General features: G+C 42.7%; 21 non-coding genes and 3 pseudogenes across 21 annotated transcripts; 2 read left to right on the top strand and 22 right to left on the bottom strand.

Moving 5' to 3' along the window:
• Window positions 1–21,233: 21,233 nt before the first annotated feature.
• trnah-gug (transfer RNA histidin (anticodon GUG)) lies at window positions 21,234–21,305 on the top strand. The gene has a single exon. It is a non-coding gene; the product is annotated as a tRNA-His (tRNA).
• A 5,380-nt stretch (window positions 21,306–26,685) lies between these two features.
• Window positions 26,686–26,767, bottom strand: trnas-aga (transfer RNA serine (anticodon AGA)). Its single transcript has one exon. It is a non-coding gene; the product is annotated as a tRNA-Ser (tRNA).
• A 9,417-nt stretch (window positions 26,768–36,184) lies between these two features.
• trnaf-gaa (transfer RNA phenylalanine (anticodon GAA)) lies at window positions 36,185–36,257 on the top strand. Its single transcript has one exon. It is a non-coding gene; the product is annotated as a tRNA-Phe (tRNA).
• Window positions 36,258–37,446: 1,189 nt separating this feature from the next.
• On the bottom strand, window positions 37,447–37,565 carry LOC147265987 (5S ribosomal RNA). The gene has a single exon (XR_015114874.1). It is a non-coding gene; the product is annotated as a 5S ribosomal RNA (ribosomal RNA).
• A 311-nt stretch (window positions 37,566–37,876) lies between these two features.
• On the bottom strand, window positions 37,877–37,995 carry LOC147265986 (5S ribosomal RNA). Its single transcript, XR_015113602.1, has one exon. It is a non-coding gene; the product is annotated as a 5S ribosomal RNA (ribosomal RNA).
• A 309-nt stretch (window positions 37,996–38,304) lies between these two features.
• On the bottom strand, window positions 38,305–38,423 carry LOC147265985 (5S ribosomal RNA; annotated as a pseudogene).
• A 6,574-nt stretch (window positions 38,424–44,997) lies between these two features.
• LOC147265984 (5S ribosomal RNA) lies at window positions 44,998–45,116 on the bottom strand. Its single transcript, XR_015113232.1, has one exon. It is a non-coding gene; the product is annotated as a 5S ribosomal RNA (ribosomal RNA).
• Window positions 45,117–45,425: 309 nt separating this feature from the next.
• LOC147265983 (5S ribosomal RNA) lies at window positions 45,426–45,544 on the bottom strand. The gene has a single exon (XR_015114714.1). It is a non-coding gene; the product is annotated as a 5S ribosomal RNA (ribosomal RNA).
• A 309-nt stretch (window positions 45,545–45,853) lies between these two features.
• On the bottom strand, window positions 45,854–45,972 carry LOC147265982 (5S ribosomal RNA). Its single transcript, XR_015114991.1, has one exon. It is a non-coding gene; the product is annotated as a 5S ribosomal RNA (ribosomal RNA).
• Window positions 45,973–52,961: 6,989 nt separating this feature from the next.
• LOC147265981 (5S ribosomal RNA) lies at window positions 52,962–53,080 on the bottom strand. The gene has a single exon (XR_015114566.1). It is a non-coding gene; the product is annotated as a 5S ribosomal RNA (ribosomal RNA).
• Window positions 53,081–53,390: 310 nt separating this feature from the next.
• LOC147265980 (5S ribosomal RNA) lies at window positions 53,391–53,509 on the bottom strand. The gene has a single exon (XR_015113188.1). It is a non-coding gene; the product is annotated as a 5S ribosomal RNA (ribosomal RNA).
• A 309-nt stretch (window positions 53,510–53,818) lies between these two features.
• LOC147265979 (5S ribosomal RNA) lies at window positions 53,819–53,937 on the bottom strand. Its single transcript, XR_015113996.1, has one exon. It is a non-coding gene; the product is annotated as a 5S ribosomal RNA (ribosomal RNA).
• A 310-nt stretch (window positions 53,938–54,247) lies between these two features.
• Window positions 54,248–54,366, bottom strand: LOC147265978 (5S ribosomal RNA). Its single transcript, XR_015112734.1, has one exon. It is a non-coding gene; the product is annotated as a 5S ribosomal RNA (ribosomal RNA).
• A 309-nt stretch (window positions 54,367–54,675) lies between these two features.
• Window positions 54,676–54,794, bottom strand: LOC147265977 (5S ribosomal RNA). Its single transcript, XR_015114825.1, has one exon. It is a non-coding gene; the product is annotated as a 5S ribosomal RNA (ribosomal RNA).
• Window positions 54,795–55,104: 310 nt separating this feature from the next.
• LOC147265976 (5S ribosomal RNA) lies at window positions 55,105–55,223 on the bottom strand. Its single transcript, XR_015114435.1, has one exon. It is a non-coding gene; the product is annotated as a 5S ribosomal RNA (ribosomal RNA).
• Window positions 55,224–55,532: 309 nt separating this feature from the next.
• Window positions 55,533–55,651, bottom strand: LOC147265975 (5S ribosomal RNA). The gene has a single exon (XR_015113021.1). It is a non-coding gene; the product is annotated as a 5S ribosomal RNA (ribosomal RNA).
• Window positions 55,652–55,960: 309 nt separating this feature from the next.
• On the bottom strand, window positions 55,961–56,079 carry LOC147265974 (5S ribosomal RNA). The gene has a single exon (XR_015113995.1). It is a non-coding gene; the product is annotated as a 5S ribosomal RNA (ribosomal RNA).
• A 310-nt stretch (window positions 56,080–56,389) lies between these two features.
• LOC147265973 (5S ribosomal RNA) lies at window positions 56,390–56,508 on the bottom strand. The gene has a single exon (XR_015112774.1). It is a non-coding gene; the product is annotated as a 5S ribosomal RNA (ribosomal RNA).
• A 309-nt stretch (window positions 56,509–56,817) lies between these two features.
• Window positions 56,818–56,936, bottom strand: LOC147265972 (5S ribosomal RNA). The gene has a single exon (XR_015115551.1). It is a non-coding gene; the product is annotated as a 5S ribosomal RNA (ribosomal RNA).
• A 308-nt stretch (window positions 56,937–57,244) lies between these two features.
• Window positions 57,245–57,363, bottom strand: LOC147265971 (5S ribosomal RNA; annotated as a pseudogene).
• A 310-nt stretch (window positions 57,364–57,673) lies between these two features.
• On the bottom strand, window positions 57,674–57,793 carry LOC147265970 (5S ribosomal RNA). Its single transcript, XR_015113151.1, has one exon. It is a non-coding gene; the product is annotated as a 5S ribosomal RNA (ribosomal RNA).
• Window positions 57,794–58,102: 309 nt separating this feature from the next.
• On the bottom strand, window positions 58,103–58,221 carry LOC147265969 (5S ribosomal RNA). Its single transcript, XR_015113274.1, has one exon. It is a non-coding gene; the product is annotated as a 5S ribosomal RNA (ribosomal RNA).
• A 728-nt stretch (window positions 58,222–58,949) lies between these two features.
• LOC147265968 (5S ribosomal RNA) lies at window positions 58,950–59,068 on the bottom strand. The gene has a single exon (XR_015112979.1). It is a non-coding gene; the product is annotated as a 5S ribosomal RNA (ribosomal RNA).
• A 311-nt stretch (window positions 59,069–59,379) lies between these two features.
• LOC147265967 (5S ribosomal RNA) lies at window positions 59,380–59,498 on the bottom strand (annotated as a pseudogene).
• Between the last annotated feature and the right edge of the window lie 10,911 nt (window positions 59,499–70,409).

The following is a 70,409-nucleotide window of genomic DNA, read 5'->3' as shown; positions in this document are numbered from 1 at the left end:
CCAGCCCCCAGTCACCCAGCTTCAATAAACCTCTTTTGTGCACCTCCCAAAATTGTCTGCATTTGGGTCTCCCACACCATCCTCAACCCTAAACCCTAACATGTTACCAAAAGGAAAGAAAATTGCCTTGTGATTGGAAGGTTGCTGGTTCAATCCTCAGGATTTGCAGGAAGAAGCAGTGTAAATGACTCTAATGTCGGTCCATTTCTGAGGGAAAATTTCCCATGGGCTTTTATTTTGTTAAGGCAATTCTCAGGAGTTGAGGCTTTTATATTGAAGAGCATCCAGTTAAGTTCCTGCACATCTGGCAGGCAGCATTTTGAAGCTCCTGGCTGGAACTGGAACAAGGAACTCTGTGTTTCATTTGTTTGATGTCAATTTATGGGAATCAGTGAACTTGATTGAGTGTTGAGATGAAGGCTATGCTAACAGGAGCTTCTCTCACAACTGTTTCTCAGTCTTGTTAGCTTCTCTACCTCACCACGTGAGCACACTATGGGTGAACATGACTAATTTTTGTGGTTCGTTGTTGTGAAGATTGTTTATGTTGCAGATCTGACGTTTAAAAAAAGAGCTAATTTCATTTATCTGTCTTTTAGCACTTGAGGGTTTTTCCTGAAGAAAAGGATGAAACAGACAGTAAATTATGTTAAAATCCTGCTGAGTGCTGAACAGATTAAAAAGCTACTGGAAACATCAGTACACTTCACCTTTGTCTCACCAGGATTGAGCTACAAGCAGCACTGCTGCCTCGCTCATGAACACCACTGAGGTGCCCTTGAGCAAGGCCCTCAGTAGATGAACTGAGCAGCTTGATTTGGTTTTTGTGAACATTATCAGAGTGGTGCTGCAAATGTGAGTCACTCAGGGAGTTTCTTCTGGTTAAATAAAGGTTAAAAAATGGAATATCATCATTGTCAGAATAATAGAAGAATATTTGTGTTCATGTAAACAGCCAAAGACAACTTGTCCTGGATCTCAGTCACATGACTGTTAGTGTCAATAATGTTACCTGAGCAGGTGATTTCCAGGATGGTGAAACCAGGAGAGTTCCATGATCTCACACACTCCTTCAGTGTTGATGTAGACTGAACAAACTCAGAGTCGATGAACCACACGAGTCGTTCTGAGGACTCGTCTCTCTGCTGTGTTGAGACAGCAGAACCACAGTCCAGCCGTCTACATATCACAGCTGTTTCCTTCAGGGTCCAGGACCAGTCTGTCTTTGCTGCTCTCCACTCTCCCAGGTGTTTTACCTCCAGTCTACCAGCACAGTGGTTTGCTCCTCCCACCAACCTGACATCATCAGCATCTGAGCAGAGACAAGAGCATCATTAATACATGAATATGCAACAGGATGGAGGAGGACCTGAACCAAAGCTCCACCTGAGCAGATGAGTCCAACTGATTTGCCAGGTGAGCAGGTGTTTCCAGACCCTGAGCGTCCACAGTCCAGGAGGGAAGATTCATGGCCCTCACACTGGAACACCTGAGCCCAGAATGGAGACTCTGCTGGTCCAAAAAGTGCCCCCTCCAGGACTGAAGGTGTCCCACATCTCAGCTCTCCACACAGCACCTCTGCATCCTGCATGTCAAAGTCCTCTTCACACACTGAGGACCACAGCTGGTTAGATTTCACCTCCAGTCTGCCAGAGCAAAGGTCCGACCCGTCCACCAGCCTGACAGACTCTGAGAAAGACAACAAGAGGCAGATTCATGATGAGAATGAATTCATGTCAACATGAACTCACCTGTTCATGCCTCTGACATGTTAACTAGCAAATCCTGTAAATGAGACAGGAAAAAAGATTTCCTAGGAATTTATCCTCCTTGGAAAAATTCATGTGATTGTTGAAACTGGGAAACAATATTCCTGCTCATTTCTCACTGAACCTAATATCCCAGGATTTAATATCCCACATTTCTAAATCAGAGAACTCAACTGGAATCTCTGGTTTACATCAGCATCCTGACCACATAGAGAAGTGAACTTGTGATGGGAGGGTTGTCAGTTCAATCATCAGGAGAGGCAGGAAGAAGGAGTGTAAATGAATCTGATCGGCTGTTATTGGGGTTAAACTCTGTGAGCTTTTATTTTCTTAAGGCCTTTTTTAGTCGAGGCTCCTAACATGTAGGAATCATTCAAAACTTTGAAGCACCACGTTGGAATGAGAACAAGGTCTTCTGTCATTGTTCTGTTTGATGCCATGTTCTGTGTTTTGGGTGGGGTTTTTGTATCTGTGTGTGGAGGTAAAGGCTATGCTGACATCAGTCAAGTCAAGTCACTTTTATTTGTATTGAGCCAAATCACTACAAAAGTTATCTCATGACACTTTACAAGTACAGCAGGTCCAGCACCAAACTTCTTCAATGAATCTACACCCAACAATTCTCCATCAGCAGGCACAAAAGCAGTGACAAAAGCCTTCCCTTTAACAGGCAGGAACGTCGAGCAGATCCAGGCTCAACAGGAACGGCCTTCTGCTTTGAATAGCAGGGGGAAAGAGAGCAGGAGAGCAGGACAAGACAGAAAATGGAGGAAGACAGATAAACAGAAGGAAAGAGAGGGACAGATGTAAAGACAGAGAGAAAGTAGAAGAGACTGATGGACAGATTGGGACGGGGATTAAAAAGAGTTCTGTGGAAATACAACTTGATATTCGGCTTCAATTCCATACGACAGGACGAGGTTGAGGGTGTGACTGAGACAGTGAGTGGGCTCACCTGCAGACTGATGGAAACCAATGGAGTCTAAAACCATGAGCTTTGGTCACAACTGTTTCTCAGTCTTGTTAGCTTCTCTACCTCACCACATGAGCACACTATGGGTGAACATGACTCATTTTTGTGATTCATTGTTTTGAAGATTGTTCATGTTGCACATCTGACGTTTAAAATTTGTGTTTTTATTCAGAACTGATTTCATTTATCTGTCTTTTAGCTCTGAAGGTTTTTTTCTGAACACAAAAATGAAACAGAGAGACAGTAAATTATGTTAAAATACAACTGAAAGCTGAACAGATTAAAAAGCTACTGGAAACATCAGTACACTTCACCTTTGTCTCACCAGGATTGAGCTACAAGCAGCACTGCTGCCTCCCTCATGAACACCACTGAGGTGCCCTTGAGCAAGGCCCTCAGTAGATGAACTGAGCAGCTTGATTTGGTTTTTGTGAACATTATCAGAGTGGTGCTGCAAATGTGAGTCACTCAGGGAGTTTCCTCTGGTTAAATAAAGGTTAAAAAATGGAATATCATCATTGTCAGAATAATAGAGGAATATTTGTGTTCATGTAAACAGCCAAAGACAACTTGTCCTGGATCTCAGTCACATGACTGTTAGTGTCAATAATGTTACCTGAGCAGGTGATTTCCAGGATGGTGAAACCAGGAGAGTTCCATGATCTCACACACTCCTTCAGTGTTGATGTAGACTGAACACACTCAGAGTCGATGAACCACACGAGTCCTTCTGAGGACTCGTCTCTCTGCTGTGTTGAGACAGCAGAACCACAGTCCAGCCGTCTACATATCACAGCTGTTTCCTTCAGGGTCCAGGACCAGTCTGTCTTTGCTGCTCTCCACTCTCCCAGGTGTTTTACCTCCAGTCTACCAGCACAGTGGTTTGCTCCTCCCACCAACCTGACATCATCAGCATCTGAGCAGAGACAAGAGCATCATTAATACATGAATATGCAACAGGATGGAGGAGGACCTGAACCAAAGCTCCACCTGAGCAGATGAGTCCAACTGATTTGCCAGGTGAGCAGGTGTTTCCAGACCCTGAGCGTCCACAGTCCAGGAGGGAAGATTCATGGCCCTCACACTGGAACACCTGAGCCCAGAATGGAGACTCTGCTGGTCCAAAAAGTGCCCCCTCCAGGACTGAAGGTGTCCCACATCTCAGCTCTCCACACAGCACCTCTGCATCCTGCATGTCAAAGTCCTCTTCACACACTGAGGACCACAGCTGGTTAGACTTCACCTCCAGTCTGCCAGAGCAAAGGTTCGACCCGTCCACCAGCCTGACAGACTCTGAAAAAGACAACAAGAGGCAGATTCATGATGAGAATGAATTCATGTTAACATGAACTCACCTGTTCATGCCTCTGACATGTTAACTAGCAAACCCTGGAAATGAGACAGGAAAACACAGATTTCCAAGGAATTTTTCCTGAGAGTGAGAAGGAAAATATAGAATTGGAAGGAATTTATCCTCTTTGAAATAATTCATGTGATTATTGAAGCTGGGAATCATGATTCCTGCTCTTTCCTCCCTAAACCATCTAATATCCCACATGTGGATACCAGAGAACACAACTGGAATCTCAAGTTTACGTTATCATCACCACCATTTTCAGATCCTAGCAGTGGCAGCCTAAAGTTGTGATTCTCAAACTGTGGAAAACCCAAATATCTTTTGGAAAGTTAAATAAGTCAAAATTGTTTTGAAACAATGAATACTATCGAAAAAATAGCAAACAATTTTGAAAGAAAATACATATCTGTATCAATCAAGGATGGTTCCAAGTCTGCTTTCAGACAGGAGGTGGAGCAGCTGGTCCACTGGGGCAGTCTGAACCTGGAGCTGAACCTGCTCAAGAATGTGGAGATGACAGTGGACTTCAGGAGAAGCCCACCCACACTCTCCCCCTCACCATCCTCAACAACACAGTGTCTCCTGAGGACATGTTCAAGTTCCTGGGAACCACAATCTCCAAGAACCTGAAGTCCACCTCTAACAGGCACATTGTCCAGAAAAAAAGCTCAGCAGAGGTTGGACTTCCTGTGACAGCTCAGGAAGTTGAACCTGCCACAGGAGCTGCTGATCATCTTCTATACTGCAGTCATTCAGTCTGTCCTGTTCACAGCCATCACTCTGGTTTGGATCGGCCACCAAACAAGACAGGATCAGACTGCAACGAACAATCGGGTCAGCAGAGAGAATCATGGGGGCCGACCTACCTGTCATCCAGGACCTTTATCGGTCCAGGGTCAGGAAACGGACAGGCACCATCTCTGCTGACCCATCACACCCCAGTCACAAACTGTTTGATCCCCTCCCCTCTGGAAGATGCTACAGAGCCCTGGATGCTGAGACCACCAGGCTAAAAACAGTTTCTACCCTCAGGCTTTCAGTCTGATGAACGGGAAATAGTCAGAGTGTCAGGAAATAAAAACAAACATCTGCTACACCAGCAGCTCAATAGCAGGTGATCTGACAGGAGGGAACTGCAAATCATAACAATGGTGATGAAGGAAAAGCCGGCCCTGGTGTTGTTCAGTGTGAAAACCCTGGAAGAGATCGTCATGAGGCCACAGCTCCTAGAGGAGCTGAATGATTCCCAACTCCTGTGTTGTCCTGAGGATGAACTCACGTCACTGCTGCTCGCCTCCACAGAAGAACCAGAGCCAGCGTTTCCCTGATTGATGCTAAGATACATTCTGATGTGTGTGATTCTACAACTGTCTGGTGTGCATCTCAGTCAAACAGCAACAGTGTGTTGGCCTACCTGTGCTGGACCCTGAGCAGCACACACTGGGTCTTCTATTGGAACCTGTGCTCAGTGTGTATTGCTATCAAAGGTGATTCCAACAGAGGCTCCAGCTGACTGCTGCATCAGAGCACTGATACCAAAGACACTGCCCAGCTCCTTACTTTCAAATATTCTCAAACACTATTTCTAATATAATTTACTGTATTTCATCAGTGATCAATGCATCATTTATAGCAGTAATTGGCAACAAGTGGATCTTTTCACTGGAACCTCAGAGTTCACCAGATTGACACACACACTTGAAAACAAGTTCAGATTCATAAAATATTCCAGTGTTTCGTGTTTCTCTATGGTTGTCTGATGGTTGGCCTCTGACTCACTCTGACTCTGAGAAAACATGCTGTCCACCTCTGATGCAGCTGAACAGAGGCGCTATGACACTGTTCCATGGTCATCATGGAGGTACTTGCTTCAAGAGTTAGACAACCACTGGCCTGAAGGACAGAGAAGTGAACTTGAAACTAAAAGGTTGTTGGTTCAATCCTCAGGACTGGTAGGAGGAAGCAGCCACACTCATTAACACCACCAAGATGCCCTTGAGCAAGGCTCTCAGAGGTGGTACTGAGCAGCTGCTGTTCTATGACTGTGAATGTGATCAGGGTGCTCCTGCAAATGTGAGTCACTCTCAGTGAGTTTCCTTGGACTAAATAAAGGTAAAAAATAAAAACACTGGAGTTTTGTGAATATTTGTGTGCATGTAAAAAAACAAAGTCACTTGTACTGGATCATAGTAACATGACTGCATTACTGTGTACCAAATCACATACTTCCATACTGCATATGTAAAATTTTCAAACTGAGTATTCTAAGCAAAGTATGTACTCAATCGCGCAGTGCGCGTGTTTCGAGGGTGCAGTGCTGTCCCAAACCACATCCTGCCGTGCGGTGCACTCTTCAGAAATGATGACGTGATGTCTTCTTCTTCTACACAGATTTGTGACTGGCGAGCACCGCATCAGCATCAGCTAATTACCGCCTCCTTTTGCCTGTGCTTGTTTGTCAATTTCTGAAGCAGTAAAAAAGCAAAATGGAGGGTCATCGCACATTGTTACACCACAATAGGCGCCAACAACACGATGTCCTCCTTCTACTGGCTGAAGATGCAACTGTCTGTAGAGTTTAATTGTGTGATTTATTTAGCACAACATTTTGGTGACAAGTTATTTTATCTTTTCAAACCCGTGTCCACACAGAATTTCCTACTTGTCCCTGTTATTTCATGTAAAGATGACTCTATACAAGTCAGTGTTGGCCGACTCTCACCACAAGTGTACACAGTTGCACACTCAAAATCTTAACTGATTGGAGTACGTCATCCAGGAACTTTTGCATTCTCAGTTTTTGAAAACTATCCATACGTTTTTCCATTTTCAGTTGAGTAGACTTAAAATTTTAAGTATGCAGTATAGAAGTATGCGATTGAGAAAACACGCAGTGAGAGTCTTCTGGCGAGATGAAGGTTAAAAAAATTGTTATGTTATTGTCAGAATAATAGAGGAATATTTGTGTTCATGTAAACAGCCAAAGACAACTTGTCCTGGATCTCAGTCACATGACTGTTAGTGTCAATAATGTTACCTGAGCAGGTGATTTCCAGGATGGTGGAACCAGAAGAGTTCCATGATCTCACACACTCCTTCAGTGTTGGTGTAGACTGAACACACTCAGAGTAGATGAACCACATGAGTCGTTCTGAGGACTCGTCTCTCTCCTGTATTGAGACAGCAGAACCACAGTCCAGCCGTCTACATATCACAGCTGTTTCCTTCAGGGTCCAGGACCGGTATGTCTCTGCTGCTCTCCACTCTCCCAGGTGTTTCACCTCCAGTCTACCAGCACAGTGGTTTGCTCCTCCCACCAACCTGACATCATCAGCATCTGAGCAGAGACAAGAGCATCATTAATACATGAATATGCAACAGGACGGAGGAGGACCTGAACCAAAGCTCCACCTGAGCAGATGAGTCCAACTGATCTGCCAGGTGAGCAGGTGTTTCCAGACCCTGAGCGTCCACAGTCCAGGAGGGAAGATTCATGGCCCTCACACTGGAACACCTGAGCCCAGAATGGAGACTCTGCTGGTCCAAAAAGTCCAACCTCTAATTGGCCTTCCTGGATGAGTTTTACATTTTACTTTCTACTGCTCACTGCAGGTCCAGTCAAGTGAGAGCACTTTTCCTTCACCTGCCTCAGCATTTTGGGACTCAAAAGTACTGCAATTGGAGGAGGGTGGAGCCGACAGGGAGGGAGAAGAAAATGTGCTTGAGAAGCAGCTAAATACATAAAGACTGATGCTACATTTCCAGGCAGCACCTCTGGTTTGAAGTAAACATACTAGCTTTGTTTATATGTGATCTAACCTCATGTACACAGCAAGTTAATGGTGTGATTCTCATGACACTCCTGCCTAAACTGTATAATACAACATTATTCCACATTTATACTTGGATTCATCTGCACGTTCCAGTTGATTTGCACTTCTGGTTGGATGCTAGCTGCATGTCAGTACTTGTACTCTGAAAAATGACAAATTTGAATCTATAATTGATGTTTAATATACATCATCGAGGCTATTTGTAAGTATTCAGTGGAAAATGTTTTTATTGCACCAGGTGAACAAGTGCACCTCCTAAAATTACGAGTGTATATTAGGCCTGTCACAGTAACACGTTATGTTAGTTGATGTATCCCATCAATTTCGTACCTCTTATCTTGTTAAGGGTGGCGGGGGACTGGAGCCTATCACAGCAGCCTTCCTGTGAGAGGCCAGGTTCAACCTGGACAGGTCACCAGTCCATCACAGGGCCAACACATAGAGACAGACAACCATTCACACTCAAAGCCACACCTACGGACAATTTGGAGTATCAATCAGCCTCGTCCCCTCTTGATGTCTTTGGACTGTGGGAGGAAGCTGGAGTACCAGAGAGAACCCACACAGACACAGGGAGAACATGCAGACTCCACAAAGAAAGATCCTGTGCTCAAGTTTGGGCTCAAACCTGGAACCTTTTCGCTGTAAGGCAACAGTGCTGACCACTGCACAACCATGTCTCCCAGGATATATTATCCAAGAATTATTTTGATTTATGATATGATTATTGACATTTTAACAATTTTACCACTTCAATAATTATGTACCACCTAATAAATCAAGTGCACACTTTATCTTTGTTCCTGTCATGACTTGAGCTTGGACGAGAACCCAAAGCCACGACTCCCAGGCAAGGTGCCAGATGAAGAAAGTTTATTACTAAAGTACAAATCCAAACCACTCTTATGAGGAAAAAAGCCTAAACTACAAAAACTCAAACTCACTCGACTGAGGAGAACCTGACTAGACAAAGTGACAAAGAAACTCAAAGTTAGATCAGGTAAGGAGCATGGCATGGAAAACAAAACCTGACTAGACAAAGATTCAACAAAAACACAAACTTGATGAGGCATTAAATGACGTAGCACGTTTGGAACTGACGGAAAAGACAAACTCGCACCAGACAAAGAGAAATGCAGATGACATAAACTCATGAGGTGACGGAAACAGGAGGACACAGTCGGGGTGGGGAAGACAATCAGACTGGTGGGAAATCCACCACGGGGAAGTGGAAGTTACCAGAAACTGGGAGGATGGTTAAATTTCAAAATAAAACAGGACGTCATGACACAACATAGACACATGGCAAACAAAGAACACCACTACATGCATGGACATGACAGTTACAAGAGTATTTAAGTCTGTTACATCACCAAAGAGGACCAGTATCATGATGGGTTTATAGAGAAAGGACTCCAAAAAGAAACTGAAATTCCAGACTGGAGTATCAAGACTCTGAGAGGGTCATGTTCACTCAGACCTGGATTAACAACTGTGTCATGATGAGTTTCCAGGACCTTTTCAATTACGGCGCTATGAGCCAACTTCAAGGAAATAGAAGGGAGCTGTGCCCCCCCTCCCCCCTCCCTCAGTGGAGGAGGAGAGGAGCAGGAGACCTGTCACAGGAGAGGAGAGGTGCTGGTGACCAGTAAACCTGCCTCAGTGGTCTTTTCTGGTGTCAAATGCTCACACGTACACACAATTATCACAGTTACTGAGGACAGAAAAATGATGGAGGTCGTACTGGAGAAGAGTTCAAACTGGAGCCAGGAGGCAACGACCATTCCATCATCCATCTTCCAGCATTCCCCTCCAGCACTCACTATCACCCAGAAGTCCATCCTGTTAGACTGGAAACCTCCAAACAACCTCAACATCCTACAGTGGAAGAAGCTGCTGATGAGCAGAAATCCCTGGAAAAATGTCTGCATCCATCAACCATGAATCCACCAACTTCAGTAAAACCTGGTCCACTACCATCAATAAATGAACCTGACCTCCAACCCTCAAAGTGACATTGAACACACAAACACCCAACACATTCAACACACACACACACATTCAACACACACATTCAACACACACACACACACACACACACACACACACACACACACACACACACACACACACACACCAGCTCCATTCACCCTTTATTCTTTTTAAAATGCCTTTATTTGTTCATACATTTATTGTTTTCATTACAATATCATAATCATATTATATTTGATATTATTGTTGCTGTATTAGAAACATTTCTACTGATCGTGGTGATAACAACAAAAGCATTGAAAAGGATACCATTGATTCTGAATAATACAGAATTACTGCATGATGAAATTATTATTATTGTTATTATTATTAATACTCTCACTCAATCAATATTTTGTTCTATTTTATTATTAATAATGTATCATTTCAGACATTATAACTATGTTCTGGTCTCTTTCTCCTCGTCCACTTGCTTGTTTATACGTTTTTTGACAGTAGAAATGCTACAAATCCTGTATGAGGAATCACTGCAAGTGGAGGAGGAAAAAAATAGGAACAGCAAACCAGAGATGAACAATTTATCCTCATTCACCATTATCATTACCAAACACAAGTTATTAATGAAATGTGACACTTCTCTCTCATTATTATTATTATTATTATTATTATTATTATTATCACTGTTTTTGCGGCATCACTGTTTTCTGGTTCTCATCACTACTCTTGCTATTATTGTTCTGGCATTAACAACGTTGTTGATGATGACATCACCTTTATATTAATATCACAACTATGGTTATTGTTTTTCTTATTATGGTGATAGTCATTAATTACATATTTCTACTCTTTGTCTCCTTTGTGTTTGTTCATTCTTTGCTGTACAAAATGATTGTGGAATTATATTTTATTGATATTTCTGTATGATAGAAACCAGAGGTTCTCAATTACAAATGTTAAAAGGCCTTAAAGTAGGATTTATTTCTCTACCCATTCATTTATTCTATTTCTTTTTTCAATGATCTTCTTCAGATGTCATTCATCAGCCTACCATGATAGACATTCATCATTCATTATTAATATGATTGAGATACAAAGATAATGAACACAACACACACACCATCAATTTACACACAACACTGACACAATATTAGTCTCTCATTATTAATGAATTATTGATTTGTTAAAATTATTTTTAGTTTCTTTTTCCCCCCAGATAATTCTTTTAATTTTAGCATTTCAATTCATGAATTAATCTTGTTCATTGTTTCCTCCAATTTCCTGCCTCTCCCTTTCCAGTTTGTCCAGTCCTCTTTAAAGAGAAAACACACAAAATGACTTTCAACCGTCCGATTGCTCAACTACTTGAATAAATGAATAATAAATAAATGAGACAAATATGTCATGAGCAGACGCCCTGACATTGGGTCTGGGGGTTGAACTGGGAGGAGATGGAATAGCGGCTGGTGGCTTCCATCAGCAGCTTCCTCCTTTCGTTTGGTTCCACACCCGACGCTGCTAACTAGTGGCTAGCCAGCCTCAGCTGTGGGCCTCTGCTGCTGATGCTGACTGGACAGGTTCCCCCCTCCTCCTTCTCTCTTTGGGACACTCATACATACACACACACACACACACTCACACACACACACACACACACACACACACATACACACACACACACACACGTTATCACTTTGTATCTTTTGGTTCGATTGAACTGTTATACCAACGTGTTGCTGATTGATTGATGCATTGTGTTTAATAAACATTTTTAATCATAAGAGAGAAGTCGCAGTGTCTTTTGTGTCCAAAACTGTGGTCACGTGTCTCAGTGATAGGCAGCGCTCTGATCTCACCCTTCTAAGATCAGAGTTGTCCCTGTTTAGTTGATATTACAGAATATTGACTGTTTAGTGGATAAACTCTGTTTGAGACTGACAATTTTTCCAAATTTGGTCAACATTTTAGTTTCCCTGAACTCATCAGGGTGGTGCCCCGATTGATTAATATTCAATATTAATTCGTATTTCATTCAATAATCAAAAATTATATTCATAATTATTGACAATTATAATTTTGACCAAATCGCTCCTCAACGCACAACATTGGCAATAAAGTCTTTTCTGGTTCTAACCCCCCCTCCCCAAACACACACACACACACACACACACACACACACACACACACACACACACACACACACACACACACACACACACACACACACACAATTTCTGTAAATGTGGCTTCAGTGTCTTTGATTCTAGTTTCTTATTTCATGGTTCAGTTGTTGACACTCAGTCTTTTCTCAGCGTTCCTGTTATCTTGTCTCTCCTGCTTCATGTAAATTAAAAGAATATTTTTCAAGTTGATCTGAAACTAAGCTGAGACTAGTTAGACTGTGGATGACCGACACTCTCTGGGTTTAGCAGCAGCTCAGCCACCTCATGTGATTGAACTACTGTGTTTGTACCAGCACACTACAACTGGAGAACAGTCCATTTATTTGACTTCTTGACATACGGAACACAGAACATCAGAGCAGTTGAGGGCCGACTGGAGCAAACAGTGAGGGAGTCAATCCAGAAATGCAGCTGCTGCCTCCAGGACATGAGCCAGTTGATTTGAGCCGTTTCAAACACACGTCTATCTGAACCATGCAGATCAACAACACCTCCAACAGGAAGCCTACCTGAGCTCCACAGCACCAGCAGCACCAGCAGCACCAGCAGCACCCTGCCATCCATGTCCAGTGTCAAGCTCCTCCGATCGTCTGCTACTAGTTTCTTCACTCTTATTTCCTCATCAGGACTCTTAAGTGCAGCTTTTCATGTCCGTGTCAACAGCTCCTGATGTGCTGAAGTGATACAAAGATAAAGCTGAGGGTCGGACACGTCATCCACATCAGAGTTGCGACACTCATGATCTTCTGATCAGATGAGCAGTTTCCTCTCCTTCACTGCTGCAGACGCATCAGATTGTCAGCACCACATCTCCTGTTTCCTGATGTAAAACGACACCTACTTCATAAAACAAGCCTGACCAACTTAACACATTTCATGTCAACTGCATTTAACAACACAGAGATGTTTTGTTAAATCCTACTAGAGGTGAATCTCATCCATGATTCTCCAGACATTTTTTAGGACCTCTGACAGTTTCAGCATCTGAGGAGGCAGACGACAGCGTGTCTGAAACAGAGGGTTTCAAAGTGAAGTCCTCAGATAAATTAGCTGAGTTTCACTGGACTGCTAACGAAGGTCAGAGGAGAGAGAGAGAGAATAAAGATAGATGGATAGATCGAACAAGCAGTGTACATAAGAATGAAATTTCATTCCAGAGGCAAAAACACAACACTGCACAACAAAACAGTGAACCCTCCTGAGCTCAGGATGAAAGCAAGCTTTTCCCAGGCATTTCATAAAAGTAAAATCTGACAAAATCTCTGATCTGACTTTTAAATCCATTTATCAAAATGACACTTTTACTGACTTCAGGTGATTTCCTTGCTGTCGTTACTTCTCATTTTTAGGGAGTTTCTTGATCGTCACTCAGGACTTCATCCCCCATGTTTGTGAAGGAAACAGGAAAAAAAGACTGAAAACTGACACACATTCCTGGAATATTAATAACAAACCTGCCAGAGGAATCATGAACAGAACATACAGGAAAAAAGTTAATTCACTTTAATGATAGTTCTGAGTGTCAACTCACTGATCCTGGATCAGATTTGAGTTTAAAGGATAAAAGCAACTGGACTTGCTTGAATGTCTTGAAGAGGCTTCATCATCCAGGTACTTCTTATCTTGTAGTAACTGCAGTACTTCAACCTTTAACTTGGTCATGTTCACACATTGTCACCACATATTTCAAAGCAGGGAAACTGAACTGGTGATTTCAGGCCTGTTAAAAGAACCCTGCAAGTGAATGTGTTGGTCAGACCAGCAGATTGAGGGCCAAGTGTTTCCATGTATTTCTGTGTGAGAAGCAGCGTTGCACCACAGGCTTGTATTTTTGTGTCAAATCTACAAATCTTTGTTCAGTCGTAGAAGCAGGAGGAAGGGGAGGACATTGGGTGAGAGTGAGAGTCAGAGGCTGATAGAGAGGAGGGGGGAGGCCGGTGGAGACAAACCACAATCATGAGACGTTTATCAGCACAGACGTGCAGCATTTAGAGAGACGACCTGATAGAAACCTGTTTTTGCTCTTAACTTGCTTTTGCTGGTCTACAATGTTGGAGAGAAGAGAGAGAAATCCACAACACTGGACCGGGCTGATACCAGCGGAACCAGAGCTCCGCTCCTCCAACCTAAAATTAACTTGAGGTCACTCGGTGCATTTTGCTGCTTCCTAACTTGATCTTTTGAAACACATCAGCTTCATTGGGAGAGTGAACAAGAAATGAAATGGTCTCCCTACAAGAGTCACCTTCAAGCTGCTGAGGCAACATGGCTGCTGATCTCTGGTCCTTTTGCTTGAAGCACCGTTGCTTCCTTGGCCGGATACAATAACCCAGTACAAACACTAAGTAAGTGCATTGAACAAATCAACCATTGGATGTGCCAGAATTTTCTTCAGCTGAACAAAGATAAAACTGAAGTAATTGTTTTTGGAGTTGAAGAAGAGCGATTAAAAGTCAGAGCTCAGCTTCAATCAGTAATGTTAAAAGCACAAACCAAACCAGAAATCTTGGTGTAGTCATGGACGCAGACCTGAATCTTAACAGCCACATAAAGACAATTACAAAGTCAGCCTACTATCACCTGAAGAACATATCAAGGGTTAAAGGACGGATGTCCCAACAGGATTTGAAAAAAGCTTGTCCATGCGTTTATCTTCAATAAACTCGACTCCTGTAAAAGTGTCTTCACAGGTCTCCCTAAAAAATCCATCAGACAGCTCCAACTGACTCAGAATGCTGCTGCTCGAGTCCACACGAAGACCAGGAAAGTAGATCATATCACTCCAGTTCTCAGGTCTTTACACTGGCTTCCTGTCTGCCAAAGAATTGATTTTAAAAGACTACTGCTGGTTTATAAAGCACTGAATGGTTTAGGACCAAAATTCATTTCTGATCTGCTGGTACGTTTTGAACCATCCAGACCTCTCAGGTCGTCAGGAACAGGTCTGCTTTCTGTCCCCAGAGTCAGAACCAAACGCGGAGAAGCAGCATTTAGTTTCTACGCTCCACATATCTGGAACAAACTCCCAGAAAACTGTAGGTCTGCTGAAACTCTCAGTTCTTTTCAATCACAGCTAAAAACCCATATGTTTACCGTGGCCTATTATTAAATCAAACTTGAGGCCTCTGATCAGTATCTCACACTGCACTGTAACTTCTATCTGCCTGTTTAGCTTCTATCTCTAACTTTACTTAAGCTGCAATGTAACTCTTCTAATTGTGTTGAATGTCTTTCTCTGTCTTTACTTTCTCTAATTATGTTGAATGTCTTTTTATGTTTGTTTTATGTAAAGCACGTTGAATTGTCCTGTTGCTGAAATGTGCTGTACAAACAAACTTGCCTTGCCTTGCCTTGCCTCACTGTTCTGTGTTTGTTCTGCTCAGTGGAGGAAGGAACGAAGGAATGGAGCTCTAAGTTTTTCTGTTCCTACATCAGTGAACACACTTTCTGTGCTGAGAAGGAACCAAAGCTACTAAGGAGGATTACAGAGTTTGTCCTTGCAGGAGTCAGTGACTTAATAGTGTCTAACAAAGGGTTGAATCTGAATGTGACAGTTCCCCTTCAACTTGGGGCCATGGCAGAGTGAACCAAGAACACTGGCAATGGGGGTGAGAGTGGAGCCAACGATGGATTCACAGTTCATCACCTCCACCATAATGTGGACCACCTTTCCTGTATCCAGTTTCAACCTCTAAATAACTCATTCCCTGACCGGGAATCAAACCCGGGCCGCAGCGGTGAAAGCGCCAAATCCTAGCCACTAGACCATCAGGGACCGCACAGAGCTCTCCAACAACAGAGATGATACACAATGACTGTGGTCTCAGTTGAGCTGAGCCACTCAGACACAGTCACCCATTCAAGCTGGGCCTGATACCACACTTCAGTACAGACAGAGAGAAAGAAGACACACGGGATCCTTTGAAGAAAATGCAATAAAGACAGGAAGCCCCCATCACATCGTCAGTGTTTCAGTGACTGGCATTGTGAAGAGACTGAGACAAAGTCACGTTATGAATGGAGGGCTGAGTTGGAGCAGAGAGGGGGCAAGATCCTGGGGGTGGACTGTCTTTGGGAAGCTGAGGTGTCTGGTGGTCTTGGTGGACCCTCTGTAGCTCAACTGAGACCACCAGAGTCAGTGTGACTGTAAGCCTTCAAAGCCAGCATGAAGGAGCTGGTTTTATCTTTGAAGGGGAAATCACACACACAGCTACTCTCAGTTCCCAAATGTGTGTGTCCTCACTCCTCTGTCCTCCTGCTGCCCTCAGAATACAGACACAATTCAACCTGGTAGGTCTGGTCCATAGAAGTGCTCCTGAAAAGATTTGTGTCAGCCCACAGCTGGCTGTTTTTTACCTGGAACCTCAAGATGAAACTGCTTCCACAGATTGGAAATGAATCTGATGTTGACTTTTGGACAAATCACCTGTTCATCAGTTCAACCATCACTTCCATCCATTTTCTACTTCTTATCTTATGATAGAAAGGAGTCTTTCTGCTGTGTGACGGAGGCAGTTACTGTGAGCTGCTGCATGTCTCAGTTGTGTGTGTGTGTGTGTGTGTGTGTGTGTGTGTGTCTGTGTGTGTGTGTGTGTGTGTGTGTATGTGTGTGTGTGTGTGTGTGTGTGTGTGTCAGTGACGTGCGGTCAGGGGAGGCAAGTGAGGCTTTGGAAAGATACTACAAAATTTTATATACATGATTATATACAGTACTTTTTCAATTAGAATGTGGATCAGATCAGCTGATTTCAGTGTGAAGTCCATCCCTCCATCCACTTTCTATTCTTATCCTTTAAGGGTCACGGGGGGGGGGGGGATCCCAGGTGACATTGGACAAGAGGCAGGGTTCACCCTGGACAGGTCACCAGTCCATCAGGAGAAATGAGGTGGCCTAAACTAAAACATGAGTCAGATCAAATTCAGATTAAAGCATGATTCTCCAGATCAAAGTCAGAATTCCTGATGATGTCATCAGGGCTTTGACATTAACTAGAATTCTGTCTTTGATCTCAAGACATGAAAGAAACACAATTGAGGAAAGTAGAAGAGAGCACATTCAGCTTCATCAGAAACACTTGAACTGTTGAACAGTAGAATTTGTTTGAAACAGTTTACAACACTGAGTGACAGGATTGAAGAGGGAAGACTTTTCTACTTTAAATTTAATTCTAACTTCAAAGTCAAGTCAAGTCAAGTCAATTTTATTTATAAATGCCAAATCACAACAGAAGTTATCACATGACACTTTACAAGTTTATCTACTGAGATCGGTACCCTGGAAGGTATCACCTTGGCCCCCAGCACGACCCTAAGGAACCTTGGAGTTGTCTTTGATGAGGATCTGTCCTTTAATGCCCACATTAAGCAAATTTCTAGGACTGCTTTCTTTCATTTGTGAAACATTGCTGAGATCAGAAACATCCTGTCTCAAAAAGATGCAGAAAAACTAGTCCATGCCTTTGTCTGCCTTTTGCCTTGCCTTTGAGAATTCAAAATTCTCCTTCTAACATACAAAGTCCTCAACAGTCAGGCTCCTTCATACCTGACAGAGCTCCTAGTCCCCTATTATTCAGCTAGAACCCTTCGCTCCCAGGATGCAGGGTTACTGGTGGTTCCTAGAGTTCTAAAAGTAGACTGGGAGCCAGAGCCTTCAGCTATCAGGCTCCCCTCCTGTGGAACCGTCTCCCAGTTTCGGTCCAGGATTCAGACACCCTCTCGACCTATAAGAACAGACTAAAGACCTTCCTTTTTGATCAGGCTCATAGTTAGGCTGCTTAGGCTGGCCCTTAGATATGCTGCTATAGGCTTAGGCTGCTGGGGGATCTCCCATGGTGCACTGGGCTTCTCTCTCCTCCTCTCTGTCCTCCTGTATGTGTCATACATAAATCATACTCATACGTATTACGAACTCGTCTCCTTTTCCGGAGCCTGAGTTTATTGACTGATTGACTGAAAACGAGCAAACATAATAGGGTCTTCGCCTGAAGTACCTTCAGGCTCAGGCCCTAACAAATCATGTCAGAGATGTGTTCTAACACCCCTCAGTAATGGTCAGGAAACACAACAACCTTTTGTTTATTTCTATGATTTTCTTGAGGTTCATTTTACCATTTTTTTAAACTGAAATCGAGGGTTTACTGACTAAAAAAAGGTCCAGAGGCCCACAACAAAATATTCAAATCAATATTTCCATGGATAAGGAAGCCTAACAAGGTAACCAAGAGATGGGAAACAACTTGGATGATAGAAAATTGTTTTTAGTTTATTTGACAGCTGATTGAAGACGTGGGTCAAAACTGACCTGTTAACATAAGAGATGGGAACAGAAAGCTAACACAAGAGGAAGGTTGAAGCTATGAAAAAGGAGTTTGATAAAAATCTTGAACTGACAGTAGAAATATCCTTTTGTATGTTTACCTTTGTTGACAGAAGTCACTTTAGCTTGGCAGTGAAAAGAATCTCTGCTAGCTTGACAAATAAGTGGCACAAACTGGGTTCAAGCTGGACTTTGGACACTGGTATCTGCAACAACTCCCATCAACTCCTAATCTAGCATCTCTGCTGTGCTCAAACTATTTTACAGAACATTTGACAGACCTGTGGAGCAGTGAGGACAGACATGAGTTGATCCACATGATCCACTGAAGCGCCATTTTCCCCTGCCACTGAGGTCACCAACATGAGCTGGAGTTGGGACTCTTGAACTGAACCTGGTATCACAGCGACACCTACTGCTGCTAAATGGAACAGCAACATTGAACCCAAGTACAGGATTGAAGGGAGACTGATGGTCGCTGTTTGGGTTTTTGAAGAACAAGGAGGGCGTTGGTTCAAGCTGGATTCTCAGAGACTATTTCCCCAACCTCTACATTTGCATCTACACTGTCATCCAGTCATGTGACTGAAGTCATCCAGTCATGTGACTGAAGTCATCCATTCAGTGATGTCACTTGGCAGGACTGTCATTGCCATCACATTCTAGAAAAGAACCCAGACTCCACATTTACTCCTATCTATTATTGTGTCCCACCCTCCTGGTCCTTACTCTGAATTCTCAGAGTTTATATCCAGTTCAGTTCTCAAAACAGATGAAGTCATGAGTGTAGATTAATTTCCTTTTCTCCACTGATTATATGTCAAGGTTTGTGTGTGGGGGTGGAGCCTATCCAAGCAGCCTTTGGACAAGAGGCGGGGTTCATCCTGGATGTGTCACCAGTCCATCACAGGGCCAACACATAGAGACAGACAACCATTCACACTCACAGCCACACCTACAGTCAATTTAGAGTATCAATCAGCCTCGTCCCCTCTTGATGTCTTTGGACTGTGGGAGGAAGCTGGAGTACCAGAGAGAACCCACACAGACACAGGGAGAACATGCAGACTCCACACAGCTGGGGCTCGAATCTGGATCCTTCTTGCTGTGAGGCCACAGTGCTGACCACTGCACCATTGTGTCCCCTGAAAATGCCACCAGATCGTTTGGATTTCCTTTAAAATGAAGTACACATGAACATGAAGAGGTTTTCACAGGGCTGGTGGTGCAATGGATAGCGTGACTGACTACTGTCAGAAGATTCTAGCTTCAACTCCTGGCTCGCTCACTTATAATTTTATACTGAGAAGCTTTCACACCTGAAGTGTGAACCACTGCTAAAAGTCACTGAAATCCACCAAGGTTTCCTCCTTGTCTGCTGTAAACATGAACACATTCATGGATCCTGCTATCTCTCACATTTTAAGCTGGCACTTGACAGTGACAGCAGGAGAACAAAAGAGCTTGGTTCTAATGTGACTTGACAGCACTTTTTAGGGCCTGAGCCAGAAGGAACTTCTGGCAAAGACTCCATTATTTTTCCACTTTTTTTTCTTCTTGCAATCAACACTGCCCAGAGTTGATCTGCAGGAAATAAGACTCACACATTTGATGAAGTTTGGTCAGACGGTGCAGACACACTTGACACCCAGAGAGGTGAGCAGGTTTTGGACCAAGTTGAAACTTGTCAAGTATTTGAGACAGAAAATGACAGAAAGCTGTGGCTGTGTTCTGGTTCTGCATGTTTCAGATTTATTGCCCTCCCAGTAATGTCTTATTTCCAGCTCTGCTCTCCCTCAACTACTGTTTAGTGTCATATTTATTTTGCTGACTACTTCATTGACATGTGGTAAAAATGTCTTGTGTTTCCTGAAATTAACTGAGTGCTGCTCAGTAAAGTTGACATGACTTGAGATTCTATTCCTGCTTGGTCCATTTCAACATTCTTATCCTTCCTAGCATTGGAGATAAAGTTTCAGTCAGGGCTGTACTTGATTAGTACTGCATATAGTACACATCAGTCACTGCCATTACACAGTGGAATGGAAGTTGAAATACTGTTGACCAGCAAGCTGAAAACTGTTGTGATATTTGACAATTCTATTGTTTCTGAATGAAAATCCTGTGAAGGAGAATCATTGAGACATCCTAAAAATGGCTGAGGTCTGCTGAGCTGCAGCAGGTCTGAGTTGCTTTTGATGCCCAGATGATGAGGAGGCAGTGAATGTTGGGTTTGGTGGAGCTGAAAAAATGCTGCAGGTGTTGAGAGGTCTGCTGGTGTCCAGGACTTCCTCTCCAGTTCTCAGCTTCTCCCTGCAGTTCCCACAAACACCACAACAGTCCTGGAACCCCTGCAGATGGTGGAGGACCATGATGACCCCGATGCACCATCAGGCCATCAAAAACCAGTCCTGATGATCAAAAAGGTCCCTCCACTCATTCAGGGTCAACTCTAGAAGAAGCTTCTGGAACAGATGAGCAAACGCACTCAACTAGAAATCATGATTTAAACACAATGTTGATTTTTACAATTTCCTTCAATGTTTTAAAAACCATCAAAGTAGACAGAAGCCCAGATGGTCCAAACCTGTTTCCTGTCTCCTGCCATTGTGGAGAGCCTCTGTTCTGTCCTGCTGCTGTCCAGTTGTCTCTACTGAGCTCCTCTGCTGGTTCCACCTTGAAGAGGGTCTGAGCTAAAATTGAACCTTGAGGAACATCAACCTTTGATCTCAGAGTTTTGTGTTTGATTTTAGAATTCTTTCTTTGATCTCATCTGAGACAAAGACATGGAAGCTCAATCTGATGTTGAGGAGGCCGTGATCGTATAGTGGTTAGTACTCTGTGTTGTGGCCGCAGCAACCCCGGTTCGACTCCGGGTCACGGCAGCATGAGACAAATTTCTTGTGTGTATTGATGGACACAAACCAAGCAGAATTTTCCCACAATGCAATCGGGCGGTGTTTGGTCAGTGTTGAGCAGGCGTCAGTCTGACAATGATGTCATATTATTTTGTTATCACTTGACCAGACCCAAAAGTAGGCTCCAGGTATCAGTTTCTTCTCAATGCTAATATCTGCTAGCTTAGTCTGCTACTTTGATGGCTCTGACTACAAAAAGGTCCAGACCCCTGGATATGGTGGTTCCTCCCTAAACGTAGATTCTGTCAGCTCATGTTTTGAAATCAACTCACCATGAACACAAGTAGATTTCAATGGACTGCAAATGTGTCTCATTTAATGGTAAACATGTCAAATATAAATTCCATCACCTGAGGAGGTCTGCTGCTGGAATTAAGCTCCAGATATTCACAAGATATTTTATATCTTAAAATGAAGCATTTTTATATTTGATTTATTCTTCATTAGCCTGCTTCATGTGGTGTGATTTTATGTGTCCTATATTAAATCGAACTTTGTAAACGATCGTCCCTGAGGATGTTGAATGATGTCAAAAAAGTGTTCTCTCAGCTCTCCTTTCCTCTAAATAGAGGAGTCTCTGCTCTGGTCGTTCCCTGTCAGAGTCCTGACGTCTATTCAGATGCACCGAGAGACTCAGGCAAACAGAAGACAAGGGCAAGTGAAGTAACCTGAAAATGAGAGGGGAGGTTCGACATCAAACTAAAACAGGAAGAACAGGACACAAATGGGATATCAAAATAAGAGAGACCATGAGACATGACCCCCCAGTTCCTGCTGCTTCCAGCTCTTTATATCGAGCCCCTCGTACAGTGGTTGAGAGAGACCACAAATATTAAAGGTGTCCACATAAATGGAGAAGAACACAAGGTGGCGCTGGACACTGATGATGTTTTAACATATTGAAGTGAGCCCCCTAACACAGGACCTGCATTAATAAAACTCTTTGAAACACTGGGAAGCTCTGCTGGATATTAATTCTCCATTCTAAAACACAGGTTCTGACCTTTAATCACTCACCTCCAGAACACATGGAGGAAACCCTCCACCTGGATTGGGGCCAGAACTCCTTGAAGATGATAGAAGAAGATGGAACTCCATTTCCTTTCTGAGTCTGAGTCACAGGATTGATAGAGTAAAAATAAATGTCCTACCACAAGATCTCTTTCTAGTTCCAGGACCAACTGGAGAAATTGCCTTCAAAACCGTTTCTGAATTGAACAAAATGCTTTCCAGATTTATCTTGCAGGGGAAGAAACCCAGGCTCAAATTTAAACCACGACATGAATGAGCCCCAGTTCCTGCTGTACTGGCCCATCAAAATCTGGAAAAATGTTTCCATGAAGTCCAAATCTCAATGAATAATTTGGAATGTTAACAGGAGAATATCACTACAAGTCATTTAATGATGTGCTTTTAATCCTGGGTTCAAGCCTCATGAAATGAACCCTAGATTTAAATCCTGGATTCAAAGAGAGTAACAACTTTCTACTCACTTGTGGAAAATGGAAATTTAAAAGATTTGAAAGCCTGAGAAGAGAATATCACTGAGAAAGTCTGACTTTTTAGAATCCTCTTAGGTGAGCAGTCATTTTAGAACACGACATCAGAAATGAAACAGACTTTAATGATCCAATGCTGAAAATATTTTTGGCTGCCCATCAAGAAACAAGAAAAACCTCATATCGTATGTTGTTTTCCGTTTGACCTGATTCTTGGTTGACAACTAACTGGCTCATTGGCTTTCTTGATGGAACAACAAAAGCAAAAGTTGAAGACTTGGAATATCCAGGCCTCTGGCGTGATTCTCAGCTGTCATTTAAATTTCACATGAACTCAGTGTCCAAGCAAATATCTGGTTGGCTAAAATGACTTTTGTCCTTCTGTTGACTTTTTCCATGAGACGTCTGGAAAAGTATTATAACACAGTTCATGTTCCCAATGTTGGACTACGCTGGTGGTTTCTATGGGAACACTGGTGACGGCCCCAGGCCTGGGTCCTATGCAGCGTTGTGTGTGCAGGGTCCTGTTGGTGGGTGTGTTTGTGTCTTTGCAGGTCTGACGTCCTCAACAGTCAGGTTCCTTCATACCTGACAGAGCTCACAGGTGAACCCTGCCTCTCGCCCGTAGATGCTGGGATAGGCTCCAGCCCCCCTGCAACCATTAATGTGGGTGTTTTGTTAATTTCATGCCACATGAAATTATTATTGGTCACTTTTCTAGCAACAGTCTCACAGTGGCAAGACAAGAACACTTCTACTTTTGATGATGACAGTTTGTTCAACACTAAACTTCATCCAGTACCATGTTGTCAAACACTGGAACATCCACAGCACCTGAACAGGGACTTGAACCCTGGACCCTCAGATTAAAAGTCTGATGCTCTACCGTCTGAGTTACTCAGGCTCTTCCTACAGCATTTAGACAGGAAAAGAAATGCCTGTGAAGGTCAAACTGCTGCTTTCTTGACTTGTTCAATCCTCCATGTTAAAGTCCACCATGCTTTTGATTGGCTCTGATTCTCTGTGGCAAAATCCAACAAGAGGCTCCAAAAATGTCTTGAATGTCATAAGAATGCACAGGACAAGATGTTCGTTTCCTTCATGTCTGCAGTTCCTCCACTGGAAAGTAAAGTCAATGCTGTTCCTCTGCTGAAACCTGGGATCGGACCAGGGACCTTTAGATCTTCAGTCTAACGCTCTCCCAACTGAGCTGTTTCAGCTCTGAGTGAAGGCCCTGCTTCTCTCATTTTATAATCTCTTCCACTCTCACTAGAACTTAGAGAGGATTTGAGCTTCTGAAGTCATGACACATTGAACAGTTCGACAGGACCATTTTTGATGAATGTCTGAATCACACAAGCCTTTTTTGTTTGTCTTCTTCCCAGTTGCCTCAACATTGTGTGAGCCAATAATTCCACATCTGTACCAGACAAACCTCTGGTTGGTGGGTTTTCTGGATCTTTCTGTTCTAACAGTGTCTTTTGTCTTTAATATGCCACTTTCACATGATACAAACACAAAATGAAAAGCAGAACAAGCCAGAACCCAAAGTATGGATTTGCAAGGTCAAACAAACAACAACCAGTCAAGCAAATCAAACCAACAGAAACCAACTACTGGTTCAAAACCAGTAAAAAACAAAAACAGAGGAAAAGTCTCTTTGTGCAAGAACATGCATGTGTGTGTGTGTGTGTGTGTGTTTAGATGCGTGTGTGTGTGTGTGTGTTTAGATGCGTGTGTGTCAAAAACTGACAACATGAGCCGACAGTGGTGGTGTCTGTCAAAGAGGTGGAGCTCTGTCCTTCACCTGCAAGATTTCAGCAGGCAGCTCAGGTCTAGTTTTCTTCACTGTGCCACCATGATAAGTTTCCTCCTGAGAAGTTCTTGTCCAAGGTCATAGCTGGTAAAAGAATTGTCACAGTGATACTGGGACCCTGCAGTCCAGTCGTCATATCCAGGACCACACTGGACATGGCCGTCTTTGTTTGTTTTGTTGTTGTGCAACGTGAGAGAACGTGACAGACCATTTTATACCAAAGACAGGCTCTGTGTGTGTGTGTGTGTGTGTGTGTGTGTGTGACCATGTTAAATTCTTTTAAATAAATGTGTTTCAACCTGCTATTATTTGTATGCTGTGTGATTTCTGAAAACCAAGACTAACTAAGCGCGCTGACCGATTGAGCAACAGAGACTCTGAGTCTCCTGCTTTTCATGAAGAGTTTTCAGGCTAATTTCAGAGTGTGAGGTCCACACTGCACATTTGAGGGAACATGAGGGACAGCTGAGAGTCTGACTGTCATGGCGAAAGCCTTCAGCACTAGAACTGAAACAGCCCCCACAATCTTAACCCCCCCAGACCAAACATCATCGTCCAGCCTCCAACCAGAGGTCCATCAGTTATCATGGGAGCCACATGTGGAGTCTGGATTCTTTTCTAGAAAGTGACGGCAATGACAGTCCTGCCAAGTGACATCACGGACATGAATGGATGACTTCAGTGCATCCAATTACCAAGTGCACTGCAGCAGTCCTTGTTGCTGTCTGCTGTTGTGTCACAGCAAAGTCTCTGGTGCTGGGATGAGGTCATGGAGACGATCTGGGAGCAGTCCTGATGTTAAATGGACAAAATGTGTCAACATGAAATAAAATTGGAAACCTATTTGAAGCCTTATTTTGTGTTTGATGGACATTTTTTTAAATCTCTAATGACTTGTTTTAACTGAACCTACTGGATCCTGTGGTGCCTGATGAGGAGACAACTTGCAACTCTCTTCTGGCAGGCCTCCCTGCATGCTCATTCAAGCCTCTGCAGATGATCCAGAATGCAGCAGCACGCCTGGTGCTTCCAGCCCAGCGCTGCTCCAAATCTCTAGCCAGACTCTTCTCTTCTGTTGTTCCCAAATGGTGGAACAAACTACCCAACTCTGTGCGTTCTGCTGAGTCCCTTTCTACTTTTAAGAGACAATTGAAGACTCAATTGTTCAGAGCACCGAGGCACTTGACCTGACTCTTCTCCTCTTTGTGCTGTGGGGTAGAATAAGTCAGAGGGTCCAAGACCCAGCACTTAGTGATTATGTAGCACTAACTGTGTTGTGTGATGTTGTATGTCTGTCAAAAAAAAGAAAAAAAAAAGGGAGGGGGGGGCGACACTTCTTCTGCCACTAGATGGCGGTAGCTGTGACCAAATCACAACTGAAGCACTTTTGTGCTTCCTATGGACTTTTCCTTAATTAAGTCTAAATTCTTACTTGTGTTGTACGTCACTTTGGACAAAAGAGTCTGCTAAATGAAATTGTGGAATTGTAGAATTGTAGAACTTGGGTACAAAGTTGAAGAGGAGGGTTTTTGGAGGGGAGGGGATTTTTTTTCCAGTGTTGTAAATCAAAGTAACTACAACGACATGATAGAATTTCTCAAAATGTCCTGACTAAGATGGATTCCAAACCAAATCAGCTGTCACAAGGGAAAGTCTGCATGTAAACACACACACACACACACACACACACACACACACACACACACACACACACACACACACACACACACACCAACTGACATTCCCAGGGACTAAACCAAACCAATTCCTACGTAACCCAAAGCTCCACCTCAGTTCCAGATGAAACTGGTTGAACATGGAACCGTCCCACTTGGAACATTTCCATCACCTTCACCACCACTGGAGTATCAACAAAGATTTTGGTCAACACCAGAATGGTTGAGACAAGACAACATGCTACCAATCCTCTCTCTCTCCCTCATCATCAGCTGCTCCAGCCCTTGAAAGAAAACCTTTGACACATGGACCTACAGGAGGAGCAGATGTTGTTTCCTCTGGAACAGCAGTTTAATGTTGTTGGCAGGACTTGAACCTGCGCGGGGAGACCCCAATGGATTTCTAGTCCATCGCCTTAACCACTCGGCCACAACAACTACACTCCCACACACATGAGTAGAGGATTGATATTCAACAATTTATCTTCATCAAAGCACAGTAGATTTTTTTTTTATCTTCTCACAAACACAAACTATTTGTGTGTGTGTGTGTGTGTGTGTGTGTGTGTGTGTGTGTGTGTGTGTGTGTTGTTTACCAGCAAGCTGAAAACTGTTGTGGTTTTTGACAATTCTATTGTTTCTGAATGAAAATCATGTGAAGGGACTTCCGGTGACGCCATGATGTAGAAGACACGAGGGAGAATTGCTCCGAGAGAAAACTTATGTAAAAATAGCTCTTTAACGTGATATTAGCAGCAGAAAGGGGTCGAGGACGCGGATAATCAGAGACTAAAGATAAGAGAAATAAAATGGACAAAAAAGGGAAGTCAGCTAAGAAAGAAAATGCAAATGATACAGGCGCCGGCGGAGCGCGGAGCGCCGCACCGGGGATGGCGATGTCCGGAGACGAGGTATCGATGATATTAGCGGAGCTCCGTAAACTACGCCAAGAACATGCAGACGCGGTGACGGAAAACAAAGGAGCCTTAGCAAGACTAGAAGCTAAAATAGCTGAAATGGGGGAGAAAATGGCTCAGTTGGAGCAGCGGTCAGATGAGATGGAAGAGAGGATTAACGACACGGAAGGCCGGACGGCGAGGCTGGAAAGAATGGTCACTTTTCTACTTCAACACGAGGCAAGGCTGTCCGCGAAATGCGAGGACTTGGAATCAAGGTCAAGAAGAAACAACATAAGAATACACGGAATCCCAGAGGGTGCTGAGAAAAACGACACCTTAGGATTTGTGACTCATTTTATTCAGTCCTCAATGAACTTCCCTGATAAAATGGCGGTTCATTTCGAGAGAGCGCACCGATCACTGACTACGAAGCCGAGAGAAAACACGGCCCCCCCGCGAGCAATAATTGTTCGCTTCCTCAACTACAGGGTGAAAGAACGGCTGATTCAAGAAGCATGGAAGAAAAAGCTCACGTATGAGGGACGTAACGTCTACTTTAACTAGGATTACACAAATGAAGTACAAAAAAAGAGGAAACAAGTAAGGGAAGTCATAAAGAAACTAAAGGAGAAGAACGTGAAGGCACAATCTCCATATCCTGCACAGCTGAAAGTCTTTCTGGAAGACGGGACAAAGACGTTTGCCACATTAATGGATGCTGCACCCATGCTGAGGAATATGGGGATTCAGGTGGAGGAGGAGGACGAGACCGAGAGACTACAGAGAGTGATGGCGCAAGGCAGCTGGACCATCATGACGGGACAGAGGGGGAGAAGACAGCAGCCAAACATCACAGAGACGGATCTACGGGCCCTTATCAAGTGAAGTATTTCATACGAAGAGGATGCCCTGAAATATACATGATCAATACAAGTGTCTGTTAAAAAGGACATACACGAAGACAAATGGAGCTGGTTAAGAGGTAATTTACTACTTATAAAAAAAAACAAAAAACAACAACAGACAAAATATTGTTTTGGTTCTATTTTGGAGCAAAATCACTGCTTTTGTGGAGCAAATGGCAACTTTACACAACATCCGAGAAGTTGCAAGTGCACATAGTGCGAACCACCAGAGGGCCTTCGTCACAACTCTCTGGTCAGGGGACAGTTGGGAGTCTTGTTTTTCTTGTTTTTCTTGTTATTGTGTATTAGTTCTTGAGGAGATGCAGACTTGTCTTTTTCGCTGTGCTACTTTTTGCACAGTTATATTAGTTAATAAGAGATGTAAAGTTACTGGGTTTCCACTTAAACAAATATGAGTAGGCTAAACCTTGTGTCATATAATGTCCATGGGTTGAATCACCCCATAAAGAGAAAGAAAATACTGAGTCAATTGAAAAAAATGCAATGTTCAATAGCTTTGATACAAGAAACACATCTGGATGACAACGAATGTAACAAACTGAAAAGGGAATGGGTAAACCAAGTATTTCATGCTTCTTTTGGAAAAAGAAGGGGAGTAGCCATATTAATAAATAAATCCCTGCAATTTCATACAGAGAAAGTGATAAAAGATCATCTGGGAAGGTATATAATGATGGTTGGTTCCATAAGCGATATGACAATATCCATACTAAATGTTTATGCCCCAAATGAGGAAAATGCGGCATTCTTTAAAAATATAGCCAACGTAATTGCCAACAATGGGAAAGGGATGATAGTGATTGGGGGTGATTTTAACACAGTGCAGAATGGTAAGCTGGATAGATTGCCTCCAGAACAGGGACCAAGTGCAAAAAAATCTAAGGTACTAAATAATGTCATAAGAGAGCGAGGTCTTACTGATCCATGGAGAAGAAATAACCCTAGAGGGAAGGATTTGACTTTTTACTCAAACCCACACGGGAGTTATTCAAGGATAGATTTTTTCTGCGTTTCACAACAACATATGCATAAAGTGCTGGACTGTGGCACAGACACCATCACTATAAGTGATCATGCTCCTATTACGCTAACGGTAGATATGGGTAATGAATCTTTTTTCAAATACTGGAGACTTCATGTATCTCTGTTATCAGATGAGAGTGTGGTAAAGGAACTAAAACAAAATTTAAAGGAATACTTTCAAACTAATGACAATGGGGAAGTTTCACCTTCAATTTTATGGGACGGGGGGAAGGCAGTTATTAGAGGGAAAATAATAGAGATATCTTCCAGAATGAGAAAGGCCCGATTAAAGCAACAAAATATGTTAGAGAATAAAATTAGAGAGTTGGAATTGGAACACAAAAGAACATCAAGTAACTCAACACTTATCGAACTGAAAAAAATCAAACAACGGCTCGATGAACTATTAACTTACAAAGCAGAGGGGGCTTTAAGGTTTACGAATCAGAGATATTATGAGATGGGGAATAGAGCCAGCAGATTATTAGCATTTCAACTTAGAAAAGCCCAGGCAAATAGGACGATAAATAAAATAAGACATCCTAACTCCAAAAAATATATGATAAAGCCAACGGAGATAGCAGAAGCCTTTGCAGAATATTATAAAAATCTATATGATGACCCTGACTCGCAATCACTAGAAAATAAAACACTGGCATTCCTCAAAAGATTGCACACTCATTATTAACAGAGGAGGCATCTGAAATGGTTAGGCCAATCTCAGTACAGGAAATAGCTAATACAATTAAGGTACTTAAAAATAATAAATCCCCTGGCACGGATGGGCTCTCGGGAGAATTTGATAAGTGTTTTGCGAAGGAGATTACACCAGCCCTTTTCAAAGGATTTAATTATGCCCTGACATCAGGTGACCCAGCAACATCTTGGTCAGAAGCCATTATCTCAGTCATACATAAAGAAGGAAAGGACCCAACCACATGTGAAGGATACAGGCCTGTCAGCTTGTTATGTAGTGATCTGAAGATATTGACTCATATTTTAGCACATAGGATACAGATATATATAACAAAATTAATCAAACCAGATCAGACAGGGTTCATTCCTGGTAGACAAGGAGCTAACAATATTAGGAGAACATTAAATCTTATATCATGTACTAAAAACAACAGACAGCCCGCTTTGATGCTCAGTTTAGATGCACAAAAGGCATTTGACCGGGTAAAATGGAGCTTCCTATATTGGACATTAGAAGTTTTTGGGTTTCATTCAACATTTATAGATTGGGTAAAATTGGTTTATAAAAACCCCAAATCACGGATTAGAGTTAACGGATGCTGTTCAGATTTCTTTCCCCTCAAAAGAGGGGTCAGACAAGGGGATTGTCTGAGTCCATTGCTGTTGGCATTAAGTACTGAACCATTAGCCGAATCAATAAGACAAAATAAGGATATTAAGGGAATAAGAGATGAAGGGGGAGTGGAGCATAAAATATCTTTATTTGCTGACGATATATGAACATATCTAAGTGAACCCTCCTTAACTATATTTATTGAACAATCTGAATGAATATGGAGAATCATCAGGTTATTTAACTAATGAATCTAAGTCAGTAGCAATGATGCTTTCAGGCAAATATCCAACTGAATTAGAGGGAAAGTTCAATTTCAAATGGACCACCACAGGGTTTAGATATCTTGGCATCATTATTACTCCCATTATATCACAGCTATTTAAAGAAAATTATGGAAAACTGATTACAGAAATAAAGAAGGATTTGGCCAGATGGGAGATATTGCCCCTGTCGATGGTGGGAAGAATCGAAACAGTGAGAATGAACATTGTACCCAGATTGTTGTTTCTGTTCGAGTCACTGCCAATTATGGTCTCTAGTTCAACTTTTAAGATGTTAGACAAAATCATATCTAAATTTGTTTGGCAAAATAAAAAAGCTAGAATCAAATACAAAATCCTTCTTTGCCCAAAAGAGAAGGGAGGGTTAAATTTACCTGGTCTAAAAAATTATTATTGGGCAGCACAACTTAGAGCGATTATTACGTGGATCACGAAGGAGACAGACACAATGTGGGTGGGAATGGAACAAAATTCCTGTCAGAAAACACCTTTGGAGGTACTCCCGTTTTTGAAAGAGAAGATGCAGAAAAAAGAGGGGCTGCGTAATGACTGGATTAGGGTAACAATAAAAGTATGGTCAATAGTGCGAAAAAAACTGAAAATATCGAACTCAATAAGTAGAATCACCAAAAAAGCAGGAAATCCAGACTTTTTACCATCTGTTATGGATGCAGGGTACAACAAATGGAGAAGTAAGGGGTTAATTTATATTGCACAAGTTTTCAATGGACAGTATATGAAGTCGTTTGAGCAACTTAAAAAAGAGTTTAACTTACCGAACCATGACTTCTACAAATTTCTACAATGAAGACACTACCTTCAGAAGCACAGAGAGTGGGAAAATATTTGTAGAACACCATCTAAGCTGGAGGAATTGCTGTTGTCGTATTTGGAGGGGGAGACTAAAAAGGGGTTAATATCAAAAATCTATAGAGTACTACAACATGAATGTAAGGACAACAATTTGGATGTTAAGGAAAAATGGGAATTAGAAACAAATACGATTATACCAGATGAAAATTGGGAGGAAACATTCAGAGCAGGACACAAATTAACAAGCAGCCCAATGTGGAGGGAGTTTGACTGGAAGGTGAAGATGAGATATTTCAACACTCCATCTAAGACCCCAAAATATAGCAACACATCTGAACTGTGTTGGAGAGGATGTCAGTTAATAGGAGATTTTACGCACATATTCTGGGATTGCCCACAGCTGTTGAACTTCTGGGAGAATGGTCGGAAGGAGATTGGGCAAATTTTGGACATTAATTTTGCTTTGGACGCAGCAATGTTTATCCTCGGCATACCACCTGAGAATCTGACAGACAGAAACCTGATTGCTTTGTGGAGGATTTTGATTCTGATCGCTAAAAAGACAATAACAGCCTGCTTGCTAAAGCCAGAACCTCCAAACATATCACAATGGAGGAATAGAGTAAAAAATGTATACATCATGGAAAAAATCACAGCAAGGTTACAGCTGAAAACAGGACAGTTTGCTGAAAGATGGGCACCAGTGAAAACAGTATTGGAATTATAAACATCAACATTTTTAAAAAAAAATTTATTTATTTTTTTTTTTTCATGTGTATCTTGGAATAAGTATCTGAACACTTGTCTGGAATATTTGTCTGCGCATCTCTGTCATGTTCTATCTGTGCTGTATGTATGTTAAATAAAAAATAAGTTCCAAAAAAAAAAAAAGCCTCACAGTAATTCCATAACCTAGAAGTAGAAGGACATGAAGAAGGACAAAAAGACCAGAGTCACTTGGGACAAGGATGGGATTCAAACCCATGCTTGCAGAGCACAATGGATTAGCAGTCCATCACCTTAACCACTCGGCCAGCTCGTCTGCTGATGGCAACCCTCACCTTTTAAACAGTTGAACTCTTTGGAGCCTATTTGTCAGAAATGGACCCAGCAGGAGCCACTGAACACAACTCTGACATAATCAGGCTTCTTCCCAGCAGCATCGTGCTACAGAAGGCAGAATACAGACCATCGACACATCATCAGAGTGAACACCAGCTGATGTTTACAAGTTTAATTCACCTTTTACTAAAAAATGACATCCAAGCTCAGATTCTCTTGTCCTGATTGAACAAGTAAATGTTTAAGAAGATGAGAGTACCAGACTTTTTCATCCAAGGAAACAAGCATCCTATCACTGTCCTATGCAGAGTTTCTATGAAAAAAAGTGAGACAACCCCAAGATTTTCTTTTTCCTCTTGTTGGATTTTGCCACAGAGAATCAGAGCCAATCAAAAGCTTGTTGGACTTTAACGTTGGAGGACTGAACAAGTCATGACATCATCAGTTTTACCTTCACAGGTGCTTCATTTACTTTACTTTCAATTTTACAGAGGTCGAACCTGAAATCAAAGCTGTCTGTCAAAAGAAGTGAAAGCTTCCCAGGCTGTGATGTTCTTGTCTACAAACTCTGTCTTGTATGGAGCTTCAATCTTTAATAAAAAGAATAAAAAGAAGATAACATTTGTTGTGATTTGGCGCTTTAAAAATAAAACTTACGACTTACATGGAAACTGTCGGGGGGGGGGGTGGAGCCTCCATCAGGTATGTGTTTGATGTCTGAATTCTGTCTCTGATGTCTGAATTCTGTCTTTGATCTCTGGGTTCTGAGCATTGATCTCCTGCTTCAGTCTTTGATCTCTGACTGATCCTAAACTAATCAAAGGATCACATCAGCATATTGGTCCATTCTACAGATGGTGATTTTACCTATTTGAAGCCTTATTTTGTGTTTGATGGACATTTTTAAAATCACTAATGATTTTTTGACTGAACATCCTGGACACTGTGGTGCCTGATGAGGAGACAACTTGGGTACAAAGTAGAAGAGGAGGGTTTTTGGAGAAGGGATATTTTTGCAGTGTTCCAAGTCAATAATAACTGTGGCAAAATGTCATCATTTTTCAAAATGTCCTCACGAAGATGGTTTGAAATTCTGTCTCTCCCTCATCCTCAGCTTCTACAGCCCTTTAAAGAAAACCTTTGACTCGTGGATCTAAAAAGATCAGATGTTGTCTCCTCCAGAACATCAACACTTTAACGTTGTTGGCAGGACTCCAACCTGAGCAGGGAGACCCCAATGGATTTCTAGTCCATCGCCTTCACCACTCGGCCACAACAACCACATTCACACACACATTTGTAAAAGATTCACATTTACACAATTCTTTAAAATTATGTTACAAGCCCATTTGTGTGAGGTCCTATTTTCTCTTTTTCAGCATTCCTTTGTTTCCAGGTCTCTAATAAGTGCAGAATTACAAAGACAAGCAAGCTGGATCCATCCTGGGCAGGTGATAGGAGCCATTGACCACTGGCCAGAGACCCTGGCACAGACTTTGGGGGGTGGTGAGAGAGAGCATTTCTACAATTATATTATACATTTATAGAATTCTACAATCCTACAATTTCATTGAGCAGACGCTTTTGTCCAAAGCCACTTGCATATTTTTTCGGTGAGTTTGGCTCCTGAGCTCAAGACAGTTGTGACTCATAAAGGACAGCTTCAAATGCAGCTGTGAAGCCTCATTGTCAGCTGGGAGGAACGACAGGTGTCTCCCTCTAGTGGCTCCTAACAGCAACACGAGCCTCATTTCATTCACATGCATCCACCACCTCACTACCAAAGGCCAGTTGGGCCTCCACAGACAGGTGAGTTTCAAGTGTTGGACAAAGGTCTTTAAGATGTTCTTATTAATTCTATAACATCTGAGATTAAAATCTATGGAATTACAACCAACAAGCAGTCAAACACCTGATCAGATGCTACTTCATGAGGCTGAGAAGAATCAATCTAAACTGGGATGAAGAAAATTAATTGAGAAGAGAAACCTACTGATTGGATGACATGGACCCACCTGATCCATGTCAGCCTTGTTGGAGCAGAAAGAGGTGGATCAGAGGAATCAGTGGATCAAGACTCAGGTGTCAGATGAAGAATCTCTTTATTCACAATTGAGTCAGAGAAATCTTCCAACGTGAACGTGACAGACCATTTTATACCAAAGACAGGCTGTGTGTGTGTGTGTGTGTGTGTGTGTGTGTGTGTGTCCCTACTGACTGGAAACTGAATAATAACCAGACTAACTTTTATTATTGACCAAGTCTGGGTGACTCACTAAATTCATAACTGAAGTGATTATTTAATTAATAAACAAGACATTTGTCCAAAAGTCATGATCAAATTCATGTAAAATCTGAGCAACGAGGGTTTGAAAATGTTCAAATGAGCCAAAACAATGTCCTGGGATCCAACCAGGGACCTTTAGATCCACACCAATCTTCCCTGACCTCATAGAAACTGGAACATTTCAACAAATAAATTCAAATTCAACTAAGCAGCAACTCTAGAACAGTCAGAGCACTTGCTAATTCCCCTGTTAGCTCCAGATCAGACAATGCAGGCTCACCTTCACACTTGGTTGTACGACCGTCACCAGTTGAAGCTTCTGTGGTTCAACAAAGTCTGGGGACTCAAGACACAAATCAGCACCGGTGCAGGTCCAGATCCAGATGTTAGCTGATGGGGACAATGGCTTAAGGGAGCTCCAGGTAGCTGGTTTGAACTGGTCCCTCATCTCTGTGAGTAGAAACCATCTGAGGTGGAGGGTGAAGATCTGCTTTGACCTCCTGATCTCCCAGTAAAGCCAGTATAGATGTTAAGCTTGGAGGAGTTGATGGCCTCCTTCATCTTCTTGTTGGAGATGTTTGCTAAACTCAGCACCACCACAGATCAGAGGAAAGTCCACTTGTCAGCTGGACACTGGAGTTTCTAGTGACCTGCAGGATCTTAGTTGTGGTGGCAGCAGGCCTGTTCTAAGAGCTTTGCTCACATTCATGATCAGGCTTCATAATGGTTCTGGACCACTGTGTGATAGGAGCTGATCCTGGAGCAGCAGAAGAAAAATATAGAGAAGAAAAGACAAAAGACAGAGAGAAATGAGGGAGAGAATGACAAAAAGATGGGAACAAGATGAGGGTGAAAGACAAGCAGAGAGAAAGACAGGGGGACAGGGGGATGGAAGACAGACACACAACCAACAACAGCAACAGCAGCAATAATAGTTTTGATATTGTCCTGTTATTGATGTTTTCATGTGAAAGTGGCATATTTAAGATAAAAGACACTGTTAGAACAGAAAGATCCATAAAACCCACCAACCAGAGGTGTGTCTGGTACAGATGTGGAATTATTGGCTCACACAATGTTGAGGCAACTGGGAAGAAGACAAACAAAAGAGGCTTGTTTGATTCAGACATTCATCAAAAATGGTCCTGTAGAACTGTTCAATGTGTCATGACTTCAGAGGCTCAAATCCTCTCTAAGTTCTAGTGAGAGTGGAAGAGATTATAAAATGAGAGAAGCAGGGCCCTCCCTCAGAGCTGAAATAGCTCAGTTGGGAGAGCGTTAGACTGAAGATCTAAAGGTCCCTGGTCCGATCCCAGGTTTCAGCAGAGGAACAGCATTGACTTTACTTTCCAGTGGAGGAACTGCAGACATGAAGGAAACGAACATCTTGTCCTGTGCATTCTTATGACATTCAAGACATTTTTGGAGCCTCTTGTTGGATTTTGCCACAGAGAATCAGAACCAATCAAAAGCATGGTGGACTTGAACATGGAGGATTGAACAAGTCAAGAAAGCAGCAGTTTGACCTTCACAGGTGTTTCTTTTCCTGTCTAAATGCTGAAGGAAGAGCCTGAGTAGCTCAGACGGTAGAGCATCAGACTTTTAATCTGAGGGTCCAGGGTTAAAGTCCCTGTTCAGGTGCTGTGGATGTTCCAGTGTTTGACAACATGGCACTGGATGAAGTTCATAGTTGAACAAACTGTTATCATCAGAAGTAGAAGTGTTCTCGTCTTGCCACTGTGAGACTGCAGCTGCAGGTCAAATGTGAGATAAAAGTGACTAATAATAATTTCATGTGGCATGCAATTAACGAAAGACCACAAATGACACTGGTCAAGTTAATTTTATTTATATTGCACCAAATCACAACAAAACTTATCTCATGACACTTTACAGGTAGAGCAGGTCCAGTACCAAACTGCTTCAATGAATCTACACCCAACAATTCTCCATCAGCAAGCACATCCTGCAAAAGCGGCGACAAAAACCTTCCTTTTAACAGGCAGGAACATCGAGAAGATCCAGGCTCAATGGGGACGGCCTTCTGCTTTGACCGATTGGGGGGAAAGACAAAAGGAACAATACAGATAATGGAGGAAGACGGATATGTAGAAGGAAAGAGAGGGACAGAGATAAAGAGAGAGAGAGACTGATGGAAAGACGGTGATGTGAGCAGGTGGAGCTACGGGTGGCAGCTTGAGCCTCTTCAGCTCTGCAGCCTCCTCCAGCAGCACCCAGATCTGGAATGAGAGGAGCCTAAAAGGCTCCAGAAAAGGAGACAAGTTAGTAATACCTATGAGTATAATTAATGTATGACACACATAGGAGGAGAGAGAGGAGTAGAGAGAAGCCCAGTACACTGCATCTGCCATCTTTCTACTTCAAATTACACGCTGCATGACATTCCATTTCAAAGCTGCAGAAAGGCGCTTCAAGAAAAGGTGTGTGAAGGAAGCTAGCTCATGCTGGTCCCCAAAGACTCAAAGCTGCCCTTTCCTCACAAAGAAACAAAAAAGCTTACAGCAACTGGTATTCCCAGGCAGTCTTCCATCCAAGTACTAACCAGGCCCGACCCTGCTTAGCTTCCGAGATCAGACGAGATCGGGCGTGTTCAGAGTGGTATGGCCGTAAGCCCTTGACTCTGACACACATGGGCTCTATATCCATTTCACTCACTTTACAACCTCAGAAAAAAAGTGACGTGCAACAGCCTCACGGTCTTTTGAAACGTCAAATTGGTGTCCTGTCAATACAAAGAAAAGAATGTTGATGTCATCTAGAGAAAAGTACTGCATCTGCCATCTGTCTACTTCAAATTACACGCTGCATGACATTCAATTTCAAAGCTGCAGAAAGGCGCTTCAAGAAAAGGTGTGTGAGGGAAGCTCGCTCATGCTGGTCCCCAAAGTCTCAAAGCTGCCCTTTGCTCACAAAGAAACAAAAAAGCTTACAGCACCTGGTATTCCCAGGCGGTCTCCCATCCAAGTACTAACCAGGCCCGACCCTGCTTAGCTTCCGAGATAAGACGAGATCGGGCGTGTTCAGAGTGGTATGGCCGTAAGCCCTTGACTCTGACACACATGGGCTCTATATCCATTTCACACACTTTACAACCTCAGAAAAAAAGTGATGCGCAAAAGCCTCAGGGTCTTTTCACACGCCAAATACGTGTCCTGTCAATAAAAGAAAAGAATGTTGATGTCATCGAGAGAAAAGTACTGCATCTGCCATCTGTCTTCTTCAAATTAACCACTGCATGACATTCCATTCCAAAGCTGCAGAGGGCGCTTCAAGAAAAGGTGTGTGAGGGAAGCTCGCTCATGCTGGTCCCCAAAGACTCAAAGCTGCCCTTTCCTAACAATGAAACAAAAAAGTTTACAGCACCTGGTATTCCCAGGCGGTCTCCGATCCAAGTACTAACCAGGCCCGACCCTGCTTAGCTTCCGAGATCAGACAAGATCCGGCGTGTTCAGAGTGGTATGGCCGTAAGCCCTTGACTCTCACACACATGGGCTCTATATCCATTTCACTCACTTTACAACCTCAGAAAAAAAGTGACGTGCAACAGCCTCAGGGTCTTTTGAAACGTCAAATAGGTGTCCTGTCAATACAAAGAAAAGAATGTTGATGTCATCTAGAGAAAAGTACTGCATCTGCCATCTGTCTACTTCAAATTACACGCTGCATGACATTCAATTTCAAAGCTGCAGAAAGGCGCTTCAAGAAAAGGTGTGTGAGGGAAGCTCGCTCATGCTGGTCCCCAAAGACTCAAAGCTGCCCTTTGCTCACAAAGAAACAAAAAAGCTTACAGCACCTGGTATTCCCAGGCGGTCTTCCATCCAAGTACTAACCAGGCCCGACCCTGCTTAGCTTCCGCGATCAGACGAGATCGAGATAACAATTATATAAAAAATAAATTCCTTCAGGAAAGAAATCTTACCAAAAAAAAACCCCCACCCTTGATACACCTCGAACTTGATGAAAACACCATCAGAGTTTTTTTTTTTTTTTTTTTTTTTTTTTTTTTTAATTAAGTTAAATTTAGACAAATAAACCAACACTATGTGCCTACAGCCACTGGAGCAATGCAGGTCATTCCAAAAAAAAATAAATAAAAATTAAAGAGAGACAAAAAAAAACTCATGGGACTAAAAAGAACAAATTCCTGTCGTGAAGTGTCACACACACAATTTTTTTTTTTTTTTTTTTTAAATGCAATTTTATCAAAATGAAATGTTAAACACACCAAAAACATAAACCACCCAATTTGCTCACCCCTTTATTAAATTTGAAAAATACTTTGCTTTATAAAAAAAAGAGACTACTTAGCTGGGAATTTGAAGAGAAAACATACCATTGTCAATCTTGTTTATTTCAATTTTGCCATTTGCTATGTTGAAAAATGTGTTTTTCCTGCAGAAAGTGTTTTCAAAAATATCCTTGTCCATGTCATGTAAGATTTGTAGGTGCGTCAAGAGTGTTGTGTAAAAAACCCCAAATATGTTTATTTTCTTCTTTTCATAGAGAGCGTAGTTTCTAGTTGTCCATATTGATTTTTTTGCAAAAGTGAGTATGGTATTTATGAGAGTCCTGTTCTGATCCTTTTGTTTCAGTGTTGTACCAAAGAGAAGAGTCCATGTCCATAGTGTTTCATCTGTCAAACTGAAATTGCAGTGCTCTTGCAGTAGCATCCTGATGAAATTCCTGAATTTATCCGATTCCTTGCAGTTGATGAATAGATGCTCCTGGTCTTCCGGTTCTTTATTGCAGATTTGGCATGTCCTACTGTAGTTTTCCTTATTAATCTGGTGTAATTTGATTCCTGTGAAAATTCTCCTGTGTCTGATATTGAATTCTAGCTTGAAAGTATTGCTGTCCATGTAAGGTATGTTAAGGTTTTGCCAGATTTTTGACCGACCCTTGTTATATTATGTTGCTGAAGTGCCCTGCATTTAAGTGTCCTACCATTGTGTGTGAAAAAGGTGCTTTCGAGAAAAGGTAACTGCAGCACATGACTTTTCTGACTGCACTTAGGCCTGAGGTGGGGCAGGAATTTGCCCCATGCCTCTAGCACCTCCTGGTAGAACATCGGTAGCGAGCCATGGCTTTTCCCAGGAAGGAGGTGATAAAGAGGGAGTTTCTCCCCCTCCCCGTACTCAGCCAGGTAGCCCGCCATTGTGTCCTCCCAGGGGTACTGCCTGTTCGAATCGAGAAAATTTCTAACTAATTTGGCCCTGAGTGCATCTTTTTTTGCACTGATGTCAATTAGTCCTAATCCCCCCTCCCTTTTATTCGCAATTATCACCCGATGAGCGATCGAATTTCCCTTTCCCCTCCAAAGGAAGGAGGAGATCGCTTCATTGAGCGAATTTAGTGCCCACTGCGGTAGCTCACAGGCCCCCAAAACATGATTAATTTTTGACAGTATTAAGGCATTGATGACAATTACCTTTCCTCTCAGGCTTAAACCCCTACTTCTCCATAAATTAAGTGTATTTTCTACCTTTTTTACAAGTTCTCTCCACCCTAAGTCCCTGGCTTCCCCTTCATTTTTACCAATGTATACACCCAGTATTTTCCTGTATTCTTTAGTGCTAAAACCCCAATTATTTTTTAAACTATTTTTACCGAATTCCATCATTTCTGACTTATTTCTGTTAACCTTAGCTCCTGATGCTTTTTCATATCTTTCTAGATGTTTTATAATATAATTTAAATTTTCTTCATTTTTAAACATTATCTTGATATCATCCGCAAATTGTGCTATTTTAACGACTTTGTCTCTATATGTTTTTATACCTATAATATTCTTATCATTCATTATACTTAAAGCTAGTGGCTCAGCAACAATACTGTATAAAAGAGCTGAAAGCGGGCATCCTTGCCTTACCGATCTTTTTAATTTGATCTTTTCTGTTAGTTGTCCATTTATCTTTATTTGACTGTATGCGTTATCGTATAATAATTTAATCCATCTAATAAAGCCTTCACCGTATCCAAATCTTTTTAAAGTTTTATATAAGAAAAGATGTTCTACTCTGTCGAATGCTTTCTCCAAATCAATTCCGAGCAGATACCCCCCCTGTGCTGCCATTGTCCTGACGGTATCCTTTATTGTAAGGATCGTATCTATGATGTCTCTATCTGGTATGCCGTATGCCTGTGTATTACCAATAATGGTTCCTATTGTAAGTTTAAGCCTGTTTGCCAGTGTTTTGGTCAGTATCTTGTAATCTGTATTGAGTAAACTTATTGGTCTATAGTTTGTTATATCCTGTTTTGAACCTTTATTTTTGTAGATAAGTGAAATTATTCCTGCAGTGAATGTATTGGATGTTCTCTGTTCCCGTTCCATTGAGTGGTACAATGACAGCAACAGGGGAGCTATCTGCTCTTTGAAACAAATATAAAATTCTGCTGTTAAACCATCTACCCCTGGACTTTTGTTTTTATTTAAGCTGTCTATTGCCGTCTTTATCTCATTAATAGTAATTTGTGCATCAGACCATTCCTTATCCTCCACTGAAATACTAGTTTGGATATTTGATAACAACTTGTCTACCTCATCGCTATTGCTATATCCATTATCAAATAATTCTTTATAAAACTCTGTAGTTACTCTTAGTATATTTTCTTGATCGTCATATTCTTTTCCAGTTATATCGTTGATTTTTTCTATTATAGTTTTGTTTTGTTTTTGCTTTTCGAGCCCCAAAAAATATGCGGTGCATTTTTCTCCTTCTACTAAATTTTTAACTCTGCTTCTTATCATTGCACCTCTGCATTTTATTTTTTCTATGTTTCCTAGTTTTGCTTTATATAATTCATAGTTTTCTGTGTTTCTGTTAGGTTCTTTATCAAATAATGCTATTTCATGATTGATTAATTTTCTTAGTCGATTTTCTTCCAGCTCCTCTCTCCACTTTTTCTCTTTACTATAATTTATACTACTTCTTTTAATTCTTTGCTTTAGAATTTCCCACTTTTCTATAAAATTATTTTCTATTTTCATTTCTATTTTTGCATAATCAAGCAGCTTTGTGATTTTTTTAACGTAAGTTGAATCTGCCAGGAGGCTGGAGTTGAGGCACCAGGTACCTCCCCCCCTGAAACCTCCTGCAGCACCCAAGTAACACTCAATTGTTGCGTGATCACTCCATGCGTTATAATTATATTGTATTTTATTGATCTGTTTTGTTGCTTCAGGGGCCGCTAGACATAAATCTATTCTGGCTTGTTTCATTTTTCCCTGCACAACCTGTCTTCTGGAGTACTCTTTCTTGAATGGGTTGTGAATTCTCCATACATCTGTCAAATTGTGAATATTCATTAAATTATATAGCTCAGTTCTGCTTGTGTCATTCTTGTATACATTGTTAATTGATATATCATCCTTAGTTAATGCGATATTGAAATCGCCTATTATTATGGTTCTATGATCTATCCATCTGCTTATACTATTTAGAAACATTTTCCTTTCCTTTTCACAGTTACTGGCATATATGTTAACAATTCTGTATGTTCTATTGTTTATGCAAACATCTATAATAAGTATTCTACCTTTCTTGTCATGATATATTAACTTGCTATTGGTACTTATAGTCTTTTTTACTAAAATAGCTACGCCAAAAGATTTACTTGTGCCGTTGCTAAAAAAGACATCTCCTTCCCACATTTTGCTTGCTGCCGCCACGCTATCCCCTTCCCACCTTGTCTCCTGTAAGCAGAGAATGTCACACTTGCTTTTAAGTAAAATGGCGGTCATCCTGCCATAAGTGCGGAGTCCATTGACATTAAGGGAGTGCAGCAGAAACATGGTCAGACCAAAAAAACCTTTAAACAGCCAATTTTCCCTCAAGATTTTTTACCTCTCCCTCCTTCTTTCTTCTGTTTTTTCTTCATCGCAGCATCTTTTATTGAGGTGTGCTTTTTCCGAATATTTTTGATTGTGGCAAAGTCCATTTCCGAGTCACTGTTTGATCTACTCTGAGGAGGGAAGGTGGAGGGCACATTTAAGGTAGGTACCCTGGTGGATGTGGCTGCCGCCGGCTGCAATTCTCTTGGGGTATCCCCCACCTCCATTGATTCCAGGAGTTGAGAAGGCTCCGGCTCCTTTTCGGACCCGTTTCCTCCTCCATCCTTTCCTCTCTGCTGTGGGCCTGAGTCAGTGCTCATGTCATTCAGACTTGAACCAAGCCTTGTGCCTGGGCTCTGCACCACTTTAGGAGGGCTCTGGGTTCTCTGAGGGGCGTAACCCTCACCAGCAGCCTGCTTGGCGGCGCCACTACCCACCTCGTCATCTTCCTCCTCATCCTCCGTTCCTCCCTCACTTAAACCTTCCATCTCACTGTACAGCTCCTCAGATCCAGATTCCACCACAATATCCTCATCACTATAATTACAATTACATTCATCAATTTTGTTCCAACACACCTCACATTTCTGTATCTTATTAGGTTTCCTGTTGCACTCCCTTGCATAATGCCCCTGGACACCACACTTATGGCAGGAGAACTCAGGACAGTCCCTTAGGATGTGCCCCGGCTGGAGGCACATCCTACACACCCTAGCCTGCCTATCATGTATGACCCTGAAATATTCCGGTCCCATTGCTGTGTCAAACCGTGCTGAATAAGGCAGAGATTGGACTTTATCTGTAAACTTTACTTTGAGAAACCGCGTCCCATCAGCAATTTGCGTACCCGGCCACATCCTCCTCCTTATAGTTGATGCAGCTGAGACTCCCCACCCTTCTAGCTTTTGTAAAATTTCCTCATCTCTGATGTAAGCTGGTAAGCTTAAAAAAGAAACCATGAGTTCATCATTACACAGATCTTTGACATGCACTGTGTTGTCCCCAATTTTGAAACCATCTAGGATTCTCTCTTTCCCTTTGATGTGTGACATGGTAATTTCATATTTCTGCGGCCCTGTCGCCCTACAGGCTATTAAACCTCCACACAGTGCTCTTATGCATCTCATTAATTCGAGAACTGGGACTTCATCCTGCCCAGTTACCTCGACACTGACCGTCAGTTCTCTGTCATACTTGTGGTCGCCACCCGCAGATTTCGCCGCTCCATGTCGCTGCTGCAGCTGCCTTTCCCCACCAGACGCCGCATCTCTTTCCGCCGCCAATTCTCTCTCACTCTCCGTCGCCTCTCCAGTAGCTCCTCGCTGCCCAGGTCTTCTCGGAACCACGTCTTCAACTCTGTTCTTCAGGCCACCAGCTCTCGTTGCCTGTGGACCGTCTCCAGCGCTCCTTCCACACATCTCCTCTGAATCAGCCGCTGCTCGCCGTCTTTCCCCCGCTGTCGCTGCGGAAGCCGCTCTCGCATTTCCCTCCGGCAGTTTTCCTTCCGACTTCTTCATGTTTCGTTTCTGATTGTTTCTTTTAACAAGCAACCATTTTTCATTTCCTTCACCTGTTTGTGCGTTTTTGTCAAGTCCGTTTTCCATGCTCGTAATCTGAAATCCGTTTGCAGAGTTCAAATCCATTTGGTCCGTCCGAAAGTTTTCCATTAGGAAAAAAAAACTCAAATTGACCTCCCCCGATCAGTATAAAAACTGTCGGGGGGAAAAAATGTTCACTCTAAAAACGAACCAAAAATGCACGGAAAATAAGGAAGAACAATGAAAAAAGGCTGAAAAAAAACGAAAGAAATGGGAAAAGCGGAGTCCGCGACCTCCGTGTGTCGTGCTGTCAGCGTACCGTCTGATTGGCGCATGCGTGTTCAGAGTGGTATGGCCGTAAGCCCTTGACTCTGACACACATGGGCTCTATATCCATTTCACACACTTTACAACCTCAGAAAAAAAGTGATGCGCAACAGCCTCAGGGTCTTTTCACACGCCAAATCGGTGTCCTGTCAATAAAACAAAAGAATGTTGATGTCATCGAGAGAAAAGTACTGCATCTGCCATCTGTCTACTTCAAATTACACACTGCATGACATTCCATCCGAAAGCTGTGTAGGGCGCTTCAAGAAAAGGTGTGTGAGGGAAGCTCGCTCATGCTGGTCCCCAAACACTCAAAGCTGCCCTTTCCTCACAATGAAACAAAAAAGCTTACAGCACATGGTATTCCCAGGCGGTCTCCCATCCAAGTACTAACCAGGCCCGACCCTGCTTAGCTTCCGAGATCAGACGAGATCGGGCGTGTTCAGAGTGGTATGGCCGTAAGCCCTTGACTCTCACACACATGGGCTCTATATCCATTTCACACACTTTACAACCTCAGAAAAAAAGTGATGCGCAACAGCCTCAGGGTCTTTTCACACGCCAAATCGGTGTCCTGTCAATAAAAGAAAAGAATGTTGATGTCATCGAGAGAAAAGTACTGCATCTGCCATCTGTCTTCTTCAAATTAACCACTGCATGAAATTCCATTCCAAAGCTGCAGAGGGCCCTTCAAGAAAAGGTGTGTGAGGGAAGCTCGCTCATGCTGGTCCCCAAAGTCTCAAAGCGGCCCTTTCCTCACAATGAAACAAAAAAGCTTACAGCACCTGGTATTCCCAGGCGGTCTTCCATCCAAGTACTAACCAGGCCCGACCCTGCTAAGCTTCCGAGATCAGACGAGATCGGGCGTGTTCAGAGTGATATGGCCGTAAGCCCTTGACTCTCACACACATGGGCTCTATATCCATTTCACACAATTTACAACCTCAGAAAAAAAGTGATGCGCAACAGCCTCACGGTCTTTTTACACACCAAATCGGTGTCCTGTCAATAAAAGAAAAGAATGTTGATGTCATCGAGAGAAAAGTACTGCATCTGCCATCTGTCTTCTTCAAATTACACACTGCATGACATTCCATCCGAAAGCTGTGTAGGGCGCTTCAAGAAAAGGTGTGTGAGGGAAGCTCGCTCATGCTGGTCCCCAAAGACTCAAAGCGGCCCTTTCCTCACAATGAAACAAGAAAGCTTTCAGCACCTGGTATTCCCAGGCGGTCTCCCATCCAAGTACTAACCAGGCCCGACCCTGCTTAGCTTCCGAGATCAGACGAGATAGGGCGTGTTCAGAGTGGTATGGCCGTAAGCCCTTGACTCTCACACACATGGGCTCTATATCCATTTCACTCACTTTACAACCTCAGAAAAAAAGTGAAGCGCAAAAGCCTCAGGGTCTTTTCACACGCCAAATAGGTGTCCTGTCAATAAAAGAAAAGAATGTTGATGTCATCTAGAGAAAAGTACTGCATCTGCCATCTGTCTACTTCAAATTAACCACTGCATGACATTCCATTCCAAAGCTGTGGAGGGCGCTTCAAGAAAATGTGTGTGAGGGAAGCTCGCTCATGCTGGTCCCCAAACACTCAAAGCTGCCCTTTCCTCACAATGAAACAAAAAAGCTTACAGCACCTGGTATTCCGAGGCGGTCTCCCATCCAAGTACTAACCAGGCCCAACCCTGCTTAGCTTCCGAGATCAGACGAGATCGGGCGTGTTTTTTTTTTTTTTTTGTCTTTTAGTATCAAAAATACATCATACATTTTTACCAACTGTACATTCTTATTTACATGACAAAATTTAACAATTATATAAAAAATAAATTCCTTCAGGAATGAAATCTTACAAAAAAAAAACCCCACCCTTGATACACCTCGAACTTGATGACAACACCATCAGAGTTTTTTTTTTTTTTTTTTTTTTTTTTTAATTAAGTTAAATTTAGACAAATAAACCAACACTATGTGCCTACAGCCACTGGAGCAATGCAGGTCATTCCAAAAAAAAATAAATAAAAATTAAAGAGAGACAAAAAAAAACTCATGGGACTAAAAAGAACAAATTCCTGTCGTGAAGTGTCACACACACAAATTTTTTTTTTTTTTTTTTTTTTTTATAAATGAAATTTTATCAAAATGAAATGTTAAACACACCAAAAACATAAACCACCCAATTTGCTCACCCCTTTATTAAATTTGAAAAATACTTTGCTTTATAAAAAAAAAGAGACTACTTAGCTGGGAATTTGAAGAGAAAACATACCATTGTCAATCTTGTTTATTTCAATTTTGCCATTTGCTATGTTGAAAAATGTGTTTTTCCTGCAGAAAGTGTTTTCAAAAATATCCTTGTCCATGTCATGTAAGATTTGTAGGTGCGTCAAGAGTGTTGTGTAAAAAAACCCAAATATGTTTATTTTCTTCTTTTCATAGAGAGCGTAGTTTCTAGTTGTCCATATTGATTTTTTTGCAAAAGTGAGTATGGTATTTATGAGAGTCCTGTTCTGATCCTTTTGTTTCAGTGTTGTACCAAAGAGAAGAGTCCATGTCCATAGTGTTTCATCTGTCAAACTGAAATTGCAGTGCTCTTGCAGTAGCATCCTTATGAAATTCCTGAATTTATCCGATTCCTTGCAGTTGATGAATAGATGCTCCTGGTCTTCCGGTTCTTTATTGCAGATTTGGCATGTCCTACTGTAGTTTTCCTTATTAATCTGGTGTAATTTGATTCCTGTGAAAATTCTCCTGTGTCTGATATTGAATTCTAGCTTGAAAGTATTGCTGTCCATGTAAGGTATGTTAAGGTTTTGCCAGATTTTCCCTATCGGTATTCCCTTGAATAATTGTGCCCAGTGTTTTTCTGCTTTTGGAGTGCGTTTCATTGAGTTAATCCCTATGGTGTACCAGTCCTTTGTTTTCACCTGTGACAGCTCTTTCCCTGTGTACTGTGTGACAAGCTCAAGCGGTGGGAGTTCGGGGTCTGCTCTCGATTTGTCCGTGATGATTAAGTTTCTCCACAGTGAGGTTATGTTTCTGTTGATTTTGTTACCTAGTCCATTTAGGTAATCCTTTCTGCACGGTGTCCCTGTTTTTTTGAGTTGCGTTGTGACTTTCCTGAGACTGAACAGACCCCTTTCCCCCACCACTTGACCGACCCTTGTTATATTATGTTGCTGAAGTGCCCTGCATTTAAGTGTCCTACCATTGTGTGTGAAAAAGGTGCTTTCGAGAAAAGGTAACTGCAGCACATGACTTTTCTGACTGCACTTAGGCCTGAGGTGGGGCAGGAATTTGCCCCATGCCTCTAGCACCTCCTGGTAGAACATCGGTAGCGAGCCATGGCTTTTCCCAGGAAGGAGGTGATAAAGAGGGAGTTTCTCCCCCTCCCCGTACTCAGCCAGGTAGCCCGCCATTGTGTCCTCCCAGGGGTACTGCCTGTTCGAATCGAGAAAATTTCTAACTAATTTGGCCCTGAGTGCATCTTTTTTTGCACTGATGTCAATTAGTCCTAATCCCCCCTCCCTTTTATTAGCAATTATCACCCGATGAGCGATCGAATTTCCCTTTCCCCTCCAAAGGAAGGAGGAGATCGCTTCATTGAGCAAATTTAGTGCCCACTGCGGTAGCTCACAGGCCCCCAAAACATGATTAATTTTTGACAGTATGAAGGCATTGATGACAATTACCTTTCCTCTCAGGCTTAAACCCCTACTTCTCCATAAATTAAGTGTATTTTCTACCTTTTTTACAAGTTCTCGCCACCCTAAGTCCCTGGCTTCCCCTTCATTTTTACCAATGTATACACCCAGTATTTTCCTGTATTCTTTAGTGCTAAAACCCCAATTATTTTTTAAACTATTTTTACCGAATTCCATCATTTCTGACTTATTTCTGTTAACCTTAGCTCCTGATGCTTTTTCATATCTTTCTAGATGTTTTATAATATAATTTAAATTTTCTTCATTTTTAAACATTATATTGATATCATCCGCAAATTGTGCTATTTTAACGACTTTGTCTCTATATGTTTTTATACCTATAATATTCTTATCATTCATTATACTTAAAGCTAGTGGCTCAGCAACAATACTGTATAAAAGAGCCGAAAGCGGGCATCCTTGCCTTACCGATCTTTTTAATTTGATCTTTTCTGTTAGTTGTCCATTTATCTTTATTTGACTGTATGCGTTATCGTATAATAATTTAATCCATCTAATAAAGCCTTCACCGTATCCAAATCTTTTTAAAGTTTTATATAAGAAAAGATGTTCTACTCTGTCGAATGCTTTCTCCAAATCAATTCCGAGCAGATACCCCCCCTGTGCTGCCATTGTCCTGACGGTATCCTTTATTGTAAGGATCGTATCTATGATGTCTCTATCTGGTATGCCGTATGCCTGTGTATTACCAATAATGGTTCCTATTGTAAGTTTAAGCCTGTTTGCCAGTGTTTTGGTCAGTATCTTGTAATCTGTATTGAGTAAACTTATTGGTCTATAGTTTGTTATATCCTGTTTTGAACCTTTATTTTTGTAGATAAGTGAAATTATTCCTGCAGTGAATGTATTGGATGTTCTCTGTTCCCGTTCCATTGAGTGGTACAATGACAGCAACAGGGGAGCTATCTGCTCTTTGAAACAAATATAAAATTCTGCTGTTAAACCATCTACCCCTGGACTTTTGTTTTTATTTAAGCTGTCTATTGCCGTCTTTATCTCATTAATAGTAATTTGTGCATCAGACCATTCCTTATCCTCCACTGAAATACTAGTTTGGATATTTGATAACAACTTGTCTACCTCTTCGCTATTGCTATATCCATTATCAAATAATTCTTTATAAAACTCTGTAGTTACTCTTAGTATATTTTCTTGATCGTCATATTCTTTTCCAGTTATATCGTTGATTTTTTCTATTATAGTTTTGTTTTGTTTTTGCTTTTCGAGCCCCAAAAAATATGCGGTGCATTTTTCTCCTTCTACTAAATTTTTAACTCTGCTTCTTATCATTGCACCTCTGCATTTTATTTTTTCTATGTTTCCTAGTTTTGCTTTATATAATTCATAGTTTTCTGTGTTTCTGTTAGGTTCTTTATCAAATAATGCTATTTCATGATTGATTAATTTTCTTAGTCGATTTTCTTCCAGCTCCTCTCTCCACTTTTTCTCTTTACTATAATTTATACTACTTCTTTTAATTCTTTGCTTTAGAATTTCCCACTTTTCTATAAAATTATTTTCTATTTTCATTTCAATTTTTGCATAATCAAGCAGTTTTGTGATTTTTTTAACGTAAGTTGAATCTGCCAGGAGGCTGGAGTTGAGGCACCAGGTACCTCCCCCCCTGAAACCTCCTGCAGCACCCAAGTAACACTCAATTGTTGCGTGATCACTCCATGCGTTATAATTATATTGTATTTTATTGATCTGTTTTGTTGCTTCAGGGGCCGTTAGACATAAATCTATTCTGGCTTGTTTCATTTTTCCCTGCACAACCTGTCTTCTGGAGTACTCTTTCTTGAATGGGTTGTGAATTCTCCATACATCTGTCAAATTGTGAATATTCATTAAATTATATAGCTCAGTTCTGCTTGTATCATTCTTGTATACATTATTAATTGATATATCATCCTTAGTTAATGCGATATTGAAATCTCCTATTATTATGGTTCTATGATCTATCCATCTGCTTATACTATTTAGAAACATTTTCCTTTCCTTTTCACAGTTACTGGCATATATGTTAACAATTCTGTATGTTCTATTGTTTATGCAAACATCTATAATAAGTATTCTACCTTTCTTGTCATGATATATTAACTTGCTATTGGTACTTATAGTCTTTTTTACTAAAATAGCTACGCCACAAGATTTACTTGTGCCGTTGCTAAAAAAGACATCTCCTTCCCACATTTTGCTTGCTGCCGCCACGCTATCCCCTTCCCACCTTGTCTCCTGTAAGCAGAGAATGTCACACTTGCTTTTAAGTAAAATGGCGGTCATCCTGCCATAAGTGCGGAGTCCATTGACATTAAGGGAGTGCAGCAGAAACATGGTCAGACCAAAAAAACCTTTAAACAGCCAATTTTCCCTCAAGATTTTTTACCTCTCCCTCCTTCTTTCTTCTGTTTTTTCTTCATCGCAGCATCTTTTATTGAGGTGTGCTTTTTCCGAATATTTTTGATTGTGGCAAAGTCCATTTCCGAGTCACTGTTTGATCTACTCTGAGGAGGGAAGGTGGAGGGCACATTTAAGGCAGGTACCCTGGTGGATGTGGCTGCCGCCGGCTGCAATTCTCCTGGGGTGTCCCCTACCTCCATTGATTCCAGGAGTTGAGAAGGCTCCGGCTCCTTTTCGGACCCGTTTCCTCCTCCATCCTTTCCTCTCTGCTGTGGGCCTGAGTCAGTGCTCATAACATTCAGACTTGAACCAAGCCTTGTGCCTGGGCTCTGCACCACTTTAGGAGGGCTCTGGGTTCTCTGAGGGGCGTAACCCTCACCGGCAGCCTGCTTGGCGGCGCCACTACCCACCTCGTCATCTTCCTCCTCATCCTCCGTTCCTCCCTCACTTAAACCTTCCATCTCACTGTACAGCTCCTCAGATCCAGATTCCACCACAATATCCTCATCACTACAATTATAATTACATTCATCAATTTTGTTCCAACACACCTCACATTTCTGTATCTTATTAGGTTTCCTGTTGCACTCCCTTGCATAATGCCCCTGGACACCACACTTATGGCAGGAGAACTCAGGACAGTCCCTTAGGATGTGCCCCGGCTGGAGGCACATCCTACACACCCTAGCCTGCCTATCATGTATGACCCTGAAATATTCCGGTCCTATTGCTGTGTCAAACCGTGCTGAATAAGGCAGAGATTGGACCTTGTCTGTAAATTTTACTTTGAGAAACCGCGTCCCATCAGCAATTTGCGTACCCGGCCACATCCTCCTCCTTATAGTTGATGCAGCTGAGACTCCCCACCCTTCTAGCTTTTGTAAAATTTCCTCATCTCTGATGTAAGCTGGTAAGCTTAAAAAAGAAACCATGAGTTCATCATTACACAGATCTTTGACATGCACTGTGTTGTCCCCAATTTTGAAACCATCTAGGATTCTCTCTTTCCCTTTGATGTGTGACATGGTAATTTCATATTTCTGCGGCCCTGTCGCCCTACAGGCTATTAAACCTCCACACAGTGCTCTTATGCATCTCATTAATTCGAGAACTGGGACTTCATCCTGCCCAGTTACCTCGACACTGACCGTCAGTTCTCTGTCATACTTGTGGTCGCCACCCGCAGATTTCGCCGCTCCATGTCGCTGCTGCTGCTGCCTTTCCCCACCAGACGCCGCATCTCTTTCCGCCGCCAATTCTCTCTCACTCTCCGTCGCCTCTCCAGTAGCTCCTCGCTGCCCAGGTCTTCTCGGAACCACTTCTTCAGCTCTGTTCTTCAGGCCACCAGCTCTCGTTGCCTGTGGACCGGCTCCAGCGCTCCTTCCACACATCTCCTCTGAATCAGCCGCTGCTCATCGTCTTTCCCCCGCTGTCGCTGCGGAAGCCGCTCTCGCATTTCCCTCCGGCAGTTTTCCTTCCGACTTCTTCATGTTTCGTTTCTGATTGTTTCTTTTAACAAGCAACCATTTTTCATTTTCTTCACCTGTTTGTGCGTTTATGTCAAGTCCGTTTTCCATGCTCGTAATCTGAAATCCGTTTGCAGAGTTCAAATCCATTTGGTCCGTCCGAAAGTTTTTCATTAGGAAAAAAAAAAACTCAAATTGACCTCCCCCGATCAGTATAAAAACTGTCGGGGGGAAAAAATGTTCACTCTAAAAACGAACCAAAAATGCACGGAAAATAAGGAAGAACAATGAAAAAGGCTGAAAAAAACGAAAGAAATGGGAAAAGCGGAGTCCGCGACCTCCGTGTGTCGTGCTGTCAGCGTACCGTCTGATTGGCGCATGCGTGTTCAGAGTGGTATGGCCGTAAGCCCTTGACTCTGACACACATGGGCTCTATATCCATTTCACTCACTTTACAACCTCAGAAAAAAAGTGATGCGCAACAGCCTCAGGGTCTTTTCACACGCCAAATATGTGTCCTGTCAATAAAAGAAAAGAATGTTGATGTCATCGAGAGAAAAGTACTGCATCTGCCATCTGTCTACTTCAAATTAACCACTGCATGACATTCCATTCCAAAGCTGCGGAGGGCGCTTCAAGAAAAGGTGTGTGAGGGAAGCTCGCTCATGCTGGTCCCCAAAGACTCAAAGCGGCCCTTTCCTCACAATGAAACAAAAAAGCTTACAGCACCTGGTATTCCCAGGCGGTCTCCCATCCAAGTACTAACCAGGGCCGACCCTGCTAAGCTTCCGAGATCAGACGAGATCGGGCGTGTTCAGAGTGGTATGGCCGTAAGCCCTTGACTCTCACACACATGGGCTCTATATCCATTTCACTCACTTTACAACCTCAAAAAAAATGTGATGTGCAACAGCCTCACGGTCTTTTTACACATCAAATAGTTGTCCTGTCAATACAAAGAAAAAAATGTTGATGTCATCTAGAGAAAAGTACTGCATCTGCAATCTGTCTACTTCAAATTACACACTGCATGACATTCCATTCCAAAGCTGTGGAGGGCACTTCAAGAAAAGGTGTGTGAGGGAAGCTCGCTCATGCTGGTCCCCAAAGACTCAAAGCTGCCCTTTCCTCACAAAGAAATAAAAAAGCTTACAGCACCTGGTATTCCCAGGCGGTCTTCCATCCAAGTACTAACCAGGCCCGACCCTGCTTAGCTTCCGAGATCAGACGAGATCGGGCGTGTTCAGAGTAGTATGGCCGTAAGCCTTTGACTGTGACAGACATGGGCTCTATATCCATTCCACACAATTTACAACCTCAGAAAAAAAGTGATGCGCAACAGCCTCAGGGTCTTTTCACACGCCAAATACGTGTCCTGTCAATAAAAGAAAAGAATGTTGATGTCATCGAGAGAAAAGTACTGCATCTGCCATCTGTCTTCTTCAAATTAACCACTGCATGAAATTCCATTCCAAAGCTGCAGAGGGCGCTTCAAGAAAAGGTGTGTGAGGGAAGCTCGCTCATGCTGGTCCCCAAAAACTCAAAGCGGCCCTTTCCTCACAATGAAACAAAAAAGCTTACAGCACCTGGTATTCCCAGGCGGTCTTCCATCCAAGTACTAACCAGGCCCGACCCTGCTAAGCTTCCGAGATCAGACGAGATCGGGCGTGTTCAGAGTGGTATGGCCGTAAGCCCTTGACTCTCACACACATGGGCTCTATATCCATTTCACTCACTTTACAACCTCAAAAAAAATGTGATGTGCAACAGCCTCACGGTCTTTTTACACACCAAATAGTTGTCCTGTCAATACAAAGAAAAAAATGTTGATGTCATCTAGAGAAAAGTACTGCATCTGCAATCTGTCTACTTCAAATTACACACTGCATGACATTCCATTCGAAAGCTGTGGAGGGCGCTTAAAGAAAATGTGTGTGAGGGAAGCTCGCTCATGCTGGTCCCCAAACACTCAAAGCTGCCCTTTCCTCACAATGAAACAAAAAAGCTTACAGCACCTGGTATTCCCAGGCGGTCTCCCATCCAAGTACTAACCAGGCCCAACCCTGCTTAGCTTCCGAGATCAGACGAGATCGGGCGTGTTCAGAGTGGTATGGCCGTAAGCGCTTGACTCTCACACACATGGGCTCTATATCCATTTCACACACTTTACAACCTCAGAAAAAAAGTGATGCGCAACAGCCTCAGGGTCTTTTCACACGCCAAATCGGTGTCCTGTCAATAAAACAAAAGAATGTTGATGTCATCGAGAGAAAAGTACTGCATCTGCCATCTGTCTTCTTCAAATTAACCACTGCATGAAATTCCATTCCAAAGCTGCAGAGGGCCCTTCAAGAAAAGGTGTGTGAGGGAAGCTCGCTCATGCTGGTCCCCAAAGTCTCAAAGCGGCCCTTTCCTCACAATGAAACAAAGAAGCTTACAGCACCTGTTATTCCCAGGCGGTCTTCCATCCAAGTACTAACCAGGCCCGACCCTGCTAAGCTTCCGAGATCAGACGAGATCGGGCGTGTTCAGAGTGGTATGGCCGTAAGCCCTTGACTCTCACACACATGGGCTCTATAACCATTTCACTCACTTTACAACCTCAAAAAAAATGTGATGTGCAAAAGCCTCACAGTCTTTTTACACACCAAATAGTTGTACTTTCAATACAAAGAAAAGAATGTTGATGTCATCTAGAGAAAAGTACTGCATCTGCAATCTGTCTACTTCAAATTACACACTGCATGACATTCCATTCGAAAGCTGTGGAGGGCGCTTCAAGAAAAGGTGTGTGAGGGAAGCTCGCTCATGCTGGTCCCCAAACACTCAAAGCTGCCCTTTCCTCACAATGAAACAAAAAATCTTACAGCACCTGGTAGTCCCAGGCGGTCTCCCATCCAAGTACTAACCAGGCCCGACCCTGCTTAGCTTCCGAGATCAGACGAGATCGGGCGTGTTCAGAGTGGTATGGCCGTAAGCCCTTGACTATTACACACATGGGCTCTATATCCATTTCACTCACTTTACAACCTCAGAAAAAAAGTGAAGCGCAACAGCCTCAGGGTCTTTTCACACGCCAAATAGGTGTCCTGTCAATAAAAGAAAAGAATGTTGATGTCATCTAGAGAAAAGTACTGCATCTGCCATCTGTCTACTTCAAATTAACCACTGCATGACATTCCATTCCAAAGCTGTGGAGGGCGCTTCAAGAAAAGGTGTGTGAGGGAAGCTCGCTCATGCTGGTCCCCAAAGACTCAAAGCGGCCCTTTCCTCACAATGAAACAAAAAAGCTTATAGCACCTGGTATTCCCAGGCGGTCTCCCATCCAAGTACTAACCAGGCCCGACCCTGCTTAGCTTCCGAGATCAGACGAGATCGGGCGTGTTCAGAGTAGTATGGCCATAAGCCTTTGACTCTGACACACATGGGCTCTATATCCATTTCACACAATTTACAACCTCAGAAAAAAAGTGATGCGCAACAGCCTCAAGGTCTTTTCACACGCCAAATCGGTGTCCTGTCAATAAAACAAAAGAATGTTGATGTCATCGAGAGAAAAGTACTGCATCTGCCATCTGTCTACTTCAAATTAACCACTGCATGAAATTCCATTCCAAAGCTGCAGAGGGCCCTTCAAGAAAAGGTGTGTGAGGGAAGCTCGCTCATGCTGGTCCCCAAAGTCTCAAAGCGGCCCTTTCCTCACAATGAAACAAAAAAGCTTACAGCACCTGGTATTCCCAGGCGGTCTTCCATCCAAGTACTAACCAGGCCCGACCCTGCTAAGCTTCCGAGATCAGACGAGATCGGGCGTGTTCAGAGTGGTATGGCCGTAAGCCCTTGACTCTCACACACATGGGCTCTATATCCATTTCACTCACTTTACAACCTCAAAAAAAATGTGATGTGCAACAGCCTCACGGTCTTTTTACACACCAAATAGTTGTCCTGTCAATACAAAGAAAAAAATGTTGATGTCATCTAGAGAAAAGTACTGCATCTGCAATCTGTCTACTTCAAATTACACACTGCATGACATTCCATTCGAAAGCTGTGGAGGGCGCTTCAAGAAAAGGTGTGTGAGGGAAGTTCGCTCATGCTGGTCCCCAAACACTCAAAGCTGCCCTTTCCTCACAATGAAACAAAAAAGCTTACAGCACCTGGTATTCCCAGGCGGTCTCCCATCCAAGTACTAACCAGGCCCGACCCAGCTTAGCTTCCGAGATCAGACGAGATCGGGCGTGTTCAGAGTGGTATGGCCGTAAGCCCTTGACTCTGACACACATGGGCTCTATATCCATTTCACACAATTTACAACCTCAGAAAAAAAGTGAAGCGCAACAGCCTCAGGGTCTTTTCACACGCCAAATAGGTGTCCTGTCAATAAAAGAAAAGAATGTTGATGTCATCTAGAGAAAAGTACTGCATCTGCCATCTGTCTACTTCAAATTAACCACTGCATGACATTCCATTCCAAAGCTGTGGAGGGCACTTCAAGAAAAGGTGTGTGAGGGAAGCTCGCTCATGCTGGTCCCCAAAGACTCAAAGCTGCCCTTTCCTCACAAAGAAATAAAAAAGCTTACAGCACCTGGTATTCCCAGGCGGTCTTCCATCCAAGTACTAACCCGGCCCGACCCTGCTTAGCTTCCGAGATCAGACGAGATCGGGCGTGTTCAGAGTGGTATGGCCGTAAGCCCTTGACTCTCACACACATGGGCTCTATATCCATTTCACACAATTTACAACCTCAGAAAAAAAGTGATGCGCAACAGCCTCAGGGTCTTTTAACACGCCAAATACGTGTCCTGTCAATAAAAGAAAAGAATGTTGATGTCATCGAGAGAAAAGTACTGCATCTGCCATCTGTCTTCTTCAAATTAACCACTGCAAGAGATTCCATTCCAAAGCTGCAGAGGGCGCTTCAAGAAAAGGTGTGTGAGGGAAGCTCGCTCATGCTGGTCCCCAAAGACTCAAAGCGGCCCTTTCCTCACAATGAAACAATAAGGTTTCAGCACCTGGTATTCCCAGGCGGTCTTCCATCCAAGTACTAACCAGGCCCGACCCTGCTAAGCTTCCGAGATCAGACGAGATCGGGCGTGTTCAGAGTGGTATGGCCGTAAGCCCTTGACTCTCACACACATGGGCTCTATATCCATTTCACTCACTTTACAACCTCAAAAAAAATGTGATGTGCAACAGCCTCACGGTCTTTTTACACACCAAATAGTTGTCCTGTCAATACAAAGAAAAGAATGTTGATGTCATCTAGAGAAAAGTACTGCATCTGCAATCTGTCTACTTCAAATTACACATTGCATGACATTCCATTCGAAAGCTGTGGAGGGCGCTTCAAGAAAAGTTGTGTGAGGGAAGCTCGCTCATGCTGGTCCCCAAACACTCAAAGCTGCCCTTTCCTCACAATGAAACAAAAAAGCTTACAGCACCTGGTATTCCCAGGCGGTCTCCCATCCAAGTACTAACCAGGCCCGAACCCTGCTTAGCTTCCGAGATCAGACGAGATCGGGCGTGTTCAGAGTGGTATGGCCGTAAGCCCTTGACTCTCACACACATGGGCTCTATATCCATTTCACACACTTTACAACCTCAGAAAAAAAGTGATGCGCAAAAGCCTCAGGGTCTTTTCACACGCCAAATCGGTGTCCTGTCAATAAAACAAAAGAATGTTGATGTCATCGAGAGAAAAGAACTGCATCTGCCATCTGTCTTCTTCAAATTAACCACTGCATGAAATTCCATTCCAAAGCTGCAGAGGGCGCTTCAAGAAAAGGTGTGTGAGGGAAGCTCGCTCATGCTGGTCCCCAAAGTCTCAAAGCGGCCCTTTCCTCACAATGAAACAAAAAAGCTTACAGCACCTGGTATTCCCAGGCGGTCTCCCATCCAAGTACTAACCAGGCCCGAACCTGCTTAGCTTCCGAGATCAGAAGAGATCGGGCGTGTTCAGAGTGGTATGGCCGTAAGCCCTTGACTCTTACACACCTGGGCTCTATATCCATTTCACTCACTTTACAACCTTAGAAAAAAAGTGACGTGCAACAGCCTCACGGTCTTTTCACACGCCAAATAGGTGTCCTGTCGATAAAAGAAAAGAATGTTGATGTCATCTAGAGAAAAGTACTGCATCTGCCATCTGTCTACTTCAAATTAAACGCTGCATGACATTCCATTTCAAAGCTGCAGAATGGCGCTTCAAGAAAAGGTGTGTGAAGGAAGCTCGCTCATGCTGGTCCCCAAACACTCAAAGCTGCCCTTTCCTCACAATGAAACCAAAAAGCTTACAGCAACTGGTATTTCCAGGCGGTCCCCCATCCAAGTACTATCCAGGCCCGACCCTGCTTAACTTCCGCGATCAGACGAGTTCAGAATGGTATGGCCGTAAGCCCTTGACTCTCACACACATGGGCTCTATATCCATTTCACTCACTTTACAACCTCAAAAAAATGTGATGTGCAACAGCCTCACGGTCTTTTTACACACCAAATAGTTGTCCTGTCAATACAAAGAAAAGAATGTTGATGTCATCTCGAGAAAAGTACTGCATCTGCAATCTGTCTACTTCAAATTACACACTGCATGACATTCCATTCGAAAGCTGTGGAGGGCGCTTCAAGAAAAGGTGTGTGAGGGAAGCTCGCTCATGCTGGTCCCCAAACACTCAAAGCTGCCCTTTCCTCACAATGAAACAAAAAAGCTTACAGCACCTGGTATTCCCAGGCGGTCTCCCATCCAAGTACTAACCAGGCCCGACCCTGCTTAGCTTCCGAGATCAGACGAGATCGGGCGTGTTCAGAGTGGTATGGCCGAAAGCCCTTTACTCTTACACACATGGGCTCTATATCCATTTCACACACTTTACAACCTCAGGAAAAAAGTGACATGCAACAGCCTCAGGGTCTTTTCACACGCCAAATAGGTTTCCTGTCAATACAACGAAAAGAATGTTAATGTCATCGAGAGAAAAGTACTGCATCTGTCATCTGTCTACTTCAAATTACACGCTGCATGACATTCAATTTCAAACCTGCGGAAAAACGCTTCAAGAAAAGGTGTGTGAGGGAAGCTCGCTCATGCTGGTCCCCAAAGACTCAAAGCTGCCCTTTCCTCACAATGAAACAAAAAAGCTTACAGCACCTCGTATTCCCAGGCGGTCTTCCATCCAAGTACTAACCAGGCCCAACCCTGCTCAGCTTCCGAGATCAGGCGAGATCGGGCGTGTTCAGAGTGGTATGGCCGTAAGCCCTTGACTGTGACACACATGGGCTCTATATCCATTTCACACACTTTACAACCTCAGAAAAAAAGTGATGCGCAACAGCCTCAGGGTTTTTTCACACGCCAAATAGGTGTCCTGTCAATACAACGAAAAGAATGTTGATGTCATCTAGAGAAAAGTACTGCATCTGCCATCTGTCTACTTCAAATTACACGCTGCATGACATTCAATTTCAAAGCTGCGAAAGGCGCTTCAAGAAAAGGTGTGTGAGGGAAGCTCGCTCATGCTGGTCCCCAAAGACTCAAAGCTGCCCTTTCCTCAAGCTGAAGTTAAAAGAATTGCAAATTAATCCTTCACAGGTACTTGTTCACAGAGATGGATGAAATAAAAATTGAATATATTCTAGTATTATAAAAATACAATGAACAAAATTATTAACAATGAGTAAGAGGATTTTCAAAACAAAACAAACAGTGTCTTTCTTGGTTCTGAACTTTCGTTTCACTGAAAATCAAAATCTTTTTTAGTTAGATAGTTTCACATAAAATACCCTCAAGTCATCCTTTACACCTCAATTGTAAGGAAAAAAAGTTTCCTCTACAAAAGATAACCCTTTTGTTTTATAAAAATATACATCATATTTAATCCCTTTCAGAATCCTTAAGTTACCTTCTAAACCGGTATTCTTTAATTTACAACAACTAAAACTCAATATTTTACCTGTGGGCACACACACATTCATATGAAACACCTTAAATTAAATTTTTACCTGTTTATTGAAGCTCGTGTGCGGTCGGGGCTTCACAACTGTAATGGCCGCTTCACTCGCAGCTGACAGCTGCACACAATAAAAGCAAGTGCATGTGTATGTAAGTCCTCACAAATCCAGGGTTTTATTAGAAGGGGGAGAACGGGAATGGAGGATGAGAGTCTGAATGGTAATGGCAATGGCGGTGGAAGTCACAATCCAAACACTCACACGCAATGGCGGGACAGCGAAAGTCACGAAGAAGAAAACACAGCAGGACAAGGCACAGCAGAACAGCAGAGCCATCGGATGGAAACCCGTCTCTCTCTCTCCAATGTCCGTCTCCTTCAAGCATATTATCTTAATTTAGCCACAATTATCAAACATTATCTCGTGTCGAATTCGCATTACCTTTACTTTCGCTCCAAACATATTACAACGCTAAAGCTACGATCTGCTGGCACATTAGCACGGAATGCTATCCCTAGCTAGCACGTCGCTAACCATGTACACATCCAGTCTCTTTTCACTATAACAGTTAGATAAAGCGCAAATACAGGCATAAATATTCACCTCTCGAAGGTCACACAGAAGTTTATATCAGGACCACCAGTCGTCGACCTCCAAAATAAACTTAAATGCTCTCCACACAAATGATGCCTCCCCTCTTCACTCTCTGATCATTGCCTCTGTTTCTCTCCCCATGCGCGCTAACTACTCACCTCACAAACCTGCGCCACTAGTCCCACCCCTTACACAGGAACTTTCCTCTCATTGGCTTTTGCGGTCTTAATACACCCAAAGATAAGACAGGAATGAAATGATTGACAGGTAACAATTGAGGTTACATATAAACACGGCTTCTTCCCCTCTCCTTATTCTCAGATCACTGATCTTTAACAGACTCAGAGAACTTAAAGACCTTTATATGAATTTATTTTTTAACTGTAAATAGTTTTACTTTTTAAATGTTACATATTATATTTATGCTTTTAACCTGCTCACATTATAACCAATTTTAAAGATCATGAACTCTATTTATTTTTGAACTTTTTAACACATCTCTTTATGCTTTTTATGCGATGTAATTTATTTGATTTTTGTCCAGGGCTACGTGTTGTATGATAACAAGAGTGTATATTGTTTACAATGTGTTACAGTCAATGGGTGGCACGGTGGTACCGTTGTTAACAGTGTCGCCTCAAAGCAAGTTCAAGTCCTGGCTCGAGCACAGGTTCTTTCTGTGTGGTGTGTGCATGTTCTCTCCGTGCCTGCGTGGGTATTCTGTCTGCAATGGACTGGCTACCTGTCCAGGGTGAAACCTGCCTCTCACCTGAAAGCCACTGGGAAAGGCTCCAGCCTCCCCCTGCAACCCTGAACAGAAATAAGCTGGGATGCATGGAAGTATAGAAAGCGGATACAATGAAGCGCATACAAATTTTTCGAATGCATGAAAAAGTCTCACCTTTTGTTTTTTTCATATTGGTTAGTTTGGAAGCATGGAATTTCTGACAAAGCCTAAGTTTGTATTGTTTATTCACTGATTTTTCTGACAATTTACAAACAAAGCTTTCAAAACTGAGAGGACAAGCAGTGGTGTTTAACATCAACACCCAACATGGGGCTTGAACCAACAACCCTGAGACTAAGAGTCTCATGCTCGACTGACTGAGCTAATCAGGTTACGTCAGTGTAAGTCCCATAGCATGAAGCGGTCAGAGTGAGAGACTCACAGTCCTGTGAGTGATCACCCACCCATCTATCCATCCATCCATCCATCCATCCATCCGTCCATCCATCCATCCATCCATCCATTTTTCCGCTTATCCTGTTAAGTGTCACAGGGTGGGGCTGGAGCCTATCCCAGAGGGGACATTACCTTGGACAGGTCAGTGGTCCATCGCAGTCCACCGCAGCCAACAAATATTGACAGACAACCATTCACACTCACAGCCATACCTATGGTCAATTTAGAGTTGCATTTCCATTTGCATGTCTTTGGACTGTGGAAGGAAGCTGGAGTACCTGGAGAGAACCAGCACAGGGAAAACATGCAGACACTCTCAGGATTTATTCCAATGAAGCGCCTAAAAAAGGAGTGTTGGAACTCACTCAGATGAATGAGACATTATAAGCCATCAAATATATACATGTAGATATAGTGTTGGAGATCCAAAAAAACAGGGAGAAAAGAGAAGAGAAGAAGAAGAAGAAAAAAACAGCTTCTTTGACCAGATAACATAGTTGTCTATTTCAATGTTTGAGGTCTGAAAAAATAACTGATTAACTGTGAAATGTGATGGACAGGCAAGTACTTACTAGGATCAGGGCAGCTGGAAAATAGGCTCCTGCATCTGTAGGCAATATCAGAGACAAAGAAAAATCAACACAAATGAGCAGGCACTTGAACGATGCTAAAACCACTCTTTTTTAAACAAATACAACCACAGCTCCTGATCTATGGCCTTAAGTACACTGTAATCATGCCATCAGACAGACTCATGCCAGAGCAGTAGCCTAGCACAAGATGGAGGAACGTAATTGCATGTAAACACAGTCAGTGTGCACTCATCTTAATATGAACCGACTTAACTGTTGTGTGACACGTATATTGTGTGTACTGTAAAATGGTTCAGAAAGCTTCATGAATTCACAGGCAAAATACAGATGTCGCACACATTAATTTGTGGAGGCTCGAGATGTAAAAAGTAAAGTCAACTCTCTGTGTTTTTGGACTAATTTGCAAGCATTTTCAACATTTTGGCTAGCTGCTAAATCTGGCTAGCATGATGTGCACCGAGTGTAATTATCAATGCAAATGTGGCAGGATGAGAGGTCCCATCCTAGCAGTGAGACTGGTTGGTGATGCCTGACTTGGCTTGTACCATCATTAGCCAACCAGTGTGAGGCGCTGCTCTATAAATAGGGGCAGCATCTACCTGGTCAATCTCTTGCTCTTGGGGTCCGCGGTCCTCCCACTTCCTGGTCACCTCGCTTCCGCCTCTGATCGCCTCACGTCTGCCTTCTCGCCACCGTCTGTGCTGGTATGTAGCAGTAGCTCCCTGTAGCTCGTGTTGCATGCTGATCATGCACGTTTTTCATATTCACGTGTTTAATTGTAGGCGTCCGGCTTTTGGGACACGGTCCCTTAATCGCCGCTAGTGGGGAAACACCCCCCCCCCCCGCCGATCTGACGTGCAGAGGCTGTTTGCCACAGCATACTAGCTGTGAAACCCTTTGCTCTGCATGCGTGCGATCTACACCTGATTGGCACAGCTGGTGAGCCGTGACACTGAGGAAGAACTAGCTGCTGCTTTGCTACCGGGCGCTGTCTTGCCAGACTATCCTGCTTTGCCAGATGCTCCTGCTTTGCTCTGGCTGCTGTTTGCTACAGACTACCCTGCTTTGCTCTGGCTGCTGTTTTGCTACAGACTACCCTGCTTTGCTCTGGCTGCTGTTTTGCTACAGACTACCCTGCTTTGCTCTGGCTGCTGTTTTGCTACAGACTACCCTGCTTTGCTCTGGCTGCTGTTTTGCTACAGACTACCCTGCTTTGCTCTGGCTGCTGTTTTGCTACAGACTACCCTGCTTTGCTCTGGCTGCTGTTTTGCTACAGACTACCCTGCTTTGCTCTGGCTGCTGTTTTGCTACAGACTACCCTGCTTTGCTCTGGCTGCTGTTTGGCTACAGACTACCCAGCTTTGTTACAGGCTCCTGCTCTATTAGCCTGCTCTGCTACTAGCCTGTTCTGCGACCTACTGGCCATCTACACATGTTTTGCTTGTTTGTTTGTTCACTGTTTACTGTGTTCACTGGAGTGCTCTGCTTCTGTGTTAATGAATTGGAATCCGCTGTGTGTTGAACTGGAGGTTGTTGCAGTAATTCACCTTGTTTAACCAGGGTCTGCCAGATCCTGATGTCCACCGTGTGGCGCCACTGAACTGTACTTCATGGTGCTCTGAAGGTTTGGATCTGCATTGTTTCCCATTCCTCCGCTTGGGCTTCAGGGTGTAGCAAGCTGCTGGACGGCTATCCGTTAGCTCCCTGGTCTAGCAATGGAGAAATGAACTCGTTTCTGGTTATTTTGGGTTGTATTATTTTTCCTTGCTAATTTGTTTTTAATAATTAAATCTTGTTTCTCGAATTAATTTTTAAATTGTGGTTTGAGTTTGGTTCTGGTTTGTGTTTTTTTTTTTTTTTAGTTTTGGTGTTAAATTATAATTCTTGTCATTTCGTTTCAGGTACTGGGAGCTCACGGTCCTGGCGTCGCTTTTCCTCTTGTGTGCTGTGCACCCCTGTTTTGCTTTAATCATGCGTTTTTAAATGTGATGTCCCAATTGATCAGGGTGTCTTCTGCCTTGGGATCCCTCACCCCCACTGGTAAGCTCCAGACTTGTTTAGATTCATTCTTGTTCTCTTTTTAATCTGCTGGCCTGTTTACAATAAAATATTTTTGTCATGGAACCACGTCTCCTGCCAATTAGTAAATGAACCTGTGAGTGCCTTTTGGTCAGTACGTTAACTATTTCCTTGGGCGAAATTCCCAAGGTGGCGTTGTCCGGCTTTGGTCACTATTATATTTTAATAAGTGCACCCCCCACTCGTGTGTCGCCACACAAACTGGAAACTTCACTTGGCCTCCACTGGCCTACAGACTTTGCGCCAGTGTCTACAATAAATGCAATCGCTACTCACCAAATGACTGTGATTGAGATGGATGATAACCAAGGCTCTGGCCTCACGTGCAGATCAGGAGATTCTCCTTGCGTCCATCAGGCAAAGATACTGCATGATACTGTTTTATTTACAGTGAAGTACTGTATTTTAGCATTACAGCATAGTTCTGTTAAACAGTCATGGGGTGTAATTTAACAGATTCCTATTAGAATTAACAGCAAAGTACTGTATTTTTATAAACAGGGTGATACTGTTGAAATCTTGTAGTACACTGCAAGCAATTGCTGTAAATGTACAAGTCCCACCGCTTTCATAAAATTCATCACTGGATTCAGGACGACCCCTGCTACTCGGCCCCGGTGGGCGGGAGGAGGCTCAGGCCCAAACAACACTGACTGCAGCTTTAATTTAATCCGAGGTTGATGTAATACTCTGAGAAATCAGTGGTATTTATTTCATGATTTTCATAGGAATAAGTTAAGAATAAAATGCCAGTTCATGGTTAAGCTAAAATTTACATTAGTATTATGAAGAAGATATTAAAATAATATTTGTTTAAAATTTAACTTTCAAAAAAACATCATTTCATGGGGTGTGAATGTCTTTCAAAAATGTTAAAGTAATTCTATTACGTTGGGTTACGTGCGTGAGTTCATGACCTTTAGTGTTTACACTTCCGGGAGAAACGAGCGCGAGGAAGGAGCATCGTGTGAATGGCGTAACGTTATCGGAGTTTGGAGACTGTGTGTTGTCGGAGAGGAGTTTTTATCGGTAACGGACTGTGAACTGTAATTGACCGACGTGATCGGAGTGCGTGAGTCGGATTCTCCGCCACCGATTGTGTTTTGAGCACCAGGCAAGTCCAGTTACAGAAGCTAGCGGGAGCTAGGCTAACGCTGTCCACGCTGAAGGGAGACGCCGCTGCACGGACGGGACAGGAGCTTCGGATAGTCGCCTCGGGAGAGAGTCGTTAATGGAGGACGCGTCACTGCTGCCGAAGGAGTCGGAGGACGTGCCGCTGCTGCCGAATCACGGAGGTCTGTTGCTGCGGGCTGCTGCGAGCGGGACGGTTGCTGCCACAACGAGCGAGGGATTCATCGGCTGCGGTCCGGTATTGTTGACTTCACCGACACACGGGGGGATCTGGTAAAGGTTTCCATCATGAGCTCCAACTAAAGCGCGCCAACGAAAGTAAACATGAGTGCACTCGAAATAAAATTAGACAGTTGAAAAAAAGACAAACAATATACCCCGGGGTTCTTTTTTATTTTCTATAGTCTTGTTTATTCAAGGTTTGAATGTGTTTTTCTGCAAGCTTTTAATACATTTTCTAAACTGAAATCTTGTGTTGGTTTCATTGAATTTGTGTGTTGTTACTGAAGCTTTACAGCAGAGTTTAAAGGTCAAGTGTTCTCCCCATAGCCTCCATTTGAATATTTAAGAGTGAGAATCATACATTGCCCTAGATTGATATTAATTATTCCAGATGGGACTTTTGCCATACAAGATATTTGAAATGAGTTAAAGTGTTCCCTGTAAGCCTAAGGTGGGTTTTAATATTGGAGCCGGTGGTAAAAGGGTTACATTTAGAAATCTAAACCCCTGCTACCATGAGCACACATGGAAATAAAGACTCAACTGACCGCTCGGTCTACTTCAGCTAGCACACTGAACAATACTGTTGTTTACTTGCTAGCTGATAAGTGAGCAGCTGATGTTTGCAATAACATTGAAATAAACTAAAAATAGAGTCAATAGCTCAAATCCTATCACCACCAAAGGAGCCACGTCTTTAACACTTCAATCTCATAGCGACTCCTCAGGATTTCTTCTTCTCTCCATTGCATTTTGTAGGAGGCTCCTGCCGGTCCACACTGCCTTCCCCCTAACAGATTCAGCTACTGAGACTAAAGTTCGTTAGTAAGCTCAATGCATAAAAGTGACGTAATATTTGTTGAAAACTAAATAGGCGTGAAGCTGTAACCTCACATGAACACTTGAAGTCTAGATTTCAGCTGCATGTGAAGAAATCAGCATAAAATCCTTGTTTTGGTGTTTAAACCTGGACTACCAGAACCAGGCTAAGAGGTGTTTGTCTGTTAGCTGTGAAGCAAACTGAAACATGAAGGCTTTGAGGGTTTGTTCTCAACACAAAGAAAGATTCAATGCTCAAACTGCCAACTCTGTAAAAAAAAAAAAAAAAAAATTTTTTTTACAAATTTCAGTTTATTTCTTCATGAAGATCTTAATGAGGCAATCAGCACCAGAGCACTAAAGTTAAAATTAGTAACACTGTCACTAACGATGGATATATTTGACCCAATGTAGTTTTCCTGATCAAATATAGTTTTCATCAAAATATAGTATTTTTTTTATAATTAATTATTTCCCAATATGCAATGTCACATAAATGAAAAAATGGAGGACCCTATAAAATGACCTGACGTCAGTGTTCAAGGGTGAAGTCATTTTTGGAATGAAGAAGAGTTCATTCATTTTTTGCCTCGTTTCTCTGAACCAGTTCATTTGTTGTGTCCACGCAGAGACAGAGAGGATAAATGTGATCGTGGAGAAGTCCTTTTGTTCTTCAACTGGTCCAACTTGATGGTGAGTCTCCTTTTATCAAGGATTACTGAATGCTTGTGTTATTCATGGCATTGTTAACACTTTATAAACCCTTCATTCAGAGCTGTAAAGAACCTTTAACCTCATATCCCAGACATCAAAGTGGGCCACTAACTGGTGAGATGAAGCTATGCTATGCTGCTACATTCTGAAGAGGTAAAGTAGCAGGTTCTGAGAGTGATGGCTAACCTGGATGTGTTCGTCTCCTACTTTAATATCAGCGTCCCAACTTGGAGCTCTGACCACCTCCAGCTTTTTGTTCCTGTTTCTGCTTCAGTCAACAGGGAACTCAAACCTGCGATAGAATCATCAACAACAATGGAATAGAAAACAGAGGAAGACAAAATATCATAAACTTAAAAAGCTGAGAAATGTTCATGAAGAATAAATGCACACATTATGATTGAGCACAGAAAGTAAAACTCCACACCAAATGTATTTTGACATGTAGGGATAATGAACTTGAATGTGTTGAAATAGCAGATAAATGAATCCACTATCACACAACAAGATGATGACCCACTACCACAAGATGGCGTCACAGATCCTGATGCTCTGAGCAGGAAACACCAAGCAAAACATGACTAAAAAGCTCCTGTTGTTCCCTCCATGAAAAACTGTGGCACTGATGAGAAGAAGGATCCCAGCGTCCTCTGAGGATCCATCGCCGCACCATTCGGTAGAAGGATGATCGGGTCGGCACCAGGAGAAACCCTTGTGTCTCCGATGCAGGGAAGATGGAGCACTGAAGAGGCCACATTGTGGCGTCCTGAAGAGGACATTTGGTGGAGCCTGAGACAGCAAACATCATGCCGCCCTTCATCAGAAGAACCACAGCACCAGAAGAAAGAATCCTGGCAGTGACGACAGGGAGGATCAGGGTGTCCTCCTCACCACCACCTTTAAACCTTCAAATGAACTTTCAAAAGCTTCAGAGTGGTGAATGATTTTTTTAAACCTTTTTTTTTGTTTTTCCTTTAATTCTCATTTGTGCGATTGTCTGATTCATTAGAAATAAACACTGTCTGCTGGGTTTAAATTGACTGTGATTCTCTTTTTGCGTGCAAATTGAAAGTTATGCCAATAAAAACCACAAGTATTGGAAGACCAAAGGAAGAACCCCCAAGGTCAGGACCCTGAGTTCAAAGTGAGCGCTCTGATCTCAGAGGTTTGGGATATTTCACATCCCATGGCCCTTCAAATAAGAGCCCTGTGTCACTGTCTACAAGTTTTAAACCGTATTTGTTTGTGAAAATTAAAACCAGACGACCACTGTGGTCCTTTTTACACGGTAAGTAAAGCCCAGATGCCATGGTGGACCTGTTAGCACCCTGGACTTTGAATCCAGTGACCTGAGTCCAAGTCTCAGTTCCAGCAGGTTTCCTGCAGCCTTCAGAAGAGCTGCTATGTTTCTCTGTAGTTAACTAAGTGATGCTCTCAGCAGGTTGAGGGCACCACCAACAAGTGAGGTTATGAACCTCTGACTTGTAGGAAGAAGGTAGGAGATCTCCAACAGGATCCTTCTTTCCTCTGTCCTCCTTGGATCTCATGGATCATCACAGTCAAGTGGAGACCCAAGCTCCTGGATGGATGTGGCACTCAGGAATTGCTGAGTTTTCCAGTGGATTTTGTTCCATCCATGGTTCAGGAGCAGGATTCCTCCTGGTTAACCTTGTATCTATCGACCCCAACTGTGTGGGTTTGGAGAATTTTTCATGTCATGTCAAGAAATCAGGCTGGTGGGTTTTTCAATGAGAGAAATTCTGGTAACTTAATTATGTGGCATGTTTGTTGAAGCAGTAATTAACTGATAAATTAAGGAAGGCCTGGCCAGTCTTTGCTCACAGGTCATACGATGTAGTTAGAAGGTCCTGAATTAATCTGGAGTTCCATGATTTCCTTGTGGTTCATGTTCCTTTTGGCAATGTAGTCTGGAACAAGAGCAAGATGAACCTCCAAATAGCAACAGTTTGGATTGCAGGTGATGTCAAGTTGTATTTTGAGGAAACTCCTCCTTGTGTTTGGCTCCATGGTGAAATGGTGAGCACTCTGGACTCTGAATCAGTGGTCAGAGTTCGAGTCTCAGGGGGACCTTCCTGTCTGGAATGTGTCCCATGGAACAAACTGATAGAGAGATATTATGTGGTTCTAATGTTCTGGTTCATTTCTTGTCCTTTAGAAAAATGAAATTAATTTCTTATTGCCATGAACACAGACTGTGTGTTTAATGTTAACAATAAATGCAACAACTCAGGAGCCAGTAGCTCCAGTGGAAAAAATTCTACTTTGTCAATGAATTAATTCATTTCATATTGCAGTCTGCCACACAGTCTGAGGAGGCAAACGAGTTTCCCTGTGACGTTCCAACATCGGCCTGGTTTCCTCCAACATAGAGCAGCCACCAAAATCTAACTTCAAATGTTGGATCAAAGTCTACAGAAGAAATGCATTTTCTTTCAATTCACATTTTGTCCATTAACTTCATAATCAGAGTCACCATCTCATCACATGACTAAAGTTTGGGTTCTGTATTGGTGGTAAAATATCCTTCCATGCCCCTCACTAGTTTGCACACAGAAAAGCATATTTTACTGTTTTCAAATCTCTTAGTGTGTTCTCTCTCTTAAACCAGCAGTGGCAGCTTTCATTGTGTGATTGATTTTAAAATATAAAGATGGAACAGAACCATTGGAATAAGATGTCAGGACATTTGAAGGAATGTAAATCTCCTGTTGAAATGTTGCAGTGTGCAGCTGAGACTCTCTGGCAGTGGCACAAGGAGCCACAATGGCAGAACCTGGACCCTCCTGGAGGAGAACCACAGGTGAGGGCCTTCTTGGCTCCAGATTGATGGAAATCAAGTGTCTGAGGCTGTTAGCAGCCATG

Source organism: Aulostomus chinensis, chromosome 4 (genome assembly GCF_037954235.1).
Source record: "Aulostomus chinensis isolate RoL2024-O1b breed Wild chromosome 4, RoL_Achi_v1.0, whole genome shotgun sequence".
Taxonomy (NCBI): domain Eukaryota; kingdom Metazoa; phylum Chordata; class Actinopteri; order Syngnathiformes; family Aulostomidae; genus Aulostomus; species Aulostomus chinensis.
Note: the sequence above shows the minus strand (reverse complement) of the source record. Positions and strands in the feature narration are given on the sequence as shown.